This window comes from Papaver somniferum, chromosome 7 (genome assembly GCF_003573695.1).
Source record: "Papaver somniferum cultivar HN1 chromosome 7, ASM357369v1, whole genome shotgun sequence".
Classification (NCBI taxonomy): Eukaryota; Viridiplantae; Streptophyta; class Magnoliopsida; order Ranunculales; family Papaveraceae; genus Papaver; species Papaver somniferum.
This window is the reverse complement of record NC_039364.1, coordinates 265,117,499-265,189,587: the sequence shown is the minus strand read 5'-3', so window position 1 is coordinate 265,189,587 and position 72,089 is coordinate 265,117,499. Positions and strand designations below refer to the sequence as shown.

At 36.0% G+C, this 72,089-nt stretch overlaps 4 protein-coding genes, 2 long non-coding RNA genes and 2 pseudogenes across 6 annotated transcripts; 3 read left to right on the top strand and 5 right to left on the bottom strand.

The window, feature by feature from the left end:
• Nucleotides 1–16,213: 16,213 nt before the first annotated feature.
• LOC113300330 lies at nt 16,214–22,387 on the bottom strand (annotated as a pseudogene).
• On the bottom strand, nt 22,346–23,329 carry LOC113300331 (annotated as a pseudogene).
• Nucleotides 23,330–30,668: 7,339 nt separating this feature from the next.
• Nucleotides 30,669–34,567, bottom strand: LOC113300329. The gene is made up of 2 exons (XM_026549550.1): nt 34,040–34,567; nt 30,669–33,811 (listed from the first exon to the last, which is right to left on the bottom strand). The coding sequence occupies exon 2, from the start codon at nt 33,014–33,016 to the stop codon at nt 31,985–31,987; it is 1,032 nt and encodes a 343-aa protein (XP_026405335.1). The 5' UTR covers nt 33,017–33,811; nt 34,040–34,567; the 3' UTR covers nt 30,669–31,984.
• A 2,898-nt stretch (nt 34,568–37,465) lies between these two features.
• On the bottom strand, nt 37,466–38,275 carry LOC113300454. The gene is made up of 3 exons (XR_003335804.1): nt 38,229–38,275; nt 37,660–37,734; nt 37,466–37,529 (listed from the first exon to the last, which is right to left on the bottom strand). It is a non-coding gene; the product is annotated as an uncharacterized LOC113300454 (long non-coding RNA).
• Nucleotides 38,276–43,490: 5,215 nt separating this feature from the next.
• LOC113293751 lies at nt 43,491–45,447 on the top strand. Its single transcript, XM_026542282.1, has 7 exons — nt 43,491–43,618; nt 43,738–43,824; nt 43,955–44,185; nt 44,269–44,427; nt 44,512–44,565; nt 44,692–44,838; nt 44,913–45,447. Exons 1-7 carry the CDS (start codon nt 43,496–43,498, stop codon nt 45,294–45,296), a joined length of 1,185 nt encoding a protein of 394 aa, XP_026398067.1. The 5' UTR covers nt 43,491–43,495; the 3' UTR covers nt 45,297–45,447.
• Nucleotides 45,448–58,666: 13,219 nt separating this feature from the next.
• LOC113296520 lies at nt 58,667–59,357 on the bottom strand. Its single transcript, XM_026544825.1, has 2 exons — nt 59,289–59,357; nt 58,667–59,215 (listed from the first exon to the last, which is right to left on the bottom strand). The coding sequence occupies exons 1-2, from the start codon at nt 59,355–59,357 to the stop codon at nt 58,667–58,669; spliced, it is 618 nt and encodes a 205-aa protein (XP_026400610.1).
• Nucleotides 59,358–61,449: 2,092 nt separating this feature from the next.
• On the top strand, nt 61,450–64,354 carry LOC113300328. The gene is made up of 2 exons (XM_026549549.1): nt 61,450–62,172; nt 63,119–64,354. The coding sequence occupies exon 2, from the start codon at nt 63,324–63,326 to the stop codon at nt 64,173–64,175; it is 852 nt and encodes a 283-aa protein (XP_026405334.1). The 5' UTR covers nt 61,450–62,172; nt 63,119–63,323; the 3' UTR covers nt 64,176–64,354.
• A 3,379-nt stretch (nt 64,355–67,733) lies between these two features.
• On the top strand, nt 67,734–70,112 carry LOC113300327. Its single transcript, XR_003335716.1, has 2 exons — nt 67,734–68,255; nt 69,466–70,112. It is a non-coding gene; the product is annotated as an uncharacterized LOC113300327 (long non-coding RNA).
• The last annotated feature ends 1,977 nt before the right edge of the window (nt 70,113–72,089 follow it).

Sequence of the window (72,089 nt, the reverse complement as noted above, 5' to 3'; positions counted from 1 at the left end):
TCAAAAGTCTTTTTTTCCTGATTATTTAATTATCTTATGTTAATCTAGTTTTTTTTTTGGTGTGTGTGTGATCAGCATCATTTGAGTATTGGATAAAGATAAAACCATTGAAAACTCAAATTAATTGGGAGAAAACTTGTGTTTGAGTTGATGGGTTATCTTTTATATAAAGTAAGACTCACAAAAGGGAAATAATTTCCTCATAAAAGTTTTGCTACTAAAACAAGGGGTATTTTGAGTTTGCACTAGATGGGAAACACAAAATGTTACTCATACTACATTCCATGACATTGACTTTACCCATTGCTTCTTGTTTTCAATCCATTTTTCAGTTAATATATATGAGTATGTGAGTCACGCATTCATACAATTTCGAAAATACTTAAGATAAGATGTATTTCCCTAACTTAATTTTTTCATATTACTTTTTTTTATTGATTTATTTTTATTTTAAAGTTTTTTAGTGTTACCTTTTGTTTGGGTTTTTCACTAAATTTTTACTAGTACATTATTTAATTTCCTAATTTTATTTTATTTTTTGGGGTCTTCAGACGACAATTGTTGTTTGTATGTCGCTAAGATCATGACTTTTAGAACATGATGAACCGAAATCTAAGGTTTACGAAGTTCTTTTATAGGAACCAAAGCCAACCATCGGTACTCTAAAGTCGAAAAGAAAAATAGACAAGCTTATAGTCAGTTTTATTTATAATTGAAGGATAATTAGTAAATTTAATTATGAAGTATGACTTATTAGTAAAACCAACAAAGAGACAATAAAGTAACATCAAAAAGGAGATGAAGAAAATTATCAAAGAGAGTAATAAAATAAATACGGTAATAATCTAAAGGAAATAAACAAATAAAATTTGAAGTCTTAGGGATTCAAAAAATAATGTAGTGGTCTTAAAAAAGAGGCTCTACTTCTGTTATTTTTCGATGACCTTTTTACTTTAGTCTGCGCAAGCTCAAAGATCTTCCTATTTTTGCTGGATCTTCTTCTTTTATTCTTATTGATAATCCTTCTTTTGGACTCTTATATTTTAATTCATTTTTTTTATAGTAACCCCTAATTTCCTTTCCATTCCATCCAAGCTCAAATTCATTCATAATTTCTTTGTTTCTATTTCTTCCCCTTTCCTAATTTTTTCTTCATGGAATCTTATGAAACTCCCTTCAATTTTTTTGATTTTTTGATGATTTATTTATTCTCTGGTCTAAAATCGAATCTCATCGGATCCACTGAATATGTCTCGAATCCTTCCCCAGAGCAGTAAGTAAAGGAGGATCTTGATCAACATCATTAATATCTTCATTATCACCAACATCATTAACATATTCATCCAAAATGAAATCTTCTGAACTGACGAGGGTACCAAGAACACCAAAATATTTTTGATATCAACCTATGAAAGACGTACACCTTGTGTAATCTAGTACAAACAAGAACTATCAAGGATATTACTTAAAACAAGATGCATACTTGTTATATAGTGTAATTTTGAAACCGAACCAATCTATGAGATCAAACCAAGTATTTGATTAACGTACAAGTGTATATTTACTTTAATTATAAAGACGGAGCAATATAATGCGGAAGTAAATTAAATCACACTACACACAAAATTTTGTTACCAAGGAAAACTGCAAGGCAGAAAAACTCCGGGACCTAGTCCAATTTTCAATACTCTCAGAATTAAGTCATTATAGAAAAGATTATTACAACTTCTTATAGTTGAGCCAATTAAACTAACTCCAAGTTACTCAATTGCTTTTGTATCCATGCGCCTACAACCAATCAGGTCTATGCACGTGAACCCCAAGAATAAGTCCACTATCTCATGTTGCTTCACCTGCTGTGAAGTCTTCAATAACTCAACTTCTTTGGATCGTAATCCGAAACAATAAAGAACTAATTTGTTTCAGTAACCTCTCTATCAATATCAAAGACCAAGCACGTTAGTCAGAAATAAGTTAAGGATAAAAATTCTTCCCTTTAACCAAATATACACTCCTTTGTTTCGTCAGATCAACTAAGATCAAGATTATCGAAATAACCAATCTTAGTTTAAAAACTATCAAAGTAGATCTCAAAAAAAAGTACCTAGATAGATTCTTGATATACACAACAAGCTTTAAAGTCTATTTTAGGTAAACAACTTGTTGGATCCCAGTTAATCCCCGCACAAACAACTTGATCCGACTAATTATTGATCACACACATAACTGAGTCTGTTAACAATGGATGATCAAGAGTCTTATCTTCAGATCTAGATGCAATAAAGCAGATCTTAATTCGTTGATCCTTGAACTAGTTTGAATGAATACCACAGAATAAACAAACTAATTCTATCAAGGTTTAACTTTACCTTTAGTCAATCAAATCAATAATCGAAAACTAAATAACAATATGAGTCTTAGTTTTCCACAAATGTTATTGCTAAATCTTTTTTAATTCGGCAAAAGTCTTTAAATGAAGCGAACATAAGATATTCATCTTAGTGGGTTTCTCACACCAATAACGAGGTAGCATGTTCAAGGTATGAGTTTGTAAGAATACAAGATCTACTATTTATAATGACCAAGGTATGTTTGGACAACAAGGAGTTACCAATCCGAAAATCCTAAATCCATGAGATAAATGTATATTTCCAGCATTGTTTTCTTCATTGAAATCTCTCTTGGATGACAACCGATTAGCTAGTATATAACATATATTTTATAAAATAGCTACAAGAGATATGCTTATCCTCTATGCTATGGAAAGCATATAAATTCGAATATCTTAAAGATATCTAGAATACTTCAGTTATGGGATCTCGCTTTGAGTATCAAGGAAAATACTTGAACCTTAAGCAATAAGATTTTAGTTAGAACATATTCGAATATATTACGTCGACATCTTGTGAACTTTCCTTTTTAACCAAAATTCATTTTCGATATCTGTGCAAACCCTAAAGTAATACACAAACCGAAAACATAAACTTGATTAAACTAAGGATTGGTTCTACCAGTGATCCATGAGATTGATCTTAGTAGAGATCCTTGGAAGTCCTAGTCCTTGGTAAAAGATATGTCCTATTAGAGATCCTTAGGATCAGTCCTAGTAAATACCCTTATTTATAGAATAGTTCATTTGATTCCTTTCAATTATTAAACAAGTTTCGTATGTCTACTGCCTTAAACTCTGTATAGTTAAACATAGTTTTATAGGTATGGAATCAACCCGAAAGTTCAACACACTAGATAATAACGAATTACCGAATAGTGTTATGTCGAACCTACAAAGTCCAATAGATAAACTATACTTTGTAACTCCGTATGAGTTTGCGAACTTACCTATTTGATCGTTTGCGAACCTATTGAGGCTTAAATTATCCTGTATCCTTTTTGCGTTTGAGTTCGTGAACCTACCTATTTTAGTTCGCGAACCTACAAAGGAAAAGTTCTACATTTTTTTTTCTCTTTTTCGTCTCAACCTTGAGTTCATGGACCTTAAGTCCAAAGTCTAATAGTAGGATACTGTCTTTAGAGGATTAATACAATGTGATGCTCAACCTAAACGTTGTTATTTTACTACTAGATTGTAAATTTTATCGTTAACAAAATGTCTGGTGTCTTGTATAAATAATTTCTCTCATTATATTGTTTTATCTTCGTAATTGAAGTGTGAATAAACCTAGATAGTCTTAGCTTGATTGTAAAGAACTTATTTTTTTTTGAATTCGAATCTTGAAATATATCTCGTAGAAGACTTGTTCGTGAAAGAATTCGAATCTTGTAAGATCAAGTGCATACTAGATTGACCTTGTAGATTTGTTTCTTATTTAAATCATCTGAAGGACTCCTTGTTTTACAATCATAACAAAAGGGTCTTATCAAGACTAAATTTTGTGGTATTCAGATTTACAAGTGAAGATTGTACAACGAATATCCATATAGGTTCACGAGCAAAAAATTCATACAGGTTCATTAGCAAAAAGTAGGCATAGTACTCGGTACCCTCGCTTTATCACTTACCTTATTGAGTTTGCGATCCTGCAAAACTTATAAGTCATATTTTCTCTCGTACGTGTTCAAAAACTCAAACTTTGAGTTGATTAACCCGATAGTTGAATAAACGAGACCGTAAATTTAATTACTTTTGGGATCATTCAATCTTTTTGGATTATCAAGGCTAAATTTTTCCACAGTTACAAATTGTTATTTCTTAGCTAATTCCTTAAGTTAAAAAGTCTAGCTCTATCTCTTGGAAATTTGAAGTTCTCTTTGGAAGTAATTATTTACATAGACTTCAATTGTTAACGTCACTACTGCAAACTTAGAGAATAACCTCAATTTCAAACAATTCCCAACTTTAGGCACAAATTAATTTATCTAAGGAAATGACTTTGTTTTAGTAATTGAGAAATTATATCTTGGTTTGCAAAGAATCCTTTGCTTAAACTTCAAGCAAACCAACCTTGGTCGATTATTATATATTCAAAAAGGACATCGACAACATATAAAACTCAATCCCTACACATATCTTGTATTAAATTTGATCTCCAAACTCCAAAAAGATATTCGAGATCTAAGTAGTGACTTTGAAAGACTTCGCTTGGGATTCGTGAGCACGTGTTTAACTTATCATCTACTAAGCATGATAGTTTGAGAACATGTATTTGTAGTTGATCTTATATGTATAATAATTTTTGTATATTCTAAGGTTCTTCTCTTTTGTTATAAGGCCATTCAATAATGATTGACCAATTTCAGATTCAATAGATAATCATAATCAAGATTGAGAAAAACTCTTATCGTTTGATATCATGTTTAAACTTTTCAACAAAAAATCATCGTAGACCTTGTTCTAGATTGATTTTATTGTAACATAGATTTATTAGGTATCTATATAAGCTTTGAAGAGTATAAACCCTAATCTTAGAGATTTGGATTCGTTCTAAATACGAGAATACGTTTTCTGTTCTTTCCTGATCATTGATATAAAAAGGAATCATCAGGCGTCATGTTGGAGGCAGGGTAATGATTTCCTTCACGACAGAATAAGAAAAAACTTCTAGGCCTGCAAAGGACATCGTCTTAGGGAATCAAATGTATAGGTTCTTTCGAGAGCCAAATCGAGTTTGAAAAAGAGTCAGAAGAAATGGTTCGATCCTCTTATTTCTCGAACCGGGAGATCCATGAGTCGGGATCCTAATGCATATAGATACAAATGGCCAAGAGACGTAAAGACAAAACTTCAACACAGTAGCTTGGAGGGTTTATTCTGCTTCAAATACATTCCAGACCAAAGTCATATTTTAGGCTAGTGTTTGTAGCGGCTTAATACAATGTGTGCTCAAACTGGATGAGATCCCAAGGATTTATGCTCTGCGGTTTTTTGCGTAAATAGAGTTTCTAGTGTCTTGCTGTTACTTTTATTTTTCGTATTATTTTGGTTTATCATTATAATTAAAAGTATAAAAAGGTTGTACATTAATCAATCCTAATGAATAAAAAATATCCAAGGATATTTCTTATCTACTTTAATCTTGGATTGAAGTTCACGCAAGGAAAAGTTTAGGTTTCGCGATACAAAAGTTGGTTGTATACTTGGTACCCTCCCTTTTTATTTACCAACAGACTTTACTCTTTTACCTTTTAGAGATATATAGTTACGAAAAAATTTAGAATTTACAATCTTGGAGAAGGATTTCTCTAAAATATCTTTCGACTGTATTTTGTTTGGAGTTCTCAAAACCCGCATTAAAAGGTAGTGCTTTTGATTTTTCATTATTGGATTTATGTTATCCACGTGCAAGATCCATTTAAAGCACATATTTAGTTTCATTTTTGGTATTCAAACCCAACATATGCAAGCGAAGATCGGATACCACTTTTTCTTTTCTTTACAACAATATATGTATATGTCTTAAGTCTAAACTAACAAAGTTGACTTTAGCAAGATAATCAAGCGATTCAAGTTTGGAAATAAATTTGACAACCAAAATTTGACATACCAACGTTTGGTTTGTTCATCCAAGCAATGCTCTAACATTATATATAACACTAGCGTTTTCATTTCCACGCTTCACAACAATAACTACCTCGTAGGTAGGCTTAACACAAAACAAACAATTAATGGTGTTTTCCACCTTAATTAATCAGAGGCCTGTCTACAATGGTATCCTAACACCACAAATTTTCTTTGAGGTTCTATTATCAAATATTTCCCTTAAGGTGTCATGTTATGGTTTGAATCAACCTGCAAAAAAGTTGATTCACAGTCTGGATGACAAAAAAACACGAAATTAGATATATGAGGAGTAGACATACTAGGTATCCGATATTCCTTCTATATGAAGATTTGTCTAACATCTCCAACCTCACAATGATAGTTCTCTTTAATAATGCTAACACCTCTGTATGTTCCTTTCCAAACCCATAACCCACTATTATCATTTACATGGTGCAGTGAATTATGACTTGGAAAGTATTTGTGTTTCAAAATTGTAGCCCAAGGAACATCTGACTCAGATAAAATCCTCGGGGTAAGCTTAGTAAGCAATGCATTATTAATACATTCGTTCTTTTTAATGTTACCCTCCTATAGCAGTTGGCTTAGTTATAGTATCCCATTTCCTAAAGTACTATTTTTTTTAAAGCTGATTCAAATATTTAGGTTTCCAATTTGCTAATATACTATCAAAACTTTCAACCACATGGCCAAAAGTTTCCATTTTTGCTTGTCTGCTAAAACACACTCTGCAGATTCCTAGCACAATTAACAGAAGCTTTGGTAAATATCGAATAGTCGTTAGCAGGAAATAAATGATTAAGTGTTGGAATAATTTTAATTACCTTAATACATTGGAGTTTTCCTTTAAGTTCAGTGTACATTATCATTCTAAAAAAATATTATATACAAATAATGAAAAAATAGGGTGACAAGGAGTCTCCCTCAAATACAAACTTCTTCTTTTTTTGTAATAGTGAGTTTAATTTTGTACACAATCTCTAAAGAAATGTGCTATGCAGTATATACGCATTTTGAAATGATGAAGTAATCATCGAGTAACCCTAGGAAATCTCAGAGTTTTGAACCATCCTACCCATTCTAGGTCACATCCTAACCGGAGTTTTTAATTCTTACTTATCTACTTTCTCCTTGTGTTATGGTTTTGTTTCCATTTTGAACCGTATCGAAATCCATAAAGTCGTTGTATGTTGATATCCTCAGCATGAGTTTCATCCCCATCTACGCTATTATTCAATCTTGTCTCGTTCAAATTTATCTTCCTCCTCATCTACACTATTTTCAATCTTGTGCTATGGTTTTGTTTCCATATGAGAATTTATCTTGCTCCTCAAGTAGGTATGTTAGACCATTATCCATAGTATTACTTATTGATAGTATACTGAATTTTATATTGTCATTATAATTTGTTATAAGTTTGATTGAGTATTTTAGAAACAATTTAATATCAATTTTATATAGATAAACTATAGCAAAGAGTTTTAAATATTGACCATGAATGGAGGATTCTCTTTGAAAATATCAATAACAATATCTCACGGCTGTAAAAAGGGAAACCGTTTTCAGGGATGATACCATTGCATATAGGACACACAAATTTTAGCAAATCATGATCGTCAGATCGCTCAAGTAGTATTCCCCTGCTAGTCATGGTATCGGCCCATATAAATCATGCTCCTCCTCCTCTTCAGTGGGCTACAAACAATTGCCCATCGGGATTAGTGAAAAAGCGGGGGTCTAACAACACCACCCAATATTTCGCTTAGGAATCTGTATGGACTAACTCCGAAATACTTTGCTAGAGAATCAACTAGACAGTCAGACTCAATCTAGATAAAAAGTATCTCAAGGAGTTATTATCTCAATCTCTCGATTTGATCTTTACTCAAGCAAATAGAAACCTGCGAGTCTTTATCAAAGAGAGATAACTTGGACGGTACCAAACACCAATGTCCAAGGATCAATCAATATCAATCAACAATCAAAGGTTGGACTTCCAATTGATAATCGCGAACGTACAACCTGTATTATTTCAATTATATAACAAATATAACGTGGAAAAGAAATAACAAAGACACCAGAAATTTTGTTAACGAGGAAACCGCAAATGCATAAAAACCCAGGGACCTAGTCCATATTGAATACACACTGTATTAAGCCGCTACAGACACTAGCCTACTCCAAGCTAACTTCGGACTGGACTATAGTTGAATCCCTATAAATCTCCCACTGATACAAGGTACAGTTGTACTCCTACGCCTCTGATCCCAGCAGGATACTGCGCACTTGATTCCCTTAGATGATCTCACCCACAACCAAGAGTTGTTGTAACCCAAAATCACAGACTTGATAATAAAGAAATCTGTCTCACACAGAAAAGTCTATCAAAGGATAAATATGTCTCCCACAGATAAACCCTAGGTTTTGTTCCGTCTTAAGATATAAAATCAAGGTGAACATGAACCAATTGATAATCCGGTCTTATATTCCCGAAGAACAACCTAGATTAAACAATCACCTCTCTACAATTCTTCCTGACTACACAAGCGGATTGTCGAGGAATCACAAATAGTGAGACGAAGATGTTTTGTGACTTCTTTATCTTTCCTATCGGAGAACTCTAACGATCTCAAGCCAATCAATCGATTGTACTCGTACGATAGAAGATGCAATATCAGATCACACAACTACGATAAAGTAGTATCGGGCTGGCTTCACAATTCCAATGAATTCTTTAAGTCGTTAACCTGATTTTAGAAAAGAAAATCAAAGGTTAATAGATATCGACTATAGCGAGCGCACTAGTAGCACACATACGTGTGGGGATTAGGTTTGCTCAATGCTAGATGTCTCCTTTATATAGCCTTCAAATCAGGTTTTTGACTTAGGTACAAAGCAATCTTTATTCACCGTTAGATGAAAACCTAATTTAGATTCAAGTTAATATTTCTCAACCGTCAGATCGAAAACTTAGCTTGTCACACACACTTGGGTAAACATTTACTGGGTTCGTGAAAACCATGCCCAAACGTGTACGTTCATGTTGGTTCAACATAGTAATCCAAAAAGGTCAACCATATGAGAATTTCATATTAACCTTGTTCTTCTTCACCATAACTAGTTCAATTGACTCAAATGAACTAGTTAGAGAGTTGTTCAATTGATATGAGTTCTTATGTAACTACACAAGACACAATTGAAACAAAGATGATTCGATTCGATTGAATCGGCTCATGAACATTATAGCCACGGTTTGCGTAAAGAATTCCTTAGTAATTTAATGTTTCTTGTTCAGAGCACATCTTTAGATCATAACCTCTTAAGTTCACAAACAAGTTCGCGGACTTAAGTTAATCGGTTGAATTTTCCAAACCTAGCAGAAATTCTCGGTTCGAGAACTTCCGCCAGTTCGCGGACTAGGTTCGCGGAATGAGTTTGCGTACTAAGCACACAAACGAGTTTTGGAAAATCCAGCAGAAGTTCTCGGTCGAGAACTTCCGACAGTTTGCGGACTTGGCAAGCCAATTCCACAATCCTCCCGATTTCTCTTGATCAACAAAGTTCGAAAACTTCGGTTCAAGGAATACATGGTTATGTAATCTAAACTCTCATTTCAATCATTGAGATATTATCAGAGGACGCTATGTAGCTCTTATTGACAGACTAATTCACGTCAGAGCAATTCTCAAAGTGATTGAAACTTTCATGACTTTCGTCACTAGGTGAAGATAAACCTGATTTAAGCGAAACGCTTTACCAACCCACGATTTCGAGATAAAAGATAAGCAATGAATGCTCAGCTCGAAATGTCAAGTGTGTATGATCTAGTTTATATAGCATACGACTTTTGTCTCATAAGAAGTAGGAGATAGAATAGATAGACTTTTGAGTGATAGATAAGTTCAAGTCTCTACATACCTTTTTGTTGATGAAGTTCCACGATTTCTCGTATAGATCTTCGTCGTTGTATGATGAATCGCCATGAAGTCCTTGAGCTTAACTACACTTTTCCTATCCTAGTCCGAGACTTAGCTATGTAGGCTAGAAATCAAGACTCATAGTTTTGATCACTAACATTGACAAACATGCTTGAGATAGCAACGCATGAGAGGTTGACCGAGCTATGCTCTAAAAATTAGTACTTCAAGCCCATTTTAGTAAATCGCTTGTATAAAAATGGACCAAATCATCGAGCGAGCAGCCTTAGAATCCCGTTTGTTCTTCCAAAAACCATACAGAAGTTGAAGAAGAAGAAGCAGCATCATCACCATTACTTATTGAATAAGAAGCAATAACAACCGTAAAATGTGTACTTCTTCTATCTACTCCTCTTTCTGTCGCCATAAAACAGCATCCAACCCTATTTTCTTATCTTCATCAAAGTTGAGATATTTCTCATCCTTTTCACATTCATCCACCAAATCTATGTTGTGTTTTCACGCCTTTATTTCCCAACAGTCATGGTGACCCTTAACTAGGGGGAGTTTCATAATATACAATGTTAGGTTATAAATAGATTTGTGTAAACAGAGGTGATTATCTCTTGTCTGTGAGAACAAGAAGGATCCACGACCAAAAACCATAGAAAGGGGTTTTTGGTGCCGTGAAAAACAAGAGGAAGGAGAAAAGAAGTAGCCACCATTAGAGAAGTTTGGTGAAGATTATGTGAGCTTGAAGAAGAATGGTGTTCTAGTGAAGAAGCGGCTTGGTTGGTGAAGATTTATCCACCGCATCCTACATCTCTTCAAAGGGGTATTTTCTTGGGTTTGTTCGAATCCTAGTAGTAGTAAGTTTCTCATCTTCCTTGTTTTGTTATTGGTTGAACTACCTAATTATTTGGTAAAGAAATTTGGTTATCCATCGTTAGGGGTGAGTAGATAAAGAAGGAATTGTTATCCAAGTGCTATATGCATCTTGAAGTTGTGTGAAACCCCATTTTGGGAGAAGTCGTTGTAACCTATTATTTGTCATAGTGGAAATTCTCCCGTGGTTGTTTACTCTTCGCATTGAAGAGGTTTTCCCACGTTAATCTTTGGTGTTGTGATGATTGTTATTATTTTCGTAGTGTTACGTATTATTGCTTCTGTAGGTTCCATATTTTGCATAGCGTCCTGGATCGGTAATTCCCCAAACAAGTGGTATCAGAGCTATGTTGGTCGGGATAACCATGTGCAATATGGAAGGTAGCGTGGAAATTTTGTGACAACCTGAATAATCTGTTACGGTGTGATTGTAGTTGAAGAAAACAGTCACAATTGAGAAAGAGGCGTAACTTAAAAAAGATTGAAAAAATTGTGAATTTGTGACTGTTTTAGAAATCCGCGGCGGAAAGCAGAAAGTTTTTTTGTGAAGAAAGAAAAATAAGAAAATAAGATTTTGTTGGTTGTGAGAACAAGGGAAAAGAGTATAGCCTCCTTTGGGAGAGTAGTGAACCAGAGTCTAACCTCAATTGAGAAAGATGAATAGTTTTTCTTTTCGTATCCTTGTTGGTGAAAACAAGAGAAAAAAGAAGAGTGAGATAAGACAGGTGAAGCTGATGAATTTGATAAGCAGAGAGAGTCTGAAAAAGTGTGGGTCTAACAACCTCACCCAATATTTCGTTTAGGAAATCTGTATGGACTAACTCCAATATAATTCTGAGAGCACCAACTAATAAAGCGATATCAATCAAGAAATATATCCAAGATTTATATCTTTGTTTCTAAATGTAATCAGCAAATCAAACAAATAGAAATCCATGAGCTTGATAATTATAAGAAACAACTTGGACGGTATCAAAAAGAAATATCCAAGTGTCAATCAATTTAATCAACAACCAAAGGTTGGATTCACAATTGATTGAACTTACGCACAACCTGTGATATTTCAATTATATAAACAAATATAATGCTGAAAAGAAATAACACAGACACCAGAAATTTTGTTAACGAGGAAACTGCAAATGCATAAAAACCCCGGGACCTAGTCCAGATTTGAACACCACATTGTATTAAGCCTCTACAACCACTAGCCTACTCCAAGTTAACTTCGGACTGGAATGTAGTTGATCCCTAACCAATCTCACACTGATCAAGGTACAGTCGCATTCCTTACTCCTCTGAATCCTAGCATGACCCTGCACTTGATTCCCTTAGCTGATCTCACCCACAACTAAGAGTTGTTACGACCCAAAGTCGAAGACTTGATAAACCAATCTGTCTCACACAAAAAAGTCTATTGAATAGATAAATTTGTCTCCCACAGAAATACCTATGAGTTTTGTTCCGTGTTTTGATAAATCAAGGTGAACATGAACCAATTGATACACCGGACTTATATTCCCGAAGAACATCCTAGTAATATGAATCACTTAACAATAATCTTAATCGTATGGTAGCGAAACAATATATTGTGGAATCACAAACGATGAGACGAAGATGTTTGTGACTACTTTTTATCTTGCCTGGCGGAGATTAAATCTCGAGAAAATCTTAGAGAATATAGTACTCAATACGATAGAAAACAACAAGATCAGCAACTACAGAGAAAATAATTGGGTCTGGTTCACAATCCCAATGAAATCTTCAAGTCGTTAACCTACAGGGTTCTGGAAAAACCTAAGGTTAAAGGAGAATCAACTCTAGTCGCAACTAGTATCACACATGATGTGTGGGGATTAGGTTTCCCAATTGCTAGAGTTCTCCCTTATATAGTCTTCAAATCAGGGTTTGCAATCAATGCTACCTTGGTGACAAAGCATTCAATATTCACCGTTAGATGAAAACCTGATTATACTTAAGCTAATATCTTTCAATCGTTAGATCGAACTTAGCTTGTTACATACAAATAAAAAGTGATTTCATTTAGATATGAGTAACCGTACCTAACCGTTTGCACCTTGTTGGCTCAACAATAGTTAACCGAAGTTAGCCATATGAACACTTTCATATCAACCTTATTCATCTTAACCATAACTAGTTCAAATGACTCAAATGAAACTAGTTCTAGAGTTGTTCAATTGTTTATATTCTCATAGAATTATACAAGACACAATTGAAGAAAAATTGATTTTGATTCACTCGAACCGATTCATGAACATTATAGTCACAGTTTGCAAAATATTACATTCCTTAATATATAAATGTATTAGTTCATGAACAACCCGATTTTAGAACATAACCTACTCAAGTATGCAAACGTGTATGCATACCTAAATGGCCGGACTTAGTTTGGGTTCGCCAGTAAGCGAACGGGTATGCATACCTCCAAACTCAGTTGAATTTCCGGACATGAACTTTACGCCATTACACATACGGGTATGCATATTAAGTTCCCGGACTTTCTTTAACCAACCAGTACGCATATGGGTATGCATACTATGGTTCCCGGACTTGGAATAACATGCAACAGTTAGCATACAAGTACGCATGTTGTGCTATATCCAATCATGGTTAATTTTTCTAAACTCCCATTTCAATCATTGAAACATTCTTAGAAGACGACAATAGCTGTCTCACACAAACTATTAGCTTCAAAGAAATTTTGAAGTGATCGAATGATCAATACGAAACATTTCGAGTCTACATCAAATGATTGTCTCACACAAATCATGTAAGATGTTACCAGGCGATTTTCACATGATCATCTTTTGACTTTCGTCAAGAATATAAGATGAACTTGGTTAAAGCAAAAGCTTACCAACACATATTTCGAGAAATATGTAAGCAAGTTAAATTCAACTCGAAATATCAACTGTGTATAATCGAAGTCTATATAGCTATACGACTTTTGTCTCAAATAGGATATATAGTAGATAGATTTTTGAGTGATAGATGAATTCAAGTCTCCACATACCTTTGGTTGATGAAGTTCCACAAGCTCCCGTTAGTAGTTCTTCGTCTTCAACCGATGAACGCCGTGAAGTCTAATGCTCAATTACACTTAATATCCTAATCCGAAACTTAGCTATAAGTAGACTAGAAATCAAGACTTATAGTTTTGGAAACTAAACTTGACAACAAGCTTGAGATACCAAAGCTTGCGAGTTCGAACGAGATAGTGCTCTAACAATCTCCCCCTTTGTCAATTTAAGTGACAAAACTATCAATACATATGGATTAAAAAATAAATAAACTTTGTAACTTCTCATCCAAATGCTTGATTTCCTTGGTTCTTCAACATTACTCGAAATCTTCGTCACTTCCAAGTACTCCAATGATTCTGAACGTGTTCATCTCAGCATCATAGTTGTTGAAGATCCATAGCTATAACAATATATAAAAACAAGATGTTTTAATTTATATTGTTCTATAGTGTCATAGTATTATTACACAATATCAAAGTCCAATTGTATCACAACTTTGACAACAATACTATGGTGATATGAATCACTCCCCTTAGTCAATACTTCATCTCATATGAAAACCACTCCCCCGTACATAATGATCCGTAAACCATATGTATTTGTAGTGTGAACTACACATTAATTCTCCCCTTTTTTGTCAATATAAATTGGAAAAGGTATGAAAACTAGTGGGATCATAATGAAATTCTCATAGAGATTCTTCATGACTAAAAGAAAACATATCAACTTTGTTTCGATGATTTCACATAGTCAAAACTTAGTGTATTCATCAAGGAGTTTATAAAGATACAAGAAAACTCTTACAATATTCCACAGCTGCATTCCCCACAAAGATTTGACAATTAAGCACAAGTTCAATTAAGAACTCCCCCCATAAGCCCGAAAGAACAACAAGAGCGACCATACTTTTGCAAGAAAAGAAGGATTTATTTAGACATTAACAAATTACATGAAACATGAATTTGTATCCAGAAAACTCAATTAAATTAACCACAAGAAAACCCGTGATTAATTTAATCGAAAATGCTCAACATAAGAGAACTTACGAAGCCGCACAGTACTTTCACATAGAAGTGGATTAGAAAAAGATCAATACCGAGGAATGTGGGGCCCTCATGGCTTTCAGACTAGGGAGCTGAATCTTTTGGGTAATATGGCATCCACATTATTCACAGTTAACACTCTCAATTTGTTTCTTCATACTCGCAAGTGCCTTTTCTGATCATGTACAAGAAAATATGAGAACTTTAATTGAGTCTTATGGTGGACTTGTTTGGAATGTGCAAAAAAGTTAATTAAAAACAAGATTGGCTAAAATTGATTTCAGAACTTTTTGGAAATTGTCAAAGAACAAAGAGCAGAATAATTGAGTCCCTTAGAGCAAGGGCTATGGAGTGAGAGCCTCATCGGATTTGAAAGAGTTTGATCACAATAGATCAAATTAGGTGCTACCGTAGGATGAGAGCTCTCATCCATACACCCAAAATCATTCATATACTCACTCAGATGAACGAGTGTCCAACAGTGTTCACTAGGAGGCTAAAGATCTGCCGCTTTCCCAAAACTCACACAAAACGGCTGAAGTTTCGCTGTTTTAAGAGATTTTCTAGTTTTTTTTATTTTTTTTAAACTCTTCTATGCGGGGCCATTGGAGTTTTATAAAAATAAAATACGAGGCACATGTTTAGCCGTTAAGAGATTTTTTTCTCTCCAAACGGCTGAACTTCAGCCTCCTAGTCTATAAATTTGCTTGTCCACGGTCGCAAAGTCACTCTCACATTGAATTTCTCATTCTGTATTTTTTGGTTTAATCGCTGTGTCTAGTGCCCGGCTTGTCCAAATAGCAGAGCTTGTACTAGTGAAAATTGTTTTAAGCCGTATCATTTTGTGAAAATACAGGTCCACAAGAGGCTACTGGTCATAATCTGAGCTATCCGAATCTGAAGAGGTATTCTTTCTTTTCCTAGTCTTCTTTTTCCATGACAAGCTTACATCAATCGATTTTTCCATTCCCCTTTCCGACAGCATAACACCATAATCCAAAAAGTGAGGACAGTAATGCAGCCCACATAGTATTAACATAGAGAAATAACAAGAATTCCACGTACACCGAGAATTACTCCCGAGAACAACCCGCTAGACAGCCCTGTGGAACCCTACGGAGACACTAGCAGGGGCCGCACCCTACCTACTACTTGCCAACAGTTGTCTGTCGGGATTTTTTTCCGGTACCAACTCTTCGTATACCTGAATTATTGGAGAAGAATAATCAATGCTAGTCTAATTGCTAAAAAAGGGGGGCCAATTCAAGGGATATAGGGTGAGCTACACCAAGACCAAAACATGAGTGATGATGCAAAGATGCTTGGCAAAGCATTCTCATTTAGTCATCTTCCGACACAAAGTTGATACCAAGAAAACACAATTGCTTTATATTACAGGGGACAAGATCACTGCAAGTCCAAGAACCAGCTTTGCAGTAGACTTAATCAACAGCTGCAAACAATGTACCAGAGCACAAACGGTCGCATCATCTTCCGACTTGATACCAAGAAAACCTATTTGCTTTATAGATTACAGATTTACAGGGGGGAAGATCACTGGAAGTCCAAGAACCAGCTTTGCAAGTAGACGTTACCAACAGCTGCAAACAATTTAACAGTGCACAAACAGTCGCAGACTAATCTAATTGATCAAAAAGATACAAAAAATGGCATGCAGCCAGTAAGAGGGAATAATTGATGAAACTAATCTCGGGAGCCCAGTCTGAAGACCAGCAAGGGCGGGCTTATGGGTTAAATGGGTCCCATGAGGACGAATCTCGAGACACGGCCGATGGTAAAGCACTAAAGCTAGCATTTTTCTATTGAAAAAACTAAAACAGCCCAAATGAAAAAGACCGACAGTAATGAAATGCATTCCAAAAATGTGACATGTAGCATTAGCTAAGGTGCATTTGACAAAAAAAATTAAAATATCAAGCCTATATTCCTTGGCCTGAGATGATCCACGGCCACATAATGGCCTCTTCGCCTCCCTTAGGTGTTCAAGGTTCATCTCTGCCAAGAAATATAGTTGGCATGAAATCCAGAAGATGGCACACAAATCCTCAAATCAATAAATCTAAGAGAGATGAAGACAATGTCAGATTTATGTGAAGGTCCTACAGGTTAGACTATGCAGGAATTGGCAAAGCTACACGCAGAGAAAGTAGCCTCTAGATTCAGAAACGAAGACAATGTCAGATTTATGTGCTAGGCACACCTTGTTCAGGTGAGGTTCAGTTGGTTTAGAACCAATGCCCTGACAGTTCCAAGAGAGTATAATCATGGTGCCAAATGAAGTAAGAAGACAATCCAAAATAACAAAGAACAGTACAGAAAGTTCTATGATTCTAACAAGCTTGTCCTAAAAGCAAATCAACAAGCATTTTATCACCAAGGGGAAATACGAATCTAAAATTATGAGAGTATAGTATACCTAGAATCTAAAATTGATGAAAGTCAAGCAATTTACCACAAAGGAGAAAAACAGGTTATCGAAGTTTAAGAGAGTAAAAGCATACCTACAAGCAAACCAACAAGCATGTCATCAAAATCAAGCTTCTAAATATCAAGAATAGTAAGGGTGTAAAGCGAACCCTTCCATGTTAAAATTATTACCTAAAGCATTAACTAACACCATGGGTAATGTCAAACAGTGGATTCCAAGAGAACTAATTAGTCAAACAACAAAAGTGCAAAGAAGGTCCATCAAACCAAAACACCATAATATAGTGAAAACTAAAAGAACGCATACAAGAAGGACCAATAGTAATGGAATGCATTAAAAAATGAGAGAAATCAAAGAGATTCAATTTTATGTTGCCCCACGAGAGCCCTCTCTCTTCTTAATCACTGCCAAGAATCACAAACATAAAATACTATTCAGGCATTCAGAAATGAATTTTCCATTTTCCAGAGAAAAAAGGCTAGACTTACCAGGAATGGGATCCACAAACCTAAAAACTCGCCCCGTACTGATCCTAGGGTGCGACTCAGAGATGAGACCGACAGACCCAAAAACCCGCCACGCTGATCCTAGAATCGGACTCGCCATCCCAGGATTAGGAGGGGTGGCTTTGGGACTTAAGTCCAACCCCTGGATCACAAGGGACAACCGGCAAGTTTAGCTCTACTCCCATTAGGTTTTATAAGATCTCACCTTACAAGTATCCAGAGAAACAGTGAGTATCCCACCCGTCATCCCCCTGAGAGATCCAACCCACAGTCAGTCTAGCAAGATTGGTTAAATTAAAAATCCAAACAATGCTAGACCTACCGTGGGTTGGATACCACGGGCTGTGTTGTCCTGCTAGAATCAGAGCAACAACAAAACCAGGGATGGCACAAAGGAGAAACATACGAGTCAATCGTTGCATAAACATGACAGTGATGACACTTCTATTGGCAATAGCATGAACTTGATATTCAATAATTACCAGACTATCATGAACTTTGTCATGCACCACAGACACAAATTGCTGAATGACACATATGTAATAGTTCAAGGAGCCTAACGAACACCAAAATATCACTATAGTCATTTTACAACTAACTATGGTACCAATATGAACCGGTTTGCTTTATCGATGACAGAAATCTAATACCAAACGGAAGGCAGAAAAGTTAAACTTCTATTTTAAGTCAAATCCAAAATTTAAGTAAACAGATTATATTCTAATTTGCCATACATTTATCAATAAATAGCTATTCCAACAACATACAATACTTTCAGATGGTACCTAGAAAGCTCCCAAGTAGTGGCAACCTATGGGGGGAGTAGAGGCTCAAACCCGGGTCATCCTTCAAGCCTAATGTGAATGTTGGGATTAATTAAAAAATTTAGTCCGTAAAGAATTCTATTTTCAGCCTTCCTGGATGCATCCATGGTCCAAAATTCAGAAACCATGTCTTCGATAACAACCAGGGACGGACCCAGGGGGGCTGAAAAAGAAAATCTTACCTTCACCTTATGAAAGTAGGTTTGTGGACTTGTGAGCTAACCACGGCTTGAAACTCAGTTAGACCCCGCAAGTCCCTTCCTTATCACAGATTCACAAAGGACTTGTTCAAAAGGCCTTGTACTGAATAATTTCTGGTTCAACAAGTTAGATTTTCTATTTTTAAAATTTAATACGAAGTTAAATTGAACATCCAAACAAGATCGGGTGTCAGTTGTAACCAAAATTTCCAATAATTTCAAAATCAAGAGTAAAAATTTTAATGAGTTCCTCTCATAGAGCTGGGATTAGCAAAGGGTAGGTTTTTGGCCTATGATTACACCCCAAAGTCAGGCGGACAGTGAGCCTATCATTTTGCAAACAGAGATTCTAGACTGACTGAGGGCTAATCCAGCGGGTCGTCCCGCAAGAGACAAGCCTAAGGTTGTCTAGCCGCTACCAATTGAAATACGAATCTCAACTGGTTTCCAATTTCTGCATCATTGGTATACACAACTGCAAAGGAATAATACATAGCCTTCACACCCAATAAACCCAATAAATGCAATATTTCCCGGCCAAAATCCCACACTTTTCAACCATAGTCACCAACTCATGAATTTGCATCCACCGCCACCTTTCAAAGTGATTATACAACTACAATTTCTGCCCCTAAAAGAAGCTCTATAAAAGCAAATTTGGGACATAGAAAAATCCCGTACCTATCAAAAATCAATCAGTATATTGTACCGTAACAACAATCATTTAACTCAAAATTTCAGCAAAAATCTTTACAAAATTAGTAAGTATTGTGTTATCAAATTATCTTCCATTCATAGACTATCTAATTCCTTGTATACCACCACATGTTTACAAAGGCTCATATCAAGTGTAGTTTTGACTCGATCATAGTGGGAAATCAAATCAATCTGAAATCTATGATAAAAGAGAAGAATAGACAATCAGAAGATACAGATACTTTTGAATCATAAATTTACATACATGATTGCTTATAGGGATAGCAATTTACATTGGGGAGTATACTACTATGATTCAAAAGATGGCAACTAATTCATATTATCCTCATCTCTAAATCAAGAAAATCAAAGAGATTCAATTCTATATTGCCCCACTAGAGCCCTATCTCTTTATAATTACTGCCAAGAATCACAGGCATAAAATAAATAAAAATCAATTTGAAAACAACAAAATCTCTCCTTAAGATTGACAGCAACCTAAATTGCATATAAATAACAGTTATCCCAACACATGTTAAATACTTATAGTTATCGAGGACACACAAGATATAGTACTCAAACTTTAAAACTAAGATACAAAGGAAAGAGAGAAACATGGAATGATGTCATCCACAAGAAATGTGGTTATCCTTTTTATATACCCGAATCTAATGTGGATGTTTTTAAGTTGGAACAAGTGGGTGTCATTAAATTTTTTATGATTGTAAGACCCAACTCAAAAGGGAGACTACTTCTTCAGCACAACCACGTAAACATCAAATTTCCAGTAATTAAGGGGAAGGGTCTTGTTAACTTGTATGCCCGTATACATGTTAAGGTTCACTAAGAAAACAATTTTTGCATTGGAAACATGTTTATTTTATTGCATTGAAAACAGTAATTCTTTGCATCGGGAACAAGATTTGTTATTTCATTGGAAACTGTGTTTTCACCAGAAATCTTGTTCCCGGTGCAAAGAATTATTGTTTTCAATGCAATAAAACAAACAAATCTTGTTTCTAATGCAAAAAATTATCTTTTTAGTGAACCTTAACATGTATACGGGTATACAAAGTTAACAGGACCCTTATTTACAAACTCAGCCCACAGTTCTAATTGCAACATCAGCACATGTAGCAGGAGAGATGTAATCCATAATGTCGATGTGTATGTCATTAAGTACGATTGGTCACCATGACGTCAAGTACAATGTCGTAATGATGAACTGTAACATATGCTTCAGCATAAACAGGGTAACTAAAAATGAGGTTTAGCTTGTTGGCATCTCAACCATAAGCATACCATCCAAATAATGACATCATAAGGCAGTGAGTCATTCTAAATATGTGAACATGTTAACATATGTGTCTACAGCAGCATCATAGGAATTGCTAATTTATGAGAGCATGTTATCATATCTTATCTTATCTTATACTTAAATAATGACATCAATAGCCACATAATCATGCAGTAACATATATCTACACTTCCAGAATAAAGATATGCTTTCATATATAAGAGAATCAGAACTGCGTTGGCTTACCTTCCTACTCTTTAAGTGGTAGAAGTCAATAAGATCATCAGGTTGTGCATGAGAAATCTGAGCCTTAGCTTTAATCTCTTCTGCTTCACGGAACTGCTTATCTGCAAGCATCTTGACGAAACTGTCACGGCGTGACTGTAACCATATCTTTCGTTATCTCGTCTCTGGTCTTGCAGAGCAATCTTATGCAAAGAACAATTTTATCATATGAAACATTGTCAGTTGGGTGAAGGAGGGAGGAATGTCCAAGTTGCATAGAAACCATGACCAACAAAGCTTGAGAAGATGCTTCGTTCACTTCAGGTTTAGATGGTTGAACCGCTTCCAATCTCAATAAGTCAGTGTACAAACCACGACCGCTCCAAGGAAAAAGTCACCAGTAAGAATTAAAGACCTCAAATTGACAGGAGAAGCCAATGATCCTTGAACAAGAGTAGAAGGAGATATGGCAGTTTCTGAGGCAGCAGCCCGAGTAGCATAGGTACCATCAGCAAGAATTGCGGGTCTCCTAGAAGATACAGTGATGGAATTTAGTTGCTGGGATGGTTTTGAAGTATCTGCTCTATCTCCTTCTTCATTCACTGTGAAAAAGGCAGGTTCCCAAGACATTGTTTGATGGTAGCAAGCCCACTCTCAACTTCAGAAAGTGAGAGACAGTACTCTCCAATGATCTAGAGGGCAAACGAACATACACGTGCTGCACGTATCTGGCAGAACGTGTCCAGGAGCCTAGTTATAATTGCAACCCTAAGCTTAGGGTTGGTCTCAATAACCTCGCGTGCAAAAACAACCACATCAATAGCTGAAGCAACATTGCTATCACCCAAGAAATCCATCAATAAATGAACCACAGTGCTGGCAACTTCAGGGAATTTTATGGCACAAAAATGAATAGCTTGAACAAGCATTTGACAGTATTCTCCATTCTTCTCAAGCTTGGTGCTCTGAGACTTCACAACTTCCTTCTTCAGTGCTTGAACAACTTCATCAATGTTTCGAGGAGTTATCAGTTCAAGAGAAATGTCAGTTGTCTTCCTTCGAACATCGAGATTAGGGCTTGCAAGTGCCCTAAGCTTAGGGTTAGTCTCAATAACCTCGCGTGCAAAAACAACCACATCAATAGCTGAAGCAACATTGCTATCACCCAAGAAATCCCTCAATAAATGAACCACAGTGCTGGCAACTTCAGGGAATTTTATGGCACAAGAATGAATAACTTGAACAAACATTTGACGGTATTCTGCATTCTTCTAAAGCTCGGTACTCTGAGTCTTCCCAACTTCCTTCTTCAGTGCTTGAACAACTTCATCAATGTTTCGAGGAGTTAGCAGTTCAAGGGCAATGTCAAGTGTCTTCCTTCGAATATCGAGATTAGGGCTTGTAAGTGCCCTAAGCACATCCATGATCATATCAACCATAATCTCCCTGTGAGAAGTTTTGAGCTCATTTAATCGATCAAGCACAATAAGCTTAACATTGTTATCACTCTAAGATTGTAGAAGTTGACAGTAGGTGTTGGCAGCAGCCCTGATAGCCGTTGGTGCAGATGAAAGTGAAACAAGGGTTCCAGCACATTCGTATCTAACAACATTTAGCAAGGAAATAATTATATTTCCCCTTCTCTCCACGATTAGTTCTGCAAACTGTTCGGATCAATTCCAATACAACCATCTGAAGCAATTCTCCCCATTCAGGAATGCTAATTGCACGTTCTTGAGCACAAGTGAACAACATAAGAAAGGCATTTCTTTTCGCAGAGGGATCTTGCTCAGATGAAAGAGCTTGGTCAGTTATAAATCGACATAACTGCCAAAATTGCATTTCTTCTGATAAAAGGATGGCAATGTTCCAAGTTTACCAATATAGACGGGATCAGAGGCTAGATAATTTCAGTCTCATTCAAACAACGAAGAAATCTAAGTGTAACACCATGCATGTATTCATTTGGATGCTGAAGATTATTTCTTAAATTCTAACAAATCAAGATCATCTCAGGTAAAACTGTTTTATCAATAGTTTCTAAATAAAGAAGTAACAGTTTCTGTTGAGGAAGTGTTTCACCAGTTACTAGTAATTACATCACTGCTTTATTCATCACTTCAACCTTTGCAACAACATCGCTTCCTTCTAATGACTCTTTGATTTCATTAGCAAGCGCTGGCGTTCCCTTGTCGAAATGAATCAACAAACTACAAGATTTCTCCATCTACAAAATCAAAACATGAAAAATAAAATCTGATCAGATCTCAAACATAATAATCCCTAATTTCACAGAACCCATAGGCATACATTGTTCGCTTCGACTAGCAATCATCAAACCTAACAAAACACGAATCAACTTACTACAAAAAAAAAAATACTAATAATAATAATCTAGAAATTGAACAATCGGATCTGATCAAATTTACACAAAATTCACTAACACTTCTGAAAAATCTCTGTAAACTTCAGTATCAGCACTCAAAACCTAACAAAAAATGTAACCAAATCGAGACCAAAACTGACGAAAACATACCTTGTAATTCGATTACCCTAAAAGAGTTAAATTCGTCGCAAATGTAAACCAGATTCACTGACTTGCATATGAAATGCGCGATTAAAATAGAGGGAAATCTCAGAGCTGAGAATTTTGGGCGCCTGCTAATGAAATGGGAGTGGCGAGGGGAAATGAGAGTGTTCTCATAAGGTCTGTGAATTTTGATACTGACAGTTGCACAAGAAATTGTTCGTAAATTCGATGATTTTTATTTTCACACCCAATGCTTCTTTAATCGACACCATCTTTTCTCTTACACTTTGTTTACACCTAGGAGAAATGAAAAGAACCATGTTGATTCAGATCTTTTTTTTTTCTTCGTTTTCCCTATTTCCTACCCTCTCTTTTCCTATTTCCCATCCCTTTCACAATTTCTAGAAATAATTTACTTTTCCATTTCGTATTTTTCTATTTACCATCCATAAAAGTCAAACTACTATGACCATAATTATTATCGTTTTTATTCATCTTCCTCTTCCTCACCGAAAAAAGAAAAACCACTAGAAACTTTAAAACCCTAAATTTTGAATACGAATTAATCGGTGATCAACTCAAAAACCATTATTATGAAGATTACATGAGTGAAAATCTAGGGACAAATATTAAAACTGAATCAAACATCCAAAAAAATTATATTAAAACTCTATTAAAAATCCATTATGCGACCAAAATTTAGAAGTCATTTACATCATCAATAATGGATGTTCATTCAGTTTTTGTTTTTAATTCCTGAAGAACTGGTCGTTCTTTTTTTTCTTCTATTTTTTCTGATAGTGTTTCTAACATGGCCAATTGTCCATCAATCACCTTCAATCTTTACATTTGCCTGCTTCTAATTCAATTAGGCTTTGTTCATGAGCGCTTTGTAAATGCCATTGTGGGTCATTAACCTATCCAGTGGATTGCGTGTCCCCTGTATTAAGGTAATCAATTTCAATGTTCTGCCAGGTACTGTAAAAGTCATCTCTCGAAATAGACTACATTAATGTAGGGTCTGTACAAGTGTTTTATATGAAGTTGTGACTATGTTGCTTACATTGAAAACGTGGGCTCCCTTTAAGTCCATGAATGCAAGTTGCATAATTTTAACTTGATATTTACTTGGCGGTTGAAGATAATGATGGATTGCAGAGGTGGGGAAGATGGAGATTAAATATCATCTCTAAATTAGGTTTTTTTTGTTTGGTTATCAGGTGATTTTATTGTTGGGTGCAAATAAAAAGTCAAGAGATGGTATTTAGGATACATGAAAATCATGTGGATGGTGCATAGGATTATTGGGGATGGGACATTATGTGGATGGGAAATAGGAAAAATGGGGGTGGGAAATAAGGAAAACCTTTTTCTTTCATTAAATTCTCTTTGTTATTTTCTTTCATAATTTTAGAAGGTAGTTTCCTTCTTCTACTAGATGACTACTTCAGCAGTGTCGGGACGACCAAAAAGATTGGTAATTAATGTCTGTAAATCTAGAAGTCGAAGAAACCGGGATATTGAGGAAACTAAATTTTGTATAGCGGCTTAATTCCGAGAGTATTCAAAACTGGACAAGGTCCCTGGGTTTTTGTGCATTTGCAGTTTCCTCGTTAAGAAAATCTTGTGTGTGTTACTTACTTAACTTTCGCATTATAATCATTATTATTATAATTAAGTAAATAATATTGTTGTGCGTTAATCTGAATTATTTGACTTTGATCTTAGTAGTCTATCGGTTCATTACCGTAGCAATAATCAAGAAAATACCTTGTTGTTATATTGTCTCGTCCTCGTCAATAGACAATCACACAAGGTATAGGACTTAAGTTGTATTTTCTCGGCTCTGTCCATAGACGATCACTTAAGATATCACGACGTATAGTTTGATATTTAAAATACTATGGTGTATTTGAATACCCTCGTCTTTTCATCACGCAAACTTCGTTCGTGCTTTTCGAGTGCAACCGTTTATCCGAAGAGAAAAGTACCCTAGTTAGGGGAAATCTCTTACGACCTCTCGTTAATGACTTTTATGGGATCAAAAAGCTCTATGATTACCGTTGGTGGGAAACTAGATAATTTCATTGTTATTTTAGTTTCTGATTATTGATTTAATTGACTAAGGGTTATTTAAACTTTGGTTGCACCTAGTTTGATTGTTCTTGAGAGCCTTCTCTTCTGACATAAGGGACACTAAAACTGGATCAAAGTATCGATGAGATATTTAGATTTGTTCTTAGATCTAAAGACATCTTGGGATAATTCATTGTTAAATAACTCTGTTTTGTGCGTGATCAATCACATGAGGATTCAAGTTTTTGTGTGCAGGTACTTTGAAGACAAAGAAGATTTATCTGATAAGTTTTCATATCTTGTGAATTTTATGCACACATCTTGATGATCAGACGGGATCCAACTACATCTTGTTTATCTTTGATTCACTTGTAGTTGTGTAAGATAGACATCATCATGTACGTAGTTTCTCTTTGATATCTGTATCAATTGATTACAAATTCTGAATTGATTATTTCGGTAATCAAGGTTGGGATTTATTTAACCAGACAAAAGATTTTATTAGATTAAACAGGAGAACGTTTGTCAATTACTCGAAATATATTTAAACCTTAAAGATTGAATAGAGGAGTTACCAAACAGATTTAATCCTTTATTGTTTGGATTACGATCAAAAGTTGTTGAGTACATAATCCTTTGCACGGGTAAAGAAACCTAAGATAGTGATTTCTATCTTGACATTGTTCTTTGTATAGCGTTTTAATTCCGAGAGTATTCAAAACTGGACTATGTCCCCGGGTTTTTCTGCATTTGCAGTTTCCTCGTGAACAAAATCTTGTGTGTGTTATTTACTTTACTTCCACGTTATGATTGTTTAGTTATAATAAAGTAAATACACTTGTACGTTAATCCCAATCACTTGATATTGATCCTATAGTAAATTGGTTTTGGACCGTAACTGTTAGTAAGTGAATATCTTTAAGTTGTATTTGTCTCGACTTTGTCCATAGGAGATCACTGAAGATATCAGACTTATAGGTTTAAACGAAAGATTATGGTGTATTTGGGTACCCTCGTCTTTTTAATTTCCCTTTAGGAGGATCAATCTTCTTTGGCGGTACTCCCTCTTCTTGCACGATAGGTGTTGTAACTACCGTACAAACGACCCCTTCTTCCTTGTTGTCGCAGTGTATTTCCTTTACGGTTACAACATACAACATCTAGGTTAAGCGGGAACCCGATTGATCTGACCTAACTACCACTATTTAATCATCTTGATGGACGAGAAAATATGCTTCTCCCACTTTGGTCACAATGTTATTAGGGTAAAAGCGGAAAGAACAAGCTAGTCCAAGTGTATTACGCTAAAATGGAGAAGGATCCAAAAGATCCTTTCCGAAGTACATTTTCATTTCCTTTTATAGCCATCTCTCTCTTGCTTCACACGAACAAATGCACATAGTTTGATATAGATCACCAAACTGCCACTTTCCTCTTTCTCAAGTTACCTTGGACTAAGAGGGTCCATCTTGACCAAAGGTCAAGACCACTTTGGATTGGGATTTAGACTTGGGGCATCCCACTTATTCTAAAGGGATTGGTCTTAGTCTCAAAGTCCCCAATTATTATAAGGATGAACCTGTAGGTTAGGGGGACTCCTTCTCCCTAGGTTTGACCATTTCCATGTACTAACAAGTACCTCCGTGAGTCTCCATTTTTTAGCTCTACTTTTTAAAAAAACTAATATTTTACATTTTTGTAGTAAACTCAACATTTTTCACTCCACCGGATCCAAGTGCCATAAAGTTCATTGCAGGAATTGTTTTTATCCCAAAAAGAAGAAAATTAATATGAAAAAGCGGGGGTCTAACAACCAAACCCAATATTTCGCTTAGCAATCTGTATGGACTAACTCTAATATACTTTCAAGAGAATCAACTAGACAGTCAGACTCAATCTTAAGAAAAGTATATCCAAGAGTTATATCTCTATTTCTCAATTCAATCTGCAATCAAACAAATAGGAATTTACGAGCCCGATTGAATATAAGAAATAACTTGGACACTAATAAAAACTAATATCCAAGTGCAATCAATTTAATCAACAACCAAAGGTTGGATTCACAATTGATTGAACTTATACACAACCTGTGATATTTCAATTATATAAATAAATATAATGCGGAAAAGAATTAAATAACACAGACACCAGAAGTTTTGTTAACGAGGAAACCGCAAATGCAGAAAAATCCCGGGACCTAGTCCAGATTTGAACACCACACTGTATTAAGCCGCTACAGAAACTAGCCTACTCCAAGTTAACTTCGCACTGGAATGTAGTTGAGCCCTAACCAATCTCACACTGATCAAGGTACAGTCGCTTTCCTTACACCTCTAGAACCACGCCGAATTCTGCGCACTTGATTCCCTAAGCTGATCTCACCCACAACTAAGACTTTCTACGACCCAAAGTCGAAGACTTGATAAACCAATCTGTCTCACACAAAAAAGTCTATTGTATAGATAAATCTGTCTCCCACAGATATACCTATGAGTTTTGTTTCGTCTTTTGATAAATCAAGGTGAACAGGAACCTGAAAAAGCGGGGGTACAACAACCACACCCAATAATTCGTTTGGCAATCTGAGAGGACTTACTCTAATATACTTTCAAAAGAATCAACTAGACAGACAGACTCAATCTTGAGAAAAGTATATCAAAGAGTTATATCTCTATTTCTCAATTCAATACGCAATCAAACAAATAGTAATATGCGAGCCCGATTGAATATAAGAAATAACTTGGACGGTATCAAAAACCAATATCCAAGTGTCAATCAATTTAATCAACAACCAAAAGTCGGATTCCCAATTGATTGAACTCACGCACAACCTGTGATATTTCAATTATAAAAATAAACAATATAATGCAGAAAAGAAATAATACAGACACCAGAAATTTTGTTAACAAGGAAACAACAAATGCGGAAAAACCCCGGGACCTAGTCCAGAATAAACACACACTGATTATAAGTTGTTACACCAAATTCCTACTACCTATTCGGACTAGATGTAATACCTATTTCAGCAATTATAGAACTCCTAGCACAACACCGATTGTCTTTAGGAATTCTTTTCGTAAATCTTCTAGCAGAACCCAAGTCTCTCTTTAGAAGATACAACAACACGATTGATACGATTCGATATTTTGTTGGCACAAAACACCGGTTTGATTTCCATTTAGATGTGAATCAAGGTTTTGGAAATCTTGTGTTTATTTTGATAAAAACAATTACTAGGTAAAAGTAATATCAAAACAAACTTGTAGATTAGGGATTATTATACTCTTCAATAAAGGAAGAGAAACCTAATTATTCTACAACAAGAACAACTAGAATAAATCTAGAGATATCTTGTTTAAAACTTCTTAAGGATTTTTAGGAGATGCCTTAATCGAAGTTTTCTTTCTAACTTCCGATTTCGACTAACAAAAGTTGGTATACGATCGGAAACTGAAATCTATCAAAACCTAGGGTTTATGATCAACAACTCTTGAATGGTTTTATATCAGAAGAGAAAACCTTAGAATAAACAAGAGGTGAAAAACCTAGATTACAAGTTGTATAATCAATCACGAAGATTAATCCAACTCGGCTTTGTGAACCCCAATACAAAGACTTTTATCTCACTCTTGTTCACGAAGAACTGAAGACATGGAAAACAACCCTATGAGCTTATAAAAAATTTCCAAAGGGGTTGAAAACGTGTAACACTCACCAACCATTTATTTATAGTGAAAGATAGCTTGAAATCTAAGCATAGCTATTTTCCTTTTTCAAGACTCTCCTAATTTTGGGAGTCTTTCCTAAGTTACAACTCTTGCCAAAAAAATTAATTAATTAATTAATTAGCAAATATTGTACTTATGTGAATAAATCACATTAACTTAGACAAGAATTAAAAGTTATCACAAACACTTTAATATGGTAATCAAATATGTTTGGATTAATAGGCATCTTGCCTAGATAAGGAAACATCACCAACTTGACCAAAAATGCCTTTTAGTCACCTAATTGGGCCCAAGTCCGTGAACCATTACAAACAATCCATGGATTGTTTCCTACTAACGAACCGTAAACAATTACAGCAACACTTATAATTGTTACTTTAATAAATCACTCATAACTTCAATGGCATGTTTCTTAGACTCGTATCTTGATGGTAGAGACCTGAGAATTTTGCACACAATAACTTTCTCTAGAATAGTTCTTCTTAATGAATACGAGGAGTTAATTATTTGATAAAGTCTTTGGTTAAACTCATCAAAGGTTTCATCATCAGACGTGCAAAGGTTTTTCTAGTTAGAAGCTAGATTTTGAAGCCTTGCTTCTTTCTCTGTGGCATTCCCTTCGAATACGGTTTCTTAGATATCCAAGCATCTTTAGACTTATTATATGTAGTAACATGGCGCTGAAGATCTGGGGTAATGGCATGGATGATAGTATTTAATCCGTCGGAATTTTGCTTTGCAGCAAGAATCTCAAGTTTATCATAATCACCAATAACCTTTGCAACAATTACACCGTCTATTGTAACTAATGGAGGATCATAGCCATTAACAATACGAACCCATGATTGAAAATCTCGCGTTTTAATAAAAGCACGAATAGCAATTTTCCACCATAAATAATTCGTGCCATCGAAGACTGGTGGTACGTGTATAGAGATAACACTTATGTCCATAGAATCAGATTGCTACAAACACTTTAATATGGTAATCAAATATGTTTGGATTAATAGCCATCTTGATTAGATAAGGAAACATCACCAACTTGACTAAAAGGCACTAATTGGGCGCAAGTCCGTGAACCGTTACAAACAGTCCATGGAATGTTTCCTACTAAGGAACTGTAACAATTACAGCATGTTGTGATGTCACAATAGATTGAGCAAAAGAATTGATAGAAATATCTTGATTCTCACAAATCAAGCCATTTGGTTCAGAGAACGCAGCCACGAATCGAATTAACGATCAGAAAATGTATTTTCATAAATTGGATAAAAGTTTCATTACAGACACTGATTATATAAACTAGGTCACTCTCTCGATATCCAACGGCTAGTAACACTCCAGCTGGGCTAATCTAAACCAACCATTACACCTGACTGAATATTACTAAAGACAAACACGTAGTATTATATGGGAACTCCTAAATATCTACTAATGACACACATCCTGGCAGCCCCTACATTCTACACTGTGACATTCCACTCCCCTTGAAAACATCCTTGTCCTCAAGGATGGAAGTTGAGTGAAACACTAAAAGTTGAGGAGATCGCGTCTGTTGTACCTGGAGAAGCACCAATTGTGTCTGTAGTCGATAGATTCCCCTCCACTTGTGGTCGTCGTAGCCCTCTGGAATACACATGAGAAGCACAGTAACAAAATGCCAATGAATACACATGTGAGGCTCGTACACTCTTCCAAAACCAGGCCCAATAACCAACTGTCTCCTTCCTTGCAGAATGCAATGCATGTGTTCTCCGCAAAATCAACCAGTGGACCTGACATTTTTGACATTTTCCTAAGGTAAACAGTACTACCGTGCATCTTACTTGCAGCTTGATGTATTGTTAGGAATACCTTTGGATTGTGAACCACTATGAGCCTGAATGGAAATGCCATTATCCCGCCATCAAACTCTAGTTTGAAATAACGCTGCACTGGTTGAAACCCCATAAACCACAGGTGGTGGTAGTAAAGATACTCATGTTGAATATGAGCTGAAGTCCGCAAAACAATCATAACAGAATTTGGATTCACCATTTTAACTGTCTTGGCAACACTAATAGCTCCATAAATCACAGGTGTAGGTAATGGAAAGTGCAAAATGAGCCCCTTATGAATTTCCACCTTAAGTATTCTACTCTCACCAACTTGTGTAGAATCTTAGTTACCAAGAGCAAGACTTTAATTCCAACCATTTTTTCTATATTCAACCCATGTGGAATCACAGTAAGCGAAAATGGGATTTCCATCATCTTTATAGGAGAATATGTCGAGTCCAGATTCTTCCCGGTTGAGCACAAAGGAGCCTTAACTTGGCTACATCCAGAAGGAAAATTCCTAACATAAAAATATATGTTCATACAACTCCAACCTAAGTGCTCAACTGTCAACTTAACTCTCTCTTGTAGTATCATTTTCCAAAAGACTTCAGATGTAAGCAACTTAGGACGCTGACAAGGACTAATTTCCCAATAACACCATTGAGTTCTAACAATTTTGGGCACTGATAATTTAAGCACCAATTGATATGTAAATTCCTTGGAAATAATCAGTAACAAATATCATTAGCCTGACCGACACCCGTACTCCTGTCCAAGTATGTTGACTCTCTACAAACTCCCAACAAGCGATGGTAGCATGCTAGAAAATATATAAAAGTGAAAGAAACATCACGAGGATGATATTGAATTGCATTAGTACCTGGTTGGCTAAGAAGAGCTTGAATAGTGTTGTAGGACTCGTGTGAAGCATTATGTAAGTCAAGTAGAAACTGCAAGAGAATATCAGCATTACCATAATTCTGTTGCCACACTAAACTCCCAACCAAGTTATCACACAGGTCTGCCAGAAACTGATCAGAAGTAAAATACTTGGTGGTAAGCCCCAATTCAACCGTTAGCAGCTCAAACACTTCTGTATACAACTTCATGACACCAGTGGGCATTACAAGAAATGTGAGAGCAGAAAGTTGCTGGAAAGATGATATAGTTGCATATCCAATAGCAGATTCAAACTGATTAATCCTTTCCAGCAGTACACAGATGAGCTTGGCTATAAAGTTTGTAGAAATTTGATGACGAATCCTAGTGTCACAGAACATAATACTCCACCAACCAGTTGAAAACAATTTATATTTCCACCGTAAGAACTCAATTCTCAATAAGACATTGAGAAGTTGAATCACAGGGAGGAAGACCTCTTCATGTTCATGTATACCAGCGCCAACCTCCAGCAATTGATGGCAGCATGAAGTAAGAAGTATATCCCAGTAAAATGTGTGCAAACAAATCAAAGTGGAATGTAAATTCTTCTGCACAACTTTCTCAAGAATGAAAAAACTTCCAGAGACTGCATTTAGAAGCAGGGGAAAGGGCAAAAAGAACCTGATTCTTGAAAGATAAATTTGAGTTGTAGCAATGGCGTGAACTGGGAATATAAGCACTGCAAGAATGTTAATCTTCTTCACAAAAATCTGGAGTTGATCACCTTGTCTATCAATAACAACTATGAGTATTTCCTCATGAAAAACATTTGCAAAATAGACAAGAGGATATTGTCTTCTTCCCCATTCAAGATCCATAATGGGATACAACAATAATATTCAAGATCACCTGCGGAATTCAATACTTGGGGAAGTTGGGAAGTTAACTTATCTGCTGGTATGTAAACTCCATCACTCGCGACGAAACACGGTAAGCACATAAGGTGAAAAGGGTGCATTTGATAAAAATCATGTGCGAAGGCCGTCGAAGTACTGAATGGGTTTGGCTGTACACGTTGAACTTTGAGATTGCAAACTGCAAAACAACCATAATACAAAAAAAAATCTCTTCCTGCTCTCTTCTGCATGTATAAGCCACTCATGACCTTGAACAAAAATTCATTATGTGTAATGAATTCGTACCCTTGTTTTGAAATAAGCTGATAAACAACTTCAGATGTGTAATTATCCATTATAATTGGCCCAACAAGAACCAGCTCACAAGAAGTATTAGTATCAACGCCAACTTTAATATCAAGAAGAAAATCACATTCTAGCTGCAAAACCAGAATAGCGTCGTCCGTCATCTCAAGCATTTGAACTAGCAACTGACAAGCTCTCCCAATATGAAATATTCTAGCCAACAAAAGAAACAAAAATCCAGTTCTATTTGACAAATCAGCAACCAAATACCATTCACCAGCAAGTTCAACATCATAGACAATTCCAAGAAGCAAGGAATTCAGAAAACAGAATTTAAAATCATCCACAAAATGAGAAAACCCCTGATGAATTTCAATTCCTTTTCCACGATCAAATACGTTTTTATGTGACTTGTCACTGCTCCATGTATGAAGAAACAATTCCTGTGCCTCCCTATGTGTAAACATCCATCTAAAAACAAGTGTAAAATGTTATTTCTATCTGGCATTTTAACAAACAGCTGCCTCTCATCATAAACTACAGCATCATTAACACATAAGAGATGAACTGATTGCATAGATGAAAAATCTGATTTATACCCAAAGCTAAGAAGAAACTGAAATATCAATTTACCGGTACGTTTACCTCTATCGAATAAGAACCGAGAATCATCAATTTGGAAGTGAAAACAAGCCATACCTAGAATTTTGTTGTGGAGAAAGAAAAAATCGTTCAAACATTCCACATGTTCAAGTTGTAAACTCAAACCATCAAGTGTATCTGCATTTTTTTCTTCAACAAAGAAAAATGGGAAATGAAGTCCACCTCGAGAGATTCATCGATGTCATCCACATCTGAAGAATCACCCACTTTAATGACAGGGGAAGGAATTGATTTGACTACAGCAGTGGTTGAAGCTTCTTTTTCTTCAATCGGAGTCAACTCATCAGAATCAGCAATCAATTCTTCAGCTACAACTATCTCTTCAGAATTTGTGGCCTCTGTAACCCTACCTTCTTTCACTGTTGAAGAGTCTTGACTCAATTTAGGTACCGAATATACAATGAAAATCTCTTCCTCCTTTTTCGAAATAACGAATTGTTCTTCAAATGGTGGTACCTGAATGGATTTCCATCTAACCCTTGCCCATGATATTTCATTCTGTAATCTCCAAAGCTGACGATTTATACTCCATGAAGATACATCGTTGGATAGATCTCTATATTGTGTCTGCAGATTAAGGTAACGGTTATAGGCTTCATCTTTTGCCCTAACTAGATACCAATAAGTGAAAATTAGGCTCAGGCCCGACACATGGATAAACCATAATATGAGGCCCTTAATTAAAAAAAATTTAAATCTAGACCCCGAATTATTAAAGGACATTCGTACCCTTTTAAATCTAGGCCCCGAGTTATTAAATAAAATTTAAATTTAGGCCCAAAATTGTTAAAATATAGTTTGATGATATTCCCACCACCTCCGACCACCACAGCCACCGCCAACCACCTCCGACAACCACCGTCACCAACCACCTACGACCACCACCCCCTCCTACCACCACCAATTACCTCCGACCACCACCGCCACCAACCACCTCTGACCACCACTGCCTCCGACCACCGCCACCACCAACCACCTCTGACCACCACCGCCACCGACCACCTTCGACCACCGCTGACAACCACCACCGACCAACTACCCCCGCCACCGACCACCACCACCACCACCTCCGACCACATGCATATTGCAAGTGTATCCGGAAGTTACACATGCATAAAAGTTATTATGTATTCAAAAGTGTGTAACTAGAAGTTACACATGCATATGGCATGTGTATCCCAAAGTTACACATGGCATGTGTAATAAGAAGTTACACACGCATATGACATGTGTATCCACTAGTTACACATGCATATGACACAGTTACACATCACGAAAAAAAATATACAAAAAAAATATGTATTGCTTTAATATTCATTTATAATAATTTTTTTGTTTATCTATTAATTGGCTGTTATTGAATTCAATAAACGACTTTAAACACTAAATATGTAAGACGAAATCTTAGAAATGAGCCACAAAATCCTCTAATTGAGATTGTTCCTTCCTTTCTTGTCTTCCTCATTACAAAATGCTTCCATATCTGTAACAAAATAAACATCCATGAAATTAGATTGGATGAACAAAAAGAATGAAATAATATTATAGAACAACTACAAGTAGAGGAATTAGGAGTTACACATTCATATGACTAGTGTAACTTGGAGTTACACATTGTATCATTAGTGTAACTAGGAGTTACACATGCGTCTGACTGGTATAATGAGAGTTACACCTTCATAACCTTTATATCCCATCAATTAGCAAGTGTAATTAGAAACTACATATCTAATTTGCATGTGTAACTGGTAGCTACACATCTAATTAGCATGTGTAACTAATAGTTACACATGCATCTCACTTGTGTAACTAAGAGTTACACATGTATCTAATTAGTCTAATAATCAGTATATCCTACCATTCTGTAATCTGGAGATAATGCATCATTATTACACATCCATATGCTTGTGTACTCAGAGCATATAAATTATCTTCATCAGCGCTAGAAACAGGGATATCACATAGAGTTGCTCAATAAATAAGATAAATGACACTTACAACATATGATGTATCTCAGCTTTAGCTTTCTCCTTCTCATTAAGCATTGGAGTCTAATGATCTGGACTTGACTATGCTCCAGAGTCGCTTTTCTGCATTAGAAACTGCTGAAACATTAAACATAATAAAATCATTAAACTGAAATATCCTATGCAACCACATGATATCATTTTTGCTCGTCTAATGCATAATATGTAATAGTTATATTTTCTCATTTCATGTCATACAAGTTTCGCAGAATACGACATAACAAACTTCCAAAAGAATGTAGTTGCACGAAGCTATGGGACTGAACAAAGGATAAAACCATCTAGCAAGTGGAAGAAACATAAACTCCATCTTTCAAGTTTTCTTGAGTAATATATGTGGTTTTACAGCATGTGTAACTAGCAGTTACGCATCCATATAGCTTGTGTAACTACTAGTTACACATCCATATAACTACTGAAATACAAGCTCAGCAAGACCAGTGACAAAGAAAAAAAACTAAGCATTACAACACTATGAAAATAACCCATGTAAACTAGAGACTCTAAAAGCTACTACTTATCCAACCAACATAAGCTCAAACATGAAATTTTATGCTATTTCAATCAACTAATAACGGATAGAAGTTTCATATTAGGTTACATATGCATATCCCATCAAATTAGCATAGTTACACATCTATTTTGCATGTGTAACTAATATATACACATCAATTTAGCTTGTGTAACTAGAAGTTACACATCTAATTAGCATGTGTAACTACTAGTTACACATCCATAGTCTACCAATACTATGCTGGTAAAAAAGCCTTACACTGTGAAGTGGGAAACCTGGTAAAAGTTCATACACAAGAAAACTGTACTACATGTAATCGGCAGTTACACATTCATATATCATGTGTAATTCGCAGTTACATATGTCATAAGCATATGTAATAGGAAGTTACACATGCATATGGCATGTGTAAGCCGCAGTTACACTTCGGTGTTTTTTAAAGCCATCTTACCATTGGGAGAATAGATACTGAGATGAATTGGATCGGTAGAGATAGATTTGGAGCGTCATGTCCCTTTATTTGTTTCATCTGTGATCTCCTATCTCAGAGCAGCTACATAAATATAACAGATAAGCATGTTAGATGAAATTTATCAAATTGGGTCAGTTGTACAAATTATACTTAAATTTCAGAGAATCAAATGCTTAACGAGGACAACTTTGTATATCAAACAACAAAATTAGTTACAATGATGACCAAAATTTGCAGAGTAACCAAAACAGACCTAGGACCACGTAAAAAACAGATTAAACATACTTCCAACATTTGCAGAGTAACCAAAACATTTGCAGCATGACATCGGAAAATGAAGTACCTAACAACCAAATAACTAAGACACAACCAGTGAGAAACAACCAAAAAATTTACCTCAAGAGCAAAACATTAGCAGCATGGCATCTGAAATGAAGTACCTATAATCATCTTTATCAGTTGACTTCTACTTCTCAGCACTGCTTTCTTTCATATATGTCAACACATATGAGCCTGGTGATAAGGATAAATCAGAGCTTTCTAATTTCTCAGAAAAGTACAACAATTGAGCAATCAAACTCTTTTGTGATTCAAGAGTGTTTTCTGTTGTTTCATCTATAGCCACTTGGATAAACAAACTAACCAATGAAGCAGTTCTCATTCAATTTATCAATTCTGATATCACCAGTGCCTCCTCATCCTCCTAAAGAACCCCTACCTGCACCACCAACATCACCAGACCAGTTCATATGAGTGGATGAAAAATCAAATCAAATCTATGGGTAACAGAGACAATGATTCTTTGATACTGAATCTCAAAACATTATTTTAGATCGTAGCTACAAATTAAGATTTACGACGAATAGATATGGATTTTTTGTTCAAGTTTTTTCAAAAAATCTAAATCAAAACAACCAGAGTGAGTAGAAAATTGTAGATCTATGCTTCGATTTCAATTAGGATAGGTTAATTAAAAAAAAAAATGAAGATATAGGTTCTGAAAACCCTAAAATCCTTAAGAGAAGATGATACTTATACGCAAAATCATGCTCATCTTTCCCATGATTAAGGATCTAAACTCTAATTAAGGATCAGATAATGAAATCGAGATTAATTTTCATTTTTTTTTCAAAATCATTAAAATCAAACCACGAGAAATTTGATTTCAACTCGAAATCGATTAATGAAAGCTTTAAAGGAAGATTAACTTACCTTTCAATTCGTTTTTCCTGATGTTTCTCTTCGATTTCTTTGGTTAATTATCAGACTAAACAAATCATCTGCATCTTCCGTAAGATCTATCTTTTGATCAGATTCAATCGATCTTTGACATAAATGAAACTACAGAGGCATAAAAGGAGAAGACGCAATCAATCGTTGTTGTTGCAGTCGAAGATTTGATGAAGACGAAGAAGATTTGATGCAGTCGAAAATGAATCTCAGGAACCCTAGAAACCATTGTTCTACAACAGAGAGAGAGATAAAGATGAAAGAGAAAGAGAATAGAGAAATGAAAAGAAGCTTCTGGGATTCCCTTGTATAAATACTAAAGGGAAATGTTGCCATTATTAAAGTTCAGAATAATTAATTATGGGCCTGATCTAAAGATAATTTGATTTTTCGGGCCTAGTAATATCATTTTATGAAAATGTGGAGTTGAGGGTGGAGGATCCATTTTGTGGGGCTTCTATATGTTTGAACCCATATAGTAGGGGGTTCTAGTATTTTTCACTACCAATAATTAGGGGTGTAAATTCGGGCAGGCCGGGCCGCCCGACCCAAAAACTAAGACAGGCCAGGCAGGCCAGGCTTAATATTTGTGAGCCCGTAAACAAATTCAGGCCAGACAGGCCGGGCACAAGTAGATAACAAAGACCGCCCAAAGCCCGCTTTTTATACGAGCAGGCCAGATCGGGCCGGACATGGCACTATTTTGAATTTTCTTTTTTAAGTTTAAATTTTCAAATGAACGGTATTAAATACAATATCCTTTCCTTTCCAACATCGCATATCGTAAGTGATAGTATTATTTTATATTTAAATTACACTGAAATTTTTTTAATTTTAGCCTATAATAAATAATTAATTAGAGTACAATAAACTTTCTAATAAGAAAATATATTACCATTAATGTTTTGAAAAGGTTAATTATAAGTAAAACAACAATTATATATTTTATTTTTCTTGACACAAAATTGACAATTATAAAATTGTAACTTTTAAGTCTTTTTAAGAGGATATTAAATGATTAATGGCACATTTAAGGCTTTCAGGCCGGGCACCAGGCCGGGTATCAGGCCGGGCATCATAATTAATCGCAAAACCCGAGACCGCGCAATAAATTAATCCAGGCCAGGCCGGGTGGTCCATGACGGGCCATAACAGGCTTTGGGCTACTTCGGGTACAGGCGGGCTCAGGCGGATACAGGCAGGCCGAGTATTTTCGGGTATTATTTACACCCCTACCAATAATGCCTAGATCGATACGAAAAAAAATTGGTTCAATTTGTCCGGAAAGAAACGGCTCTGATGCCAATTGTTGTGATGTCACAACAAATTGAGCAAAAGAATTGATAGAAATATCTTGATTCTCAAAAATCAAGCCATCTGGTTCAGAGAACGCAGCCATGAATCGAATTAACGATCAGAAAATGTATTTTCATAAATTGGATAAGAGTTTCATTACAGACACTGAGTATATAAACTAGGTCACTCTCTCGATATCCAACGGCTAGTAACACTCCAGCTGGGCTAATCTAAACCAACCATTACACCTGACTGAATATTACTAAAGACAAACACGTATTATTGTATGGGCACTCCTAAATATCTACTAATGGCACACATCCTGGCAGCCCCTACATTCTACACTGTGACACAACAATACTTATAATTATTACTTTAATAAATCACTCATAACTTCATCAATATAACTCGGAATTGAGTGATTCTTGACTCGTTGAATTCGTAAGCTCATTCACTAAAACATGAGAACCTTTCCAGGGATAAAGGTTATTGTCACAAAAGTCGTGGCTTAAATAACCTCGAGTATATATACATAAATGTACATTTATCGTCATAGGAATTGTTCCATAGAGTGAGCATTTGTTTGGATAGATTTTAGAAAGGTAGAATTGAACAAGAATCCAAATGAAATCAATTAACTCATACCTTTGTTGATGAAGTCCTTGTTGATGTCTTCTTGTAATCTTCAGTCTTCATCCTTCAAGAAAAGCTCTTCCTAGACCTAATCTAGTCCGAAACTATCTTTAGTATACTAAATCAAGAATGCATTTTGGCAACTAAAATTGACAACTAACTTGACATACCAACACTAATGGGTTCAACCGATCAATTCTCTAACTAAACCAATTGATGTATCGGACTTATATTCCCGAATAACAGCCTAACAATATCATCACCTCACAAGAATCTTAATCGTATGAAAGCGAAAAAAGATATTGTGGAATCACAAACGATGAGACGAAGATGCTTGTGACTACTTTTTATGTTGCCTATCGGAGATTAAATCTCGAGCCAATCTTAGAGAAGATAGTACTCAATCACCATAGAAAACAGCAATATCAGAACATGCAGCTACAGAGAAAATAGTTTGGTCTGGCTTCACAATCCTAATGAAGTCTTCGAGTCGTTAACCTACAAGGTTTTAGGAAAACCTAAGGTTAAAGGAGAATCGACTCTAGTCGCAACTAGTATCACACAGGAGGTGTGGGGATTAGGTTTCCCAGTTGCTAGAGTTCTCCTTTATATAGTCGTCAAATCAGGATTTGCAATCAATGTTATATTGGTAACAAAGCATTCAATATTCCCCGTTAGATCAAAAGCTGATTGGACTTAAGCTAATATCGTTCAACCTTTAGATCGACCTTAAATTTTACACACAAATGAAAAGTGACTTCATTTAGATATGGGTAACCGTACCTAAACGTGTACACCTTTGTTGGCTCAACAATAGTTAACCAAAGTTAGCTATATGAGCACTTTCATATCAACCATATTCATTTTAACCATAACTAGTTCAAATGACTCAAATGAAACTAGCTCTAAAGTTGTTCAATGGATTATATTCTCATAGAAGCATACAAGACACAATTGAAGCAAAATCGATTTTGATTCACTCGAATAAATTCATGAACATTATAGCCACGGTTTGCAAAAGATTTCATTCTATTATAGAAATGTATCAGTTCATGACAAACCGGTTTTAGAACATAACCTACTCAAGTATGCAAACAGGTACGCATACCAAAATAGCCGGACTAAGTTTGGATTCGCCAGTACGCGTACGGGTACGCATACCACCAAACTCAGTAAAGTCCCGGAACCTGAACCTCACGCCAGTACGCGTACCGTTATGCGTACTTAGTTCCTGGACCTTTACAAAACCAATCAGTATGCATACGGGTATGCATACTATGGTTCCTGAACTTGGATTACACATATGCAAGTACGCATTCTGTGCTTATATCCAATTGTTCTAAACTCCCATTTCAACCATTGAAATATTCTTAGAAGATGAGAATAGATGTCTCACACATACTGTTAGCTTCAAAGCAATTTTCAATTGATCGAATGATCAATACGAAACATTCCGAGTCTACATCAAATGACTGTCTCACACAAATCATGTAACATGTTACCAGGCGATTTTCACATGATCATCTTTTGAATTTCGTCAAGAATATAATATGAACTTGGTTAAAGCGAAAGCTTACCAACACATGTTTCGAGAAATAGGTAAGCGAGTTAAACTCAACTCGGAATATCAAATGTGTATAAATTGAAGTCTATATATCTATACGACTATTTTCTCAAATAGAAGATAGAGTAGATAGACTTTTGAGTGATAGATGATTTCAAGTCTCCACATACCTTTTGTTGATGAAGTTCCAAAATCTCCCCTTAGTAGTATTTTTTCTTCTTCAATCGATGAACGCCGTGAAGTCTAATGCTCAACTACACTTATTATCCTAATCCGAGACTTAGCTATAAGTAGACTAAAAATAAAGACTTATAGTTTTGGAAACTAAACTTGACAAACAAGCTTGAGATAGCAGCGCTTGCGAGTTCGACCGGGCTTTGCTCTAACATTATCAATAACTTTTTCATAATATTTTGGAATTTCCTATGCGGTTTTAGCTTGTGTATTTTTTTTTGAGATACAAGGAGGTGGTTGTGTTCTTCGGAAACATGCTAAATAATCCTTGTATCTTTTTTTTGTTCTAATAATCATACGTGTTTTGCAGTCTGTTATCGTAACAGTTTACTTCCTTATTAGCTCTTAAAATGGCTTAGCTATGGGGATCACGTTTTCCTTGACATGCGCAGCAAAAGATACGTCAAATACAATCTTATTCTCCTTGGTACTACTTCGTGATAAATAAGTAAGTATGCTTTCGGACACTAAACCCAACTTTTCCTGCATAATAATTGTAAAATTCATATGCCTCATCTTCCTCGTTGTCCTCCGTATTATAATCATTTTCTGCTCAAAGTTAAAAATATATAATAAATAATAAATTTATTAATGTTGTGCTACACTATTCAATGTACATGTGATAATTCATTTATGGATGTCATATCTTTGGTATAAATTACGCTACAAACTAAACTTAAGAGTTCATTTTTTTAATCAAGATAGAAATAGGGTTACAAGCCTACACATAATTATGCACATTTATTTCCCGTAGGTTCGTGTTTTATACCGGCATCATCACATTGATAATCGTGTTGAGAAAGTGAAACAAAATTTGGTTCCATTTTGTTTGTTTTGTATGTTTGATTGGGCAGATAAACCATAGGGTTTATTGTTTTTTATATTTTGTTATAAAGTTTTTAACTTTTAGAAGATAACTTGATAATACGGGGTTGAGGGTGGGTTACATTGAAATACACTAAGAGTTTGTGGATGGCTAACAAATAATCTATTTAACAATATATAAAATAGTTGTCAATATGGATCTGACATACGAGATGAACATTCGACAGCTACCACCCAAGAGTTCATAATAAAAGTCACATAGATGTGCGCGTGACAACAGAACTCTTTACTTATGGCTTATTCAATGCTACGGATTCTTATTCATGTTGTGGAAAATATAATATTTTTATTTTATGAGTAAGTTAACTTCGTCTCAATATAAAGATGTTCCAATGATTTTGGATGATGGGTGCAGGGATTTGAACACCAAATTAACAATTATGATCATGCTTAGTGCGCATCACGGGTTGCATACTAGTTATTGTCTAACTTTTGATTCACAAATTTTGTGGAATTTATGTCTGGTATCTTTTTGAAAATCTTAATATTAAATGGATGTAATCTATACAAAATCAAATACTACATAAATGAATAAGATTCCTTACAAACCATACACATATTACATATATATATATAATCTTATGATCAATCTTTTCATTAACTATATTGCATTTGTGAATTTTACTGAACAATTATAATGTTGAGATTTATCGACTTAGTACTCTGTCTTCTCGTATTAATAAGTCTCGCTCATGAAGAACTAATTGAAGGAAATACGATTCAAAATGTGGTGAACAAATCAATAATCAAAACCATTAAGGTGAAATGTATTGTTTTTAGTTACATCGAGGAGTATATATATATCAAATTAATCTGATGCTTTTAGACATATACTTTAACTTATCATACATAATTATCTCCTTGAATTTTATCTTACAGGTTGAAACTGATGAAGTCATCGATTGCTATGATATTTATAGACAACCGAGTCTTAATCATCCTTTGCTTTATAATCACACAATACAGGTTAATTTGATACTTGCTTTTATTTTACATATTTTTCCTCATAATATATATTTTTCAAGATTGTAAGAAATTCTTTACGAAAAAAAGAAACTTTCTAAGAATTTACCTTATTTTTATTGTCATGAAACAGATGGCACCAAGTTCGTACCCGAAAGGAATGAAACTGGATAATTTTGGGACATTTCAACTTAAACAAACTTGGCATAAGTATGGATTATGTCCAGAAGGAACTATTCCTATTCGAAGGAAAGCAAAAAACTACGATCCCATACTTTTGCATAAACATAGCCCTTTAAAATTATCACCTTATAAGACTAATGTTACATCATCGGACGACGTTAATAGCGTCCATTCTCATGAGGTATATATAGTCATATATTATTATTATTTATTTTTCAGTGTGAATATATATAGTTGTAGTAATCCACATATATGTTTTTACAGTACGCAACCATTGAGGTGGAGGGATATTTTCTAGGAGCACAAGCAAAAATCAATCTTTGGAAACCGGTTACCGAAATATACGGTGAAATGAGTATATCCCAAGTTTGGGTTACAGCCGGTCCCGACGATAATGTCAACACTATTGAAGCTGGATGGCAAGTAAGTATCCATCCAAAATAGTATATAAAAGAATTTATATCCTCTTGTGGGCAACATTTAACTTCCACCTTCATTTTTAATTAGGTGTTTAGGAGACTACATGGTGATGATTATACCAGGTTTTTCATATACTGGACGGTAAGTTAATCGCACCTCTCCTATTATATGGAATGGCATGGTGGTGAATATGTTTTGGAAGGCCATTGATTATTGTTTAGTATTGTTTTCTTCAGATAATCCGGCCGTTAATTTTATTTGCTTTAGAATGACGGATACAGGAGCTCGGGTTGTTACGACCTCATGTGTGATGGTTTTGTGCACATATCGTCAACTATCGCCCTTGGATGCAATTTCACTGAGGTTTCCACCTTCAACGGTAGCCAAAAAGATGCCACCTTTAGTATCCACAAGGTACGAAAATAGAAGCGATCAAAGTTACATGCCCTATAATCAATTTCTAACAGTAAACATTGATGATTTGGCAGGACCAAAGTAGTGGACACTGGTGGGTACAACTACAAGGTATTTTGGTGGGATATTACCCAAGTTTTCTCTTCAAAGAATTATCAAAATGGGCAACACAAGTAAGTTGGGGTGGAGAAATCACTAATTGGAAAAGTAAAGGACGGCATACATCGACTCAAATGGGTAGCGGTCATTTCCCTTCGGAAGGTGGTTTGAAAACATCGAGTTATTTTAATTGGGTTCAAGTAGTTAATAAAAATTATACGGCCGAGGACCCTGAAAATGTTGTGATACATGTTACGAATCCAGACTGCTATGATTTGAAGATTGATGATGACCATTATGATACAAATGGATACGGTTTTTACTATGGAGGGCCAGGTTATAATGATAAATGTCAGTAATTGAATATACATCATCTAAAAGTGTATTTATTTATTGAAAATTTCAGCATCAGGGTTGATGAGACAATTGGTCCACCACTATTATTTACAAACTCTTGCCTTTATTTATAATTAAGTTTTCTTGATCAATATTATTATAGGAGCTCATGGATCTATATATACTAGGTTTATTTGAAAATAAAATTTTCGTCTAAATCTCTATTCAACATGAGTTGATAGATATTAATTCCCTTGAAAGGATTAAAAATTATTTGGACGAATGGTAAAGAAGATCGTAATTTATGCAGGTTGCAGGCTAGACAATTTTTCTATTTATTTTGAAGTCGAGATTAAAGTTCAATTGATTAGTCAGACAGCTCAATCGAGGGACACTTCAGACTATCATCCTTAGGTACTTGACACAGTATAAGTCTTGGGAAACCCTGCCTTCCAGGTTAAAGTTATACATGTTAAAGCATAGTTTGGTGTTTTAGGGGAGGGGGATGTACTGCCGAAAGAGTACTTTCGAATTGAGAAATCAAAATCATACATTACTAGACTAAAAGAAATGTCTTATTTGAGGGTATTATATTTGATAGAAAAATATAATTAGTGCAAATAATTGTTTATATGCTAGAAATATTTACCAATAAAAGAAAACCTTAAAATTTTACATGTTATAAATATTTACCAATAAAAGAAAACCTTAAATAACCGACTGGCTAAAATCGTTAGCTAAAGTTGATTTTAGCTAAAGTTGGCCTTTGCCAACTGAATCTTGCAGTCAGAGCTAGTGTCGGGCAAGGATACCATGCGATAGTCTCCGTCCAACAATGTAATCGCCCAGAATTTGGCCCATTATTTGTGATAAAAATTAGATGTGACATAAAATTATTACTTCGGGAATAAGAAGTAGCCATGTGGTTTCTTAGGTTATGACCGACTCTATTTGATAGTTGGAAACCTATTATCGATCAGTTGGATAATCATTCATCTAGTTATACTCGTTCTAGTAGAGGGGAGGCAGTTGGCTGTGTTTTCAACGACCATATTGGAAGATTGCTAACAACTTATATTGATTGTTACTAAGCAGTGGGGTCATTTTAGGCCAAGTAAATGTGAATGCTGGTAGAATATTTTTGACCAGTCGGGATGTCTGATTTTCCACTAAAATCTCTAATTACCAAGTAGTGAGAATACATTCAGACCGACTCCATTTGATTGTTGGTAAAGTTTGTTAACTATTAAATGTAGAGATTTTTGTGATTACTCTTTGTGTACGTATTACTCTTTGCAATGATAATTCGTATTTTTATTCGGACCACAATAACATTTTCACAAGATGTTGACAAGTTTTTTCTCCGTCCAGGTATCTGAGAATTCATAATGGATCCTAGAGTAATGGATAAATTTTGGATGTATACCGATAGAATCCAACGACGTTATCAAGATGGAGTCGATGCATTTATAAAGTTTTCTACGCATACATACCAACAAGATATTGCGAATGGGAAACGAAAACCATACGACAAGGGCAAAGTTAAGTTTCTATGTCCATGTGTGAAATGTCTTAACCTCTACCTGCACAAGGCAAGTAAAGTTAAGTTTCATTTATATTCTTCTGGATTCATTCAAAATTATTCCGTATGGACTAAGCACAGAGAAGGAGATGAGTCATCAAGGTGGAAACTTTTGGATGGTAATGGCATCGACGGTCCACACTCTGATGAACCAACACATGCTGCAGAGACTATAAAAATGGTTAGTGCTTTATTAGGAGATAACTTTTCAAAGGATTCTGAGAAGATGCAACAGATACTCAAAGATGTTGGGAAACCCCTATACGAAGGATGTGTCGATTTTACAAAGATATATGCAATGTGTGAACTGTTTAACTTGAAGAGCAAGCACGAAGCTTCCGACAAGTTCTTTAATGAACTTCTACCACTGTTAAAATCCATGCTCCCTCCAGGAAATGAGATGATGAAAAGTACATATGAAGTGATGCAGGGCATACTACAATTCCAGAAGATTCCTCTTAGAGGTTTGGCTTCCATGGTTTCCTAGTTTCAGTCTTTCTTATTTTTCGGATTCTTTTAGATTTCCTTTTAGTTTTTTGTTTCCTAGTTTAGTTATTCTTCAAGCCTATATAAAGGCTAGATTAAGTCTTGTAAGAGCTATCTATTACTCAATCAAATTATTAAACACAAAACTTATCTTTCTTTTCTTGCTTATAGCAATCTAGTATTGCTTTCTTTTACCTTGTTCCACATTAGTTGGTATCAACCGCTTAGTTTTAGGTTTTCATCCTATAACTTGATCCTTTACATCGCTTCCGCAACACCTTTCAGTCCTTTTTTAGTTTCTTTTCGTATACAAAAAAAAAAAAATGACTGCTCAACCAGTTACTCTAGCAGCAATCGAAGCTCTCATTAAATCTCATACCGAGATTTTGGCAAAAAACATTACTGAAGCTCTTGAGAAGTCCATGGAGGACAAATTAGGGTTAAGAGATACCAAGCTTGAAACCATGCAGAATCAACTTTTGAAGGTTGCAAAACATATAAATCTAGATTTGGATATGCCTGAGCTTGTAGACTTAGAAGGAAAAACTAAAGAAGATATACTTCAGTTTTTACAGAATGATGAAGTACCTGAAGATGTATTGCGTACTTTAAACATTAAGAAACCGTATGAAGGTTTCATAGGTCATTCAAAGAAGAAGATAGTTTCTCCTGCACTTGACAGTGATGATGAAGATGAACGTGAGAACGATCTAGAGAAGAATTGGATTGAAGAACGACGTTTAAAAACTGGTCACAACCCTTACAGTTCTTTACCAGAATATAAACTAAAAGTTGATATTCCCAACTTCTCTGGAAATTTTCGTATTGAAGAACTAACTGATTGGTTCTTTGAGGTAGAAGCTTTTCTCGAATTCATGGAAGTCCCTGAAGATGCTAAGGTTAAACTTGTGACATACAAACTCAAAGGAGGAGCTGCAGCTTGGTGGGATAAGATCTGTGATGATCGTAGAAACGCTAAAAAACCGAAAATACGTACTTGGAAACGTATGAAAACTTTGATCAGGGATAAGTTCTTACCTAGAGACTTTATGCAGCAACTTTTCATCAAATTACAAAACATTCAGCAGGGGGCACGAACTGTTGAAGAATATGTGTCAGATTTTTATAATTTGGTCGCACGAAATCAACTCAAAGAATCTGAAGAACAGTTAGTTGCAAGATTCATTGAGGGACTGAATAGATTAATACAAAATGGTATGACTCATTCAGTTTTTACTATGGTCGAAGCTGTGCAGCAAGCTATTAAGATAGAAAATCATCTTATTCGTTCTTCTAGGATTTATCCATCCAGACAAGGGCGTTATCAAAATACTTACAGGGGTACCAATTCATCTCAAAACTTTTCTCCAGATACTGTTTTGAATATTCCCAGGCCTCCTTATGATGATGTTAGCCATTCACATCGACAACCTAGCCATATTGTGCCTTATACTCCACCTCTGGCTACACCTATCTTAGCCAATCCAGTTGATCTTCAGCCGGGTCAGCAGTCTCACTCTCTGCAACCAACTCCTCCTACTACAGGGAATCGGTTTCATAACAGGCAACAACAATTTCCACCGCAACAGCGAGCTAATAATGCTTATACAAAATTTCGTGGAGATAAGTGCAATAAATGTCAGCAATCGGGGCACACTTCTAGTGATTGTAGGAAATTCAATGCTTTGATTGGTGAACCTCAGTTCATTAATGAATTCACTGGTGCGCTTAATGAGTGCGAAGATGAAGACTCACCTGGTGATGACGACGAGTTTGTTGGGATGATTCGTCCATTATTTCTTACTCAACAATGCAAGTTTCAGAGACACAGTATTTTTAAATCAAGATGTTATATTGGGGGTAAAATATGCAAGATGATAATTGATAGTGGCAGTGTGGATAATTATATTGCTGATCACGTAGTTAAGAAGCTTGAACTACCAGTAACTTCTCATCCAGAACCTTACACTGTAGGATGGGTTAGTGCCTCTAGCACACAGAAGATTACTCTTCAGTGTTATGTGTCATTCTCTTTTGAGGGTTATGAAGACACAGTTCTATGTGATGTCATTAATATGACGGCAACCCATCTTCTTCTTGGCAGACCTTGGAAATACGATCTTCACGCGGTTCACAATGGATTCGAGAATACTTACACTTTTGTTCATAATGGGAAAACCAAGGTTCTTAGTCCATCCAATTCCACTTCAAACTCTTGTGCGCAGACTGATGCTATCGTAGCCACTGTTATTCGTTATTTGCACCCACAGCATTCTTTACATTCCCATGAAGATTCTAAGCCTATGATTGAGTTGACTGCAAAGGTGAAGCCCTTATTATTTCAATATAATGTTTTATTTCCAGATGAACTACCAACTGCATTACCTCCTTTACGGAATATTCAACATTGCATCGATTTTATTCATGGAGCCTCTTTACCAAACCAAGCACACTATCGCTTGAGTCCTGCTGAGCATGAGATATTACAGGGACAGTTAAATGATTTGCTTACAAAGGTTTTGATACGACCTAGCAACAGTCCTTGTGCCAGTCCTGCCTTCTTGGTTAGTAAAAAAGACAATGGATGGAGGATGTGTATCGATTGCAGAGCATTAAATCGCATCACCATTCCTTATAGATTTCCGATCCCGCGTATTGATGATATGATTAATTTACTGTCGGGCTCTATTATTTTTACTAAGTTGGATTTACGCAGTGCTTACGACCAAATACGCATTCGAGGTGGAGATGAGTGGAAAACAACATTCAAGACACGTGAAGGTTTATATGAATGGCTGGTCATGCCATTTGGGTTATCTAATGCACCTAGTACTTTTATGCGACTTATGAATCAGGTTCTCCAACCCTTTCTCAGTAAATTTGTTATTGTCTATTTTGATGACATAATAATTTTTATTCGCAGTGAACCAGAACACCTCCAACATATTTCACAAGTGTTTCAAGTTCTTGCTGGAAACTCTTTATATGTTAATTTGAAGAAGTGTACCTTCATGGCTTCTTCAGTAACATTTTTGGGATATGTGATTTCTACTGATGGTATTCATGTTGATCCTTCTAAAGTTCAAGCAATTGAAGATTGGCCAGTTCCTACTTCTATTCGTGATGTTCGTAGTTTTCATGGTTTGGCTTCTTTCTATCGAAGATTTGTGAAGAACTTTAGCTCTATTTCTGCACCTTTGACAGATTGTCTCAAGAAGGAGAAGTTTGAGTGGACGGAAGCAATGGATAAAAGCTTTATTCTTCTTAAAGAAAAGCTTTGTACGGCACCAATTCTTGCACTTCCGAATTTCAACAAGCCTTTTGAAATAGATTGTGATGCATCTGTTGTTAGTATTGGTGCAGTATTATCACAGGAGGGTCATCCAATTGCATATTACAGTGAGAAGAATTCAGATGCACAAAAGAAATGGTCTACATATGAATTAGAGTTATTGGCTCTTGTTCAATCTCTTAAGCAGTGGCATACTTATCTTATACATAGGGAATTTGTTGTCAACACTGACAACCATGCTTTGAAGTTTTTGAATACTTCTGCTAAAGTTAACAAAATGCATGATCGATGGCTTTCCACACTCAACAAATACACTTTCTCCGTGAGACATAAAAGTGGCAAATTGAATCAAGTTGTTGATGCCTTAAGTAGAAGAAGTCATCTATTAACTATAATTCGTAATGAGAGTTATGCATTTGACTATATCAAAGACATTTATCCAGAAGATGAAGATTTTGGCAAACTATGGGATCAATGCAGTTCTCAAACTCATGGGGTTGATGATTTTCTTATACAAGAAGGTTTTCTTTTTAAAGGGAATCGATTATGTATTCCTCAAGGGTCTTTACGTTTACATCTTATGCGAGAATTACATGGCAGTGGTCATGGTGGTCATTTTGGGAGAGATAAAACCATTTCCCTGATTGAAGAAAGATATTTCTGGCCATCTTTGAAACGCGATGTACAAAAGTTCGTACAAAAATGCATGGTCTGTCAGAGAGCAAAGGGTACAATTCAAAATACCGGGTTGTATACTCCTTTACCAGTTCCTGATGCACCTTGGGTTGATATAAGTATGGATTTTGTACTTGGTTTACCTCGTACTGCTAGAGGTAATGATTCTGTTATGGTCGTAGTTGATCGTTACTCTAAAATGGCTCACTTCGTGGCTTGTAAGAAATCAACTGACGCTTCTAATGTTGCTTCTTTGTTCTTTAAAGAAGTAGTAAGATTGCATGGGGTTCCAAAGTCTATCACTTCTGACAGAGATACCAAATTTTTGAGTTATTTCTGGAAAAGTTTATGGATGCGCTTAGGCACAGTTCTACAATTCAGCACAACTTCACATCCGCAAACTGATGGACAGACTGAGGTTGTTAATAGATCACTTGGGAATTTGATTAGAGCTAAGTTCCTGGATAATAGTAATCAGTGGGATGTGTTATTGCCACATATGGAATTCGCTTTCAACACTTACGTGAATCGTTCTACTGGGAAAACTCCATTTGAGATTGTGTACTCTAAAGTACCTAATCATACTCTTGATTTGGTAGCCTTACCCACTACACAGAGTACAAACACTGCAGCCGACTCTTTTGTAGACAAAGCAACTGAATTACATAATGAAGTAAAATCTAAACTGGAGAAGTCCAATTCTAAATATAAAGAGGATGCTGATAAACACAAGAGGTTTAAAACCTTCAAGGAAGGGGAGCTCGTGATGATACATCTAAGAAAAGAGAGATTTCCAGTGGGTACTTATAACAAAACCAAGATGAAGAAATATGGTCCTTTCAAGGTTTTAAAGAAGATCAATGATAATGCTTATGTTATTGATCTACCAAATGATTGGAATATCTCCAACACATTTAATGTTCAAGAGATTTTTACGTTTCATGGTGACAATGAACTTCTGGTTTGTTTGGACAACTCGAGGACAAGCTTTACTCTAGAAGGGGGGACTGATGCAGGGCATATTACAATTCCAGAAGATTTCGCTTAGAGGTTTGGCTTCCATGGTTTCCTAGTTTCAGTCTTTCTTATTTTTAGGATTCTTTTAGATTTCCTTTTAGTTTTCTGTTTCCTAGTTTAGTTATTCTTCAAGCCTATATAAAGGCTAGATTAAGTCTTGTAAGAGCTATCTATTACTCAATCAAATTATTAAACACAAAACTTATCTTTCTCTTCTTGCTTGAATTCTCTTCTCTTCTTGCTTATAGCAATCTAGTATTGCTTTCTTTTACCTTGTTCCACATTATGAAGCTAAGAAGGTGATGAGAGATTTGGGTTCAGGTTACGTAAAGATACATGTATGCATCAATGACTGCATTTTCTATAGGAAGAATTACAAGGATCACATCAAGTGTCTCACCTGTGGGGAATCAAGATGGAAAGTTGACGACACCACCTAAGAGGTGCATGAAAAAATTCCGGCAAAAGTCTTTTGGTATTTCCCAATTATCCCAAGATTGAAACAGCTGTTTCAATCAAAGAGAATTGTCGAATAATATTGTGGCACGATACCAGAAAGAAAGAAGTGGTGTTTTACGGCATCCGGCGGACTTACCAACATGGAAAAATATAGATGAAAGATATCCCATAATTTGTGATGATCCTCGAAATCTGCCGCTAGGCATTTCGGCTGACGGGGTTGACGTAAACAAAGGCATGCAAAAATAACACAGTGTGTGGAAAATTCTGACAGTGATTTACAACCTTCCGCCAGAGTTGTGTATGAAGAGAAAGTTCACCATGATGTCATTAATTATCGGTGAGGGGCCTTGTAAGGACATTGATGTTGTATTACAACCGTTTGTCGAGGATCTCAAGGAATTGTTTGAGGGAGTCGGATGTTTTGATGCGCTGAAACAAGATATGTTTACTCTAGATGCGGTTGTTTTATGGACAATAAATGATTATCCGGATCTCGGTACACTGTGTGGTTATCCCTACCAGGGACAAGATGCCTGTAAGGTGTGTCGGATAAATACTTACTATGTCAAGCTAAAACATTGTAGAAAAGATGTTTATACCGGGCATAGAAGATACCTACCATACGATCATCCATTCAGACATCAGAATGGGTTCAACGGAAAAGATGAAACTGAAAAGGCTCCGGAACTTATGACCTCGTCACAAATATACAATGAGGTAAAGTCTATAAAGAATAAATGGGGAAAGGGACGGAAGAACATTGTGGTGGAATTCGTGCAGGATAACCCTAGAAGAGGTGGAAAGATGAAGAGAATCGAAAAGACCATCGACCCAAAAAATGGGAAGGGGAAGGGGAATGATAAGGGGACCGACAGGCCCTACTGAAAAAAGTTCAATATATGGTTCGGCTCCTCCCCTACTGGCGGTATCATGTTTTCCACCATTGCATAGATTTTCATCCATGTCGAAAAGAATGTATGCGAGAGTATCGTTGGAACATTGTTGAACTATGAATTTAAGTCAAAAGACCACTTTGCGGCTCGAATGGACCTGAAGAACATGGGTTTTAGAGACAAGTTGCAACCTCGGGAAAATGGCAAAGGGGGATATATACTACCGGCAACATGTCACTCATTAAGCCCGGAGGAAAAGGACAAGTTCTATGCAACATTATCCGAGATAAAGGTTCCACAAGGGTATTGTTCAAACTTTTCAACCCTGGTGAATCGAAAAGATCGAAAGCTTATCAGACTAAAATCGCATGATTATCACATGCTAATGCAACATTTTTTGCCCATTGTGATTAAATCAATTATGCCGTAGCCAACAAGATATGCTATTATCAGGTTTTGTTTCTTTTTCAGGGCAATATCTAACAAAGAAATCAAGGTGGCAGAGCTAGAAAAGTTGCAGTCGGATCTCGTTGTGACTGCTCGAGAAATACTTTCCTCCATCCTTTTTCGACATCATGGTTCATTTAACTGTGCATCTTACCAGGGAAGTGCAAATTTGTGGTCATGTATTCTTTTGATGGATGTATCAGTTTGAAAGGTGCATAAAGGTCATTAAAGGGCATGTGCGAAACAGAAACAGACCTGGAGGAAGCATTGCTGAAGGGAACCTTGCGGAAGAGACAATTGAGATTATCATTGAGCACCAACAAAGTATGAATGATACAGTCGGAATTCCACCAGACAAAATCAACACATCTGACACTGGCGAAGATTCTTATTCTTTCAGGGGAAAAACAATGTCATTTGTTAAGTTTCCTCTTGTTGATAAGGATCTGTTTGATAAAGCGCATTTTTATGCATTTCGGAATTCGCCTGAAGTTGCTGCTTACGTTGAGTAAGTATAACTAGATCTAACCAAATAACCTCATTTCTTATTTAGTTTTTGATTTTGTGTCCGAATTTATGTAAAGATAATAACATTAATCATTGCACTGTCCAGCCGACACCAGATTTTTTTTTGAAGGAGACATATCTTGGTATGAATGATAGACAGCTAGATCAAAAACATCGTGAAGAGTTCGCCAAATGGTTACAAAAATTGGTAAGAGTTTGCAGAAAATGTCACTCTTGCTATGTAACTTTTGCGTTGAGACGGAGGCTAATCCTTATAATGTATTTCAGGTTGAGAGTGAGTGGGCAGACTTTAGGGAAAACTTCAATCAAGACTTAAGGTGGATATCAATCCCACCGAATGCACAAGTAGAGACATACGAAGCATATCACATCAATATATACTTGTTTCGCACAAAATATCATGATGGTTCCGTTAACCAGAATAATGGGGTTTACGTAGAGGCAACTGGCACGCACATTAGAAAAACGGGGATTACCCTTAATCTGGCGGATTATTATGGTGTTTTACAAGACATATGGATGCTGACATATCATTCGCTGAAAAAGTGCCACTTTTCAGGTGTAAATGGGTTACCAAAGCAGGGGTCTCAAAAGACAAACTTGGCTACATTTTGGTTGAGCTTGATAAGTTGGGACTCCAGAATGATCCTTTCATTGTATCCTCCCAAGATAAGCAGGTATTTTATGTGTCAGACCAGGAAATTAAAAAAAAAGTCTATTGTGTTAGGTGCACCTACCCAAATGTGGAAATATGTTGGTGATGAAGTCGACGAGGAATTTAGTACCGCAGTTATTTGTCGGAATGAATATAAATTGCCGAAGGTAGATAAAGTTGACCTGCAAAGGACATCCAGGGAAGATTACTATCGGGACGACATTAAGGGTGGAACTGCAAGGAAAGCACCAGCACCAGCAGCAATCCCTGCTTCTCAAACGACTGCATCTGAGCAATCATTTCCAAGGACTAAGTGATAATCAAGCCAGGTGACAGAATGTAGTTGTTTGTGTTTGCTAATAGATGAATGATTAGGTTGGAACATTTTTTGGTTTTTGTTTAAGGAACTGGTTAGTGTAAATTATATACTCTTAGCCTTTGTTTTTGGTTTTGGGTTATACTATTTTGGTAATGATGATCATCATGGTACTGAATTTGGTACAAATTTAAGTAAGCACTTTGGATTTTCTTGTTATCTAGAGAAAGAATGTATGAATTGTTGAAAAAAATTGATTCTTAAATCATGGTGGGGTTTTCTATGTAAAATTACAGATGGGTTTTAGCAATGTTGGATGAGTTTGGATTCGGCTATACTGATTGTTGAATTAATATTCTGCCATGCTAGGATTTGTAGTAATAGTACTAGGATTGCGCATAGATTTTTTTTGGACTTGGGCCTAAAATAGTCTTTGAATTAATCTTACTCCAACAACATTTTATAAATTGGAGTAGTACCCTATTTTCTACCATCTTAAACAACATTTTTATACCCTATTTATTCACTAATTTAGTCATTCCTACCTATCTATACTTAAAAATTATTGGAATTTTAGAATCATACACCAAGAACATTGCTTGTTTGTACATATCATGTTCATAACACTAAACTAAATTATTCATGTTAACTAGTATGAATAGCACGTGTGTAAATGATCTCTGAATGTCCTCCACTTGTCGCAACACATATAACTTTCAAAATAGAAAAGTCGATTAGACAAGTCACAAGAGATATAATTTGATTTATGGAGAATCGAAACAGTGGTAGGGGGTAGTTTTTCTCATTGAAAAGGTGAGAATTCATTGGGAATCGAACCAATTAAGGCTTGAAATGATGTTTTTTTTCTTCATTATCATTATCCCAATTGCTTCCCTTAGAGTCCAACCCAGAAATTCCATTTCAAATTTGAGATTAAGAGAGGGAGACAAAAATTCATCCTGAATTCATCCTGAATTTTTGAGAAAAATCTGTCAGCAATCCATTGCAATCAAAATTCATCTGAGAAGCATTCAACACCAAATAGATATATTCCTCCTAGAGCAATATCTCTGATGCACCAGTGAAGAATGATAATTGCAGCCAATTGGTTAAAAATTAATATCTCCGAGAATTAGGGTACTACATCATCCACTTTCCGGATTCAGCAAATGCCTCCTAGGGGGAGAAAAGATCCTCCATTTCAATATTGTATAACTGAACATGGAGAAAACAGTGGTTGCGGAGGGAGTGGTGCAGTTGAAGAAGAACCAATGGCTACTGATAACTGTGAAGAAATCTTGTCTGATGTAGATTTTGATCCTGCTGATGGTGTTAATGATGACTTCGTTGACGCGGGTGTTGGTGGTGCAGCGACTGCCGGACCCGGATCCATTAGGACATGGCGCATGCGGGATGGCTGGGTTGTGACTGTTGAATACCCTACCGAAGGTACGTATGTGATTAATGAGGGGGTGGTGCTTATTGGTCTTAAATATGTTGTGGATGGAGGGGGAAGATATGGATTTGATACTATCACTTTGCATGTTGCCTCAAGAAGAGAGCTTCTTCATCGGTTTGCTCAGCCAATACCCGCTCATGGAATGCCCTATACCCTGCTTCATTATGTATGTCCTGCAGTTGGCAGAGCAACATCCAGAATAAATGCATTTGTGGAGGCAGGTAATGGTCAGCGAAATCCATCGAGTGCAATACCACCAGAGCAACTAGCCGAGCCAGCACCAACACCAGTCCCTGCTTCTCAAACGACTGCATCTGAGTAATCATCTCCAAGGGACTAAGCGATAATCAAGCTAGGTGATAGAATATAGTTGTTTGTGTTTTAATAGATGAATGATTAGGTTGGAACATTTTTTGGTTTTTGTTTAAGGAATTGGTTAGTGTAAATTATATACTCTTAGCCTTTGTTTTTGGTTTTGGATTATACTATTTTGGTAATGATGATCATCATGGTACTGAATTTGGTTCAAATTTAAGTTAGCAGTTTGGATTTTCCTGTTAACTAGAGAATGAATGTATGGATTGTTGAAAAAAATTGATTCTTAAATCATGGTATGGTTTGTATGCAGATGGGTTTTAGCAATATTGGATGAGTTTGGATTTGGCTATACTGATTATTGAATTAATATTCTGTCATGTTAGGATTAGTAGAAATAACTAGGCTTGCACATAGATTTTTTTTTTTTTAGAATTGGGCCTAAAATAGTCTTTGAATTAATCTTACTCCAACGACATTTTATAAACTGGAGTAATACCTAGTTTCTACCATCTTAACCAGCATTTCATATACCCTATTGATTCACTAATTCAGTCATTCCTACCAGTCTCTACTTTACAATCACTGGGATTTTAGAAGCATTCACCAAGAACGTTGCTTGTTTGTACATCTATTGTATTCAATCCATTACTACTGAAATCAAAAGAGCAAGAAAAACTGACAAATTTCTTCAAACCCTTCAGATCTACATCCATCACAAGTTTAATACTACTGAAAATTCAAACAACTAGAAGAACACAACTATTTTAATTACATCTAAAAAAGCAAACAAAATACCAATTCTAAACACCCAACAGGCTACCAGTGCCATTACAACTTTCTTTTTACAACCAAAATTCAAAGCTGCAACATTACTAATCTACCTGACATAAAAGGTTTACCCATCATAACCACTGCAACTCTCCTAGTTGTTATCCAAACAATGCACCTGCTGCAAAATGAACCCTAAAATCACCTTACATCTTCTAAGATCTTCATCAACACCATGCATCTATCAAACAAAAAATAACCACCAAATGTCTGAAATTGAACCGCATTCTCCATACACTTCTTCAGCAACATAAAGTACCATCAATATCCCCACAAGTTTTCACGAAGATGCACCAGAGAAATAGTAATCAAAATATCACATTACTCAAGTTCTAAGGGATTTGACAGTACCTATAAGGCAATCACCAAGAATTGCCATCACTATTGCTGTTGTAGTTTAAATCATCATCTTCATAGTAGGCACCAATACCATCATCATTGTCTCAATGTGTAGGGACCCTGGAGATCATCATCTTCGGTTTCTTCTTCCTCATCTTCTGCTTCATTGCAAACCACCATCTGACTGCCGGAAAAAACAGGCTCCCCATCGAGGTCTAACCCAGGAATCTCCTCTCCGTCAGAATCCACGTTTAGGGGTTTTGACATGGTTCGAGCACACTTACGAGGGTTTTTCTTCTTTTCGGTGAGATAACACTTGTACATCACATCTTCAAACTCTTGCCTTTTCCTCTTCTTCCTCTCTGCCTGTTTTTCTCTCTCATCTCTCTTTATCGAATCATCACTGTTCTCCTCATCTTCTACTCCTTCACAGTTATTTTCTTCATCTTCACTATCACTTTCAGTCACGCTGCGAGTTTTCCCCCATGAACACTTCCACCCTCCTCGTCGTTGAAGCTTCTGCTTGTGTCGACGTGCCTTTTTGGCATCCAACTTTCTCATCCACAACTGAAATTCCACATCATTTTCAACCCTTAATCTTTCAAATTCTTCTCGCTCCTCTTGTTCTTTCTTCCTTATCTTCTCCTGATTCAGAAAAAGGAATCAACCTTTCAATCTTAGAGCTTGATAAAGTCCCAATTGTCAACTTTGCACGTACCATTGCATCTGAATCGGGTGGTGGCTCGTTGTGATTTCCATTTGCTGAACTACTAGTATTCTCTGCCATTATCTGTTTTATTAATCTCTATTTCTATGATTTCTTCTTTTGGTATAATAATCCGTTTATCCCCCTGCCTTGTTTAATGAATGGTAGTAGCTTATCCATAAATGGTCTTTTATGGAGCTTGGTCAAGTGTCTGTCGCTTGGATATTAACGCCTTTTCAATGCCATGTGCACCCTCTTCAAAGTCGTCATTACTCTGCTAAACCATATTTCCAAATCCTAAATCTAATCTCTTAATTTATTATCTTTTACTCCAATTAAGAGGTGCATTGTTAGGTCAACCGTTTGGTTTTATGCATTCATAGAAGGCAAGTCTATCAGATGAGTTATTTATAGCAATTCAGCTACAGGTTAACTTGACAGAGCATCTTGGACTTGTTTTTGTTGTTGTCATCTTGTTTGCTGTTGAATCCATTAAAACACTTAAGCACCAAAATTTTTAAATGGATTCAGCAGCAAACAAGAAACAACAACAAAACCAAGTCCAAGCATTAGTACTATTATTTGGGATTAATGGGGTGAAAGAGTAGTAAAGGAGGAGAAAATGGAAATATAGGTTTGGGGTAAAAGGGATAAGTGAGTTGCAGAGCATGAGGAGGAAGAGGAAGAATTTCTTCTTTGTGAGTTGCGGAGCATCAAATGATTCATCTATAGATTGTAACTATCCTTTGGTCCCTATGGAATAGCAGAAACAGGTTATTATAACTAATCTTAAACAACTATAGATGGGCATCTTGGTGGATTGATTCGTCTTGTTACCTACCTCCTTCGAGTCGAGACCATGCATTCTAATTTGGGCAGAAGCTTTTTTATTTATTTTTTGAAAGTCAGTTAATGACTGTTGGGATGGAGAAGAAAAATGCCCTCAACAGAGCTGGCCAGTGTTGTCGCAGTTACAACCCATTTCATGTATATCCATACCCAGTAATAAATAGAACTGACATGTCTATAAACGCACACTATGGACACGCATACTAGCGTGTCTAATAAAACCAACTTTTTAACCACGCATATAAAACATCGTGTCTATAAAGCGTATATAATCCACGCATATAAAACGCACAACGTGTCCATAAAACGCACAGCGTGTCCAATAAACCGAAATTTTTAGCCACGCAATAATTCAACCAGTTTGGCTATAACATGCCCACTATGGACATGCATACTAGCATGTTTATTAAAACTAACTTTATAGCCACGCAAATTAACCAGCGTGCCTGCAAATCGTACACTATGGACATGCATACTGGCGTGTCTAATAAAACTAACTTTTTAAACACGATTCAAGTGTTGTGACTATTTTTATGGACACACCACAACTGGTTAACGTGGTCATAGACTGGTCTATAAACACGCCCAATCAAAAATTAAAAGTTAACGTGACTAAAACGGTTGATATTTGGACACACTGCTAACCCTGGCGTGGCTAAAAGCACTTCTATTAACACGCCCATAGAACGTGGCGTGTTTATAGGGTAGAAGTACACCCTATAGACACGCCAAAACCAAAAAGGCGTGACAGGAAAATTTATATCTGGCGTTGCTAAAGGCCATTTCTGTACTAGTAATAGAATGTTTAACCCACATATAGTTTTCTTGCAACAATCTAAAATCAACTCGGACAGGATCCTCAAGCATATTAGAACCCTCAATTTTCCTAATCATTATTATGTCTCATCTATTGGTAGAAGTAGAGGTCTATGCCTCTTGCGGAAGGATGGTTTTGATCTAGACATAATCTACCATGACAACAACATGATAGAGTGCTTAGTTCAGAGTGATCCTGCTAAACCAAAATGGTGATTATCGTGTGTGTATGGATCCCCTATCCACAAGAAAGAAAACAACAATGGAACTTCCTAAATTATATTTGCACCTTTTATGAGATATCTGCTCCTTGGATTCTGGTACCCTTCATGAGGATGAGAGGGTTAGAAACACAAGTTCTAGCTCCTTTTCATCGACAACTAGTCAAATAATTCAAGATGTTGGGTTGAATGACTTGGGATATCATGATGACTAATTTACTTAGACAAGTAACAAGCATGGCACTGGTAAAATTCGTTCTCGTCTTGAAGAGGTCTCATAAACTCAGATTGATTACCTAAGTTTTCCAAGTTATGAATCATAGTAATAGTATAAAATCAATGCCAGGCTGGTCTTTCAACCGAGTATCAAATTTAAAAGAAAAAAGAGGACTAAACTGGTTTAGTCCCTCACATTCATTCATAAAGAGGACTAGGATCAGACCAAGATTCTCTGCGAGCCTCACCGTGGACACAATCATATCCCACTGTAAATAGCAAGAGAGAGAGAGAGAGAGAGAGAGAGATTCTAAAACTCACTTACAGCCTTCTTTCTCTTCCCCAGTCCACAACCCTGATCATCGATCCTCTACTCCTCATGGAGATCGATTTCAGAAATCCCAAAAATTCCCCAAAATCAAAAATGTCCTCCGGGATTGGGATATCGTTGCCTGGTCCATCATCTACCTTCCACGTTCGTATTGGCAAGAAATTCAACCATGTCAAGTAATGGTATCCCAAACGGAAAAATTAGGGAAAAGAAAAAAAAGAGTTTGATGTTTTGTTTTTACTACCAAAACGAGCTCCTCTTCTGCTTTATGACCCAGAGGGAAATTTCCTTGGACTAGGGTTGGAAATTTGGTGACATCATTAAGAAATCCACTCACTCTCTCTCCTCTCAACTTAAAAACCCAAAGATTTTTAGGGTTTCAATCATAAAGAGTTTTCTATCAGTTCCTTTGTGGTTCAAGGAAGGAGGTGTTGTTTTCTTCAGGGATCTTGATAATTTGAGTGTAAGAAACCTTGAACTCTTTGGTTTACCTGGATCTTTGCATTTTTTGGTTTTGGTTTTGTTTCAAAGTTGATTTTTCTGAGAATGTCTAGTTTGTTTCTGCTAATTTGGAAACTACATTCTGCTGAGTATGATTTTGCTGTCTTGATTATGTAGATACTGAATATGTTTGGGTATTTCTGCATAATTTTATTTTGGGTGGTGGAATTGATTTTTCTTGGGATCTGAGTATAATTTTGCGCTGGATGTTGTTATTTGTATCCAATTTATGTTCATGAAGGATGATGTGAAATTTTGTTTGGTTCGAATTGCAACAAGTTTTTCTGGGTTGTATAATTGATATAACTTCCTGTCTTTGGTAAGCACCATAATTGGTTTATGGGGAGACTACCTGTTTAGTATTTTCATTTTGTTTGTTTGTCTTTATGATCTCTATTAAGTTGATTTTTTTTAACCTGCCAATGTTCAGTTTTTAGACTAATTTAGGCATTAGTGTTATACTGCATCTATGTATATCTTTAGGATTATGTTGGTTTGGATGAATTTATTTGAGTTTTGAAGTGAAATGATTGTAGTAGGATTTAATTTTCTTACTAGATCTTTATGTTTTCTCTATGGCAACCATGAGTTCTGTGGTTGACGCTGTTGGTTTGCACATTTGGGAAAATGACCATAAGGGATTAGTTGGAATGCTTTTTTGTGAGGTTGTTCATTACCTGCTTTAGTCGTTTGAAGCACTGTAGAGAGATGAATGTTGAAAGCCTGAGACATGATTTTAATTTTGAGTAACTGAGGTTGTTTATTACCTGCTTCACTGAGTAACTTGTTGAGTTGGATTGGTTTGGTGGTGTTAATGAATTGGAATCTAAATTAGTCATGCTTTCAATTTTGATTACGCTGAAATTCATCTGAACTGATAATTGTTGTCCTCTGATTTCTTTCACCAGTGAAACCAAACAGCAATTGAGCTCTTTACTAAGACAAAAAACCTCAAATTCTTGGATGCAAATCAAATCATCGGCAAAACAGTGAAAATCCCAGCAAAATCACCTTCATTAAATTTCTTTCTGATTACCCTAATCTTCATTCTCCCACTTTCATTGACTCAATTGTTGTTTAAAGGTTCATTCCTCAACTTCTGTGTTACCTTTTATGGTTACTTTTCCTGTAAATCATCATCTCCTTCGGATTTCTTCTACTTTCTTTCTCTTCCTCTTCTCTCTTTTCTCTACCTCCGCTATTGCTTTCACAGTAGCTTCTCTGTATGCATCCAAATACATCTCCTTTGTCTCCACTCTCTTTGCAATTCCTCGCATATCTAAACATCTTATAATCACCTTCTTTTACGCCTTGCTTCTCATAATCATCACCTACTTGGCCGTCTTCATTCCTGCATCCGTCTTACGAGCTTTGTTAAATATTAATGAAGGAGCTCTGAGGTGGGGTTTTATTATCATATTTGGTATCATACACCATCTTGTTCATTTGTATGTCGCAGCTTTACGGCATTTATCCAGTGTAGTCTCTGTTCTTGAACCAAATTTGTATGGCTTGGCAGCCATGAAGAAGAGTAAGCAACTCTTACAAGGGAGAACTATAATTGCTATGGAACTTGTGAATTCTTACTTTACGGCTACATGGGTTATAGGATTGTTGTTAGGGTATGCGATGCAGTTTCCTATACATTTCATGGTTAAGATTTTGTTGGGATTGCTGTGTTTGTTCATGTTGGTGGCAGTTAATCTCATAGGGCTATTAGTTCAGAATGTATTCTTCTTTGCCTGTAAAGCTCACCACAAGGAAGTGGTTGATAAGAATGTTTTGTTTGATCATCTTTGTGGGTATGATCACGACAGAGTGGGTTATAAGTCTGTAGCATTGATTCCTCCTGGCACTGGCAGTTTGAAGATGCACAAAGATCACGGCAGAGTGGGTTATCAATCTGTTGAAGTGAATGGTAATACTGACTCTACTATCAGGATGCAGATATTGATTGAAATATGACACAATGGGATACCAGAATGTTTAAATTGTAAGGACCAAAAACCTCTCATCTTTAATGTACTATCTAATTTCCAGTAATGTAGTGTAGCTTGCAGACTATAACAGGCTTAGATGTCTCTAACGGTAATTGCTTGTACCTGGACTGGTATTTTAATGATAGTATCCTACTAATTACGGTATCATGTTGCAAGTTCGATTCATTTTGAAATTTGAAACCAAATCATATACATGACTGCATGATTTGCTCAAGATGAGTTCTGATCTGCGGACTCATTTTGTGAAAAGTGACCTGCTGCATCATTATAATAGGCTTGGAAGATTGAAGCGGAGCTGCTCCTTTGCCTAATAAGGCTTCCCTGGTACTGATGGTGGCGTATCAATACCCTCCGGTACATTTGTGCCACTTGATGTCATTGCAATTAGTTGAAATTGTTTTCCACCTTTTACAAGGTCTGTTACCGGCCAAGTTTGGCTTTAGCCGTTCACAATAACTAGCCAAGCTAGTCTCTTTTTTTTTTCTTTTCCTTGTAAAAGAGAGAAAGATCCCAAGTTTTGCTGGTCATCTATTTTGCACTAAACTTTCAATCAAGTTATGAACATTAAGGGGTTGTCAACACAAAATTAGGATACTTAGGAATAGTTTAATACTAATTGGGATGGTACTAAAATGGGGATCCTCTTTTACTGAAGTCCTATAAAGCTTAAAGCTAAAGTTTGGACTTTGGAGTAAATTCAGTTGCAAGTGCATGAACAAGTCTTTTTGATTTTCACTTGAGAGTATTCTGAAGGGTCTACTTGGTGTGCCAATTCCTATTAGACTCCATCTAGTCTGTCTAGGTTACTATGTAAACCATTAAGGCTCAACTGCCACCACTACCATTAAGGCTCAATTTTTCTCAAGCTTCCTGTATTAAATCAAGAAGCAGTTTTACTTGTGTCACCAAACTTTTGTAGACCGTGGAATTTACACACAAGTAAGGAGGGCATATTAAAAAAACAGAATACAACAAAGATGTTTTTGATTTTGGTCACTTAAACAACAAAAAAAACAACTGATAAAAACTTGAATCACTTAGAAGCACCACCACCAACCTAACTTATTAATTAATGCTTCAAAAAAAAAAAACTAACTTATTAATGCCTTTATATCCTCTTCAAGTAAAGTAAATTAAGATAGCACTAGTGTGAGTCAGTTGCATACTGTGATTAGGTTTCATTACCCAAAACAGACTTTGTCTTTGATCAAGTGCCTTCTTCTGAGTTTTCGCAACATGCCATTCATAGTAAATCTAGTACTTTACACATGGGTTCCTTCCGGCCCTCGCAAAAACAGCTGCCTTCCAAACCAAACTCTCAAGCGTTATTTCAAGCCTCAGGCCCTCAACTGCCACCACTATCATTAAGAAGCAACAACCACGAAGCTTCCCTTAGTTGCAAAATACATGACCATTTCCAGTAATCCTGCACTCTTTGTAAAAATACATGACCATTTAATAATTAGAACGTATGCTTGGACGACGATTAATATTTCCCATAAATTCAGGTGCCAAAAAATCTAAAACCACGGAACCTTGGCGGTGGGGGTTTGAAGGGAGAGGACGGCTTTGGGAGGGAAAGAATGGGTTCAGGGAGGGAAGGATTTCAGACAAATTTGCGAGGTCAAAGGGCAATGATGCTAAAAATTTGTCCAAAATACTATTTTTTTTCACCCTTGCTAACCTGACCATGTATCTCTTTAACTCAAAAACCTACATCATAAATATACCTTACGCAATCAACCATGTGAAACTAGGGTGAGAAAAATGTCCGGAATCGCGGATTTCACCCATATCCGTCCGCAAAATTGCGGGTGAAATCCAATCCGCAAGATTTATGGACCGGACACGGATGGAGTTCTCAAATCCGCACTTTTAACGATTTGGTTGCGGTTGGACTTTCTAATCCGCGGATTAATCCGCACCGCATGGCAATAAAGGAAATTATAGATCTCACGCTATAATCAGAACGTTAAAGCACAACTCTTGTAATATGGCAACAAAGTTTAGTTCAGTACTCCTCCTTAGCTAAACGGGAGTGCATCAAAACTTCAGTCAGTGACACTTTCGCATGAGGTGACCAAAACCGTGTTAAATATAGTGGGAAAAGGACGAAAGTACATGTATATAGCTCTTCTATTTTGCTTTGGATTTCGACATCCCAAAGTTGCGCGTGTCAGCTCTGCAAAACCTAGACGAAATAACAACTAATGATTCAAAGAGCCAACACATCATTCGTAGAGGCTAACGCAAATAAATATTTATGCACATACAAGGCAACATGGTACTTTGATTAATTAAATATAACTGCCCATAAGATTTTAGGCTTTAGAAGCATTTTTCTTTTTTTTTATTACATCAACAGTTAATCTGTATCCGGTCCGTATTATCCGTGGATCCGTAGATGTTAAATTTGCGGGTGATTGGGCCGGACACGGTTGGATTTTTCATATCCATAATTTTGACGGTTTGGACGCGGGTGATCCTTAATCCGCAATCGTCCGTCTGTTGCACACTCCTATATGAAACTTGTTTGTACCGTCAATAAATTTGACGGGAAGCCCGCTAGTCAAAGTCCGTTATGTCTGTCAACCAGTCAATGCCATTTATGCCAGAGAGGCATGCAGGGAAATTTAATATGATTTATGGCAGGAGGCATGCAGGAAAATTTAATATAATTTATGATATGGAGGCATGCAAGGAAACTAAATACAATTTATGGCCAGGAGACATGCAGGGCATGACCAGGAGGCATGCAAGGGAACTTAATGCAATTTATGTTTACCTCATAATGAGGGTAAGTCTCTAATTCGGAATTGTATAAAGAAAGGGAATTGTAATCTTACAAAAGGGGCTAGCAATGAGAAAAAAATACTACGGGGATTCGTTCGTGGATGTAGGCAATACTTGCCGAACCACGTTAAATTCGTGTCTCTCTTATTATGTTTAATTTATGATTTTAACCCTGTTTTCCTCCTCATCATCAAAATCATCGTGTTTAGTACCCGGAAATATTTCTGGCTGCAAACAAAACTTATAGATGAAGATGAAATTAAACCCAATTCAACATTTCTAAACTCAATTTACATACTTAATGAAAATGATCTTCAAGCTAATGTAATAATTTTTAAAGTTCCACTGCCCTAGCTCATGGACTAATGTGAGTCAGCACTTGTGACCTGGATTCGATCCCCCACCCATTGTAAGTTCCCTGTCAATAATTAAGCTGTTTTATAATGCAGAAGCTACATTTGATTTCTAAAATTCAAAAAACAAAAAGTCAATTTATAACACGTCTGGATACGAGAAACAAAACACAAGTATTTTTGGTTCTCCAAAAGTAAAAGCCAGAAACCAATACTTTTTACAAAATGTCGACTTCTCCCAGAAACAAACAGACCCAAGAAATAGAAGTCAGATGCAGTCTGGGATATGTCAAAACGCGTGGATACAATTATTTCTCCGAAGTGATTCCCAATATAAAGTGCAAGAGAGAGAATCTGAAACTCGCCTCTGGCTTTTATCTTCCTGAGTCTTCTTACCCTCCTCCACCATCATTAATCCTCTCTACTCCTCATGGAGATCAGAACTCCAAAAATCCCCAAAATGAAAAACCATTCCGGGACTGGGATATCCTTGCCTGGTCCATCATCTCCCTACCACGTTTTGGTTGGCAAGAAAATCAACCATGCATGTCAGTAACACAGACCTTAATGGTTTCCCGAAACGGAAAATTTAGGGAAAAGATGATCTTTTGTTTTTATGTTTTCATTTGGAAATAAAGCTAGGGAATTGCTCTATCATGAACTACTGCCACTAAATCTAGCTCCTCTTCTTTTTTATAGCTCAAGTGAGAAATTTCCTTGATGCTACTACTGGTAGGAAATTTGGTGAAAATCATCAAGTATTCCACTCACTCTCTCTCCTCTCCAGTTAAAAAAGGATTTAGGGTTTCAATCTCGCCACCATCCTAAAGAGTTTTCCATCTGTTTTTTGTGGTTCAAGGAAGAGGAATTTTTGTTTAGAGATCTTGAGCTTTTTGAGTGTAAGAAGCTTTTTTAACTCTTTGATTTACTTGGCTTTAATTTTGTTTGTGTTTTGCTTAAGTATGATTTTGGTATTGTTACATGGGATTTCATTGAGTGGAATCGAGAGTTGTGTCAGTCAAAATCCGAATATGTTTAGGTTTATTTCCCCTAATTTTCACATAAGTATAATTTTGGTGATTCTTTTTGTGGAATTGATTTTTTTTTCTAACCTGAGGTCGGTTTTGCTCTTGATGTTGTTATTTACCCTAATTTGTGTACAAATTATGCTCATATGTTCATGCATGATGATGTGATTCTACAAGATTTTGTTTCGGGTATGAAATGAAAAAACATTTCAGGGTTGTTGTATAAGTGATCATTTAACTTCCTGTATTGTCTTTGATAAGTACGAATTCTGTAGTTAATTGGTTTATGGAGACTGCATGTTTAGTGTTTTCATTTTGTTTGTTTGTCTGTAGGATTGTATTCTGGATCTCAGTCAATACTGATTATTCTGCATTAAAATGTTCTGTTTAAAGTTGAGCTTTCGGATGTTGTATTTTTCGACTAATCCAGTCAGTATTATTATACAGCATCGTGGAAGAAATTGCGCATATCTTTAGGATTCTGTGAGTTTCAATGAATTTATTTGAGTTTTGAAGTGAAATGACTGTATGGGGGGGATTGTGTTTTATTACTAGGTTTTTAGGTTTTTCATTTTGGCAAGCATGAGTTCTGTGGTTGATGCATTTGGTTTGCACATCTGGAAAAACGACTGTAAGGGATATTCATTACCGTGGACATCAGTAGGAATTTTTGTCTGTAAGGTTATTCATTACCGTGGAGAGATGATGAAAGTTGATGAATTGGATCCTAAATTAGACACGTATTCAATTTTGATTACGCTGAAATTTATTTAAAGACAAGAGTTTAAACTCCAAGTGTTAGAGTAGGTAGTAAAATTGGGTAAGCCACTGTTGTATGAGATTTGGGAAATCACAACAGCAAGTTGTTGTATTATGGGGATTTGTAGTGCTATTTTAAGGTTTTGATTTTGAAATTTCAGTTTTCTTCTCTTCAATTTGGAGGTGGAATGCATATTATTTGCAGTTCCCAAATGATTTTTTTGGTATACTTTTGATGATTTCTCATTCGTTTGTGTGTTATTTTCTTATTTTCATTGCGGATATACTCATGGTAATAACTTGGTGTCTTTGTTCCCGACAGGTTTCTTGATGGAGAAAGTTGGAAAAGACTGGGTTTATGAGGTGTTAAAAGCGGCTACTATCCTGTTACATTGTGCCAGCGGTTTCTTCTTCATCGTTCAAGCTTTCGCTATAATTATAAGCGATGATCTACTTCCTGAACACAGCTCGGTGGTGCTCCTTCGGGTATTTTATGCTTCTTTAATTTGCAACTTGGTAGGCGTGTTTTGTGTCAATCCTTCATCTCATCTTGAATACCACTCGTTCAAGAAGTTTATCCACGTCATCAGTACTGTATCGTCTTCTTTTTTTATGGTACTTGGTTGTCGCCTCTGGATATTATCATTCACAGCCCAGCATCCTTGAGCCTTCCGATGTTAGTTAATTTTTGGTTGTCTTTTCAATCAGAGATTAAGGCCGATATGTAAATGCGTGTTCACCCTTTTTACTTTGTTGCAACACAGACTTGGTGCTATAAACTTTGATGAATATTTGTAGTATGTATTATGTCATATGACCCATCTAGTAGCTAGCTAGATGCTGCATGTGTTAATTTGCAGGTACTTCCCTTTTTCTTTTTCAATCTTTGTGAAAAAGACATGGTGTACTTGTAAGAATCCTTGATTCTCAAGGATATCAATTTCAATCTTTGTGTGTTGTTTCACTTTATTACTACTGTAGATAGACAAGGCCTACTTTTGTGTGACTGCAAAGGTTGATCCTGCAATACGCTGGAGAAGTCTCAGTACAGTTAATGGTTGTACAGGGAGTGATGTTCATTTGGTGGTGTCTGTTACATGTAGGTTTGAAAAATCTATGACTTGTACGTTAGAAGATGTAGCTAAACTAAAAAGTCGGTGTTCTATGAATCTGTCGCTTTGAATCCTAGTTGCAGATAGTGTCATTCCACTGCTCATATCTGATTCATGTAGAGTTCAGAAATGCCGTTGTTTTTTTTATTTACATAGACAGGCAAGACCAGAGAGTAGTATAGAAATTAGTAAAACCAGAGAGTAGTATAGAAATTAGTAAAACATTGCTGCCTTATATAAGAAATCTGAATTCTAGCGGATTGGCATTCTACAAGAACAGATCCATATAGAGTTCAGAAATTTCCTTGTTGTCAACTTAAATCAACAGGACCATAGCACAGCATAGAGATTAGCAATGAATCTAAGGATTCACATGCCTAAGATTTGTGCCTAAGAGCATATGAACATATCAGGTAATACATGAGAAGATGTATCCGAACATTCAAGTGTATCCCAGGCTACGATGACCACATGGTCACGTAGAGATGCCAACTGACACTTGATGTTTCAGTTGGCACGTTGCTAATCGGTACAGAATCCAAAAAAAAAAGATGCATTTTGCTGCGAATCTACGGCAGATCTTCCAAAATCATCATCAACACCCTCAAAATTTGAGCATAATGATTTGTTCTCTCATAATTTCAAAAAAAAATTCAACAGCCAGGAAGTCAGTTTTGTATGTCAAAGACTCAAAAATAATGTTGATCAGCAATCATCGAAATAATGTTGATGTTGTTTCGTTATGAATAAATGGGGGTGACAACCAAACAGATTCAATTCGGCTTCATGGATTATCTCAGACCATACTATCAGCAGGTAAAAAATGGATTGTCTATTCACATTGCTTTTGGTTCTTATTTTAAGATCACCAGACATGGAAATTAATTACCAAATAGCAGCTAGCTTGAAATTCTTTTCGAAATGCAAAACACAAAATTGGTTAAAAACCGAAATCAACAATTCCTGGGTGAAATTGACAGTTAGATTTTGATATTGTTTAAATGGACAAAAATGTAAAAAAATAGGCAGGATGTAACCAGTTTCATCGTGCCCATTTTCGGAATGCAAAAATGTTGAACCAAAGTATATTTATTTTCTTTAATTTCAGCGGAATTATGATGCTTTATTGAAGCAATGCGAACCAATGGCTCTATTCACGGCGGTCGAATGCATGTTTAATTAGCAATCATCGTGTATGGCTTTTTCATGTTAATTTACTAAGTTACTAGCACATCCTAAAATGTACGACACCTTGAGTATATGCCTCCAAGTTTGAGGTGTATGAATTTATGTATGGCTTGTTTAAGTTTCAATAAATATTGAAAATGCTTTATACTAAGTAAGCAACAGCGCAGATCCAATTGTTTGATTATACTGGGTATATGCCTCACAACATTTGTTTGATTAGTGTCCATTGATTAGTGGAAGATATGCTGCGACTTGAAGGTTGTTGAAATGGTATTTGCAGAAATGTCAAAGTACGTTGTTGAATTTCTAGACCTTATCTGCTGTCATTGCGTAAATACTTTAGTGCTTGATAGAAACTCGGACTAAAACAAGCCTAAGTAATGGTACCGCTTGTCAATTACCAATTAAGAGACTTAAATTAGCTCTTAATTATTTATTTATTTATTTTTTTGCTAGGAAAGAAATTTTATCAATAAAAATAGAAAATACATAGTAGAGCCGAGAAATTCAGGGGTAATTTCCATCTATTCTCCCGAGGTTCTAGACCTTCTACTGAATTTTGCTGGTTGATCAGCAAGAAAAATATGATTCCTGTGTAAGAGTTCAAACTTAACAAAATTAGAACAAGAAGTGATTGTTTTACAGT

What these genes read in the sequence shown, in the direction of transcription:
- LOC113300329 (XM_026549550.1), bottom strand. Translation starts at nt 33,016, where the DNA reads ATGGATCTTGAATGGGGAAGAAGACAATATCCTCTTGTCTATTTTGCA.
- LOC113300328 (XM_026549549.1), top strand. Translation starts at nt 63,324, where the DNA reads ATGGTTACTTTTCCTGTAAATCATCATCTCCTTCGGATTTCTTCTACT.
- LOC113296520 (XM_026544825.1), bottom strand. Translation starts at nt 59,357, where the DNA reads ATGGCAGAGAATACTAGTAGTTCAGCAAATGGAAATCACAACGAGCCA. An exon ending in CACCCGATTCAGATGCAATG is followed by an intron (nt 59,216 to 59,288) that starts GTACGTGCAAAG and finishes TTTCTGAATCAG; the next exon opens with GAGAAGATAAGGAAGAAAGA.
- LOC113293751 (XM_026542282.1), top strand. Translation starts at nt 43,496, where the DNA reads ATGTTGAGATTTATCGACTTAGTACTCTGTCTTCTCGTATTAATAAGT. An exon ending in ATAGCGTCCATTCTCATGAG is followed by an intron (nt 44,186 to 44,268) that starts GTATATATAGTC and finishes ATGTTTTTACAG; the next exon opens with TACGCAACCATTGAGGTGGA. An exon ending in CTATTGAAGCTGGATGGCAA is followed by an intron (nt 44,428 to 44,511) that starts GTAAGTATCCAT and finishes ATTTTTAATTAG; the next exon opens with GTGTTTAGGAGACTACATGG.